General features: G+C 40.2%; 3 protein-coding genes across 16 annotated transcripts; 1 reads left to right on the top strand and 2 right to left on the bottom strand.

Annotated features, from left to right (window-relative positions):
- Positions 1-19,671: 19,671 nt before the first annotated feature.
- On the bottom strand, positions 19,672-27,891 carry Cbx3 (chromobox 3). 8 transcript variants are annotated; one of them, XM_046463669.2, is made up of 6 exons: positions 27,529-27,891; positions 26,259-26,312; positions 23,558-23,700; positions 22,690-22,852; positions 21,356-21,450; positions 19,672-20,920 (listed from the first exon to the last, which is right to left on the bottom strand). In XM_046463669.2, the coding sequence occupies exons 2-6, from the start codon at positions 26,280-26,282 to the stop codon at positions 20,794-20,796; spliced, it is 552 nt and encodes a 183-aa protein (XP_046319625.1). In that variant the 5' UTR covers positions 26,283-26,312; positions 27,529-27,891; the 3' UTR covers positions 19,672-20,793. The 8 variants fall into 8 exon arrangements, with proteins under 8 accessions (XP_046319625.1, XP_046319620.1, XP_046319622.1 ...); XM_046463664.2 differs by lacking the exon at positions 27,529-27,891 and adding an exon at positions 27,275-27,402; XM_046463666.2 differs by lacking the exon at positions 27,529-27,891 and adding an exon at positions 27,283-27,381.
- A 394-nt stretch (positions 27,892-28,285) lies between these two features.
- Hnrnpa2b1 (heterogeneous nuclear ribonucleoprotein A2/B1) lies at positions 28,286-38,062 on the top strand. Of its 6 annotated transcripts, none has more exons than XR_006855988.2 (13): positions 28,286-28,493; positions 31,184-31,219; positions 31,317-31,427; positions 31,588-31,734; positions 32,099-32,309; positions 32,437-32,538; positions 32,615-32,695; positions 33,080-33,142; positions 34,224-34,343; positions 34,675-34,797; positions 35,422-35,504; positions 36,871-36,943; positions 37,527-38,062. XR_006855988.2 is itself a non-coding variant. In XM_046463662.2 (12 exons), the coding sequence occupies exons 1-11, from the start codon at positions 28,488-28,490 to the stop codon at positions 35,481-35,483; spliced, it is 1,062 nt and encodes a 353-aa protein (XP_046319618.1). In that variant the 5' UTR covers positions 28,286-28,487; the 3' UTR covers positions 35,484-35,504; positions 37,527-38,062. The 6 variants fall into 6 exon arrangements, 4 of the variants coding, with proteins under 4 accessions (XP_046319618.1, XP_046319617.1, XP_046319616.1 ...); XR_006855987.2 differs by having other exon boundaries at positions 36,871-37,006; XM_046463662.2 differs by lacking the exon at positions 36,871-36,943.
- A 2,223-nt stretch (positions 38,063-40,285) lies between these two features.
- Positions 40,286-65,815, bottom strand: Nfe2l3 (NFE2 like bZIP transcription factor 3). 2 transcript variants are annotated; one of them, XM_046463659.2, is made up of 4 exons: positions 65,078-65,815; positions 48,772-48,948; positions 42,161-42,244; positions 40,286-41,868 (listed from the first exon to the last, which is right to left on the bottom strand). In XM_046463659.2, exons 1-4 carry the CDS (start codon positions 65,630-65,632, stop codon positions 40,654-40,656), a joined length of 2,031 nt encoding a protein of 676 aa, XP_046319615.1. In that variant the 5' UTR covers positions 65,633-65,815; the 3' UTR covers positions 40,286-40,653. The 2 variants fall into 2 exon arrangements, with proteins under 2 accessions (XP_046319615.1, XP_058441343.1); XM_058585360.1 differs by having other exon boundaries at positions 65,351-65,815.
- Positions 65,816-70,938: the final 5,123 nt, after the last annotated feature.

Genomic DNA, 70,938 nt, shown 5'->3' with positions numbered 1-70,938 from the left:
TACAAGAGGGGGATTCATTTGAACTGATTGGTTTAAGCCAAAAGGGGTGTTCAGGCTGAACTACATGGTTTCCCAATATGTTATCAACCACCATAAACTACTGGGAGGGTCATCTGGTATCCCAGGTATTTCCCTGTCTCATGCTGATTGGTGGCTGCTAGGGGGTTGCTATGGATCCTCACCTAGCCTGACTGAGTCAGGGACACCTGATGCAGCAGATCTCTCCTGTTATTTGTAGATAAACAACTTAGCATGGTGGGAATGTGCCTAGGAGTGCTCTGTGGGTCTTTCCAAAGACAAAGGTGATATCCCTTCCTTGGACAGGCTTTGCTCTGAGGTAGAGGCTGGTTTTTCAGCATCGCCTGTAATAAAGACTAATACAAAACTCTTTGGCCCCTGTCTCTTTACGTCCAGAAATTTCCACCTCTTAACAATGAAAAGAATTTCAGGTAGTGTGATTAAATTAAAAAAAAGGGCTGGGGAGCCGGATTGTCTAAGTTTGGATTCCAGGTCCAGTGCTTATAAATTGGGCATTTTGCTAGACATGTGTCATTTGAACTTCATTTTTATATATCATTATTGTGTGGGGCTCAGACTCAGAAAACAGATTTTGGGTCTCAGCAGGTGGAAGAAGATACAAAAGACAGTTGGGATAGTAGATGTGCTTTATTCATGTAACAGGGGTTCACTTGATGTTTTGACTATGTCCCTTGTGGCATTGAAACTTACATGGTTTTTTTCTTTTTCCCAAACTTCTTCTTCCTGACTTTCTCCTCCCTGGTCTTCTTTTCCCTATCCTTATCCCTGATCTCCTCTCTGATCTTCTCCTTCCAGATCCCTTCTTCCTAATTCATTTTCTCTGAATCACCCCTTTAACGCTCTCCACCCCCTTCCTGCTAATGGGCAGAAGCAGAATCACAGCCTTTGGGAGAGAAGTCCCCTGTGTTTCTCCTTTGCTAGAAAAGCAATAAATCTTTTTCCCGTGTCATTGTTATTGGATTGGCATTAGGGACAAGGATCCAGCTTTCGGCATCATTCAGAGGTTGCAACAGCCTCCAGTCTTTTTTAAAAAAAAATTTTTTTTTTTTAGAAATTTTAATATTTATGTTTTTTAGTTTTTGGCAGACACAATATCTTTGTTTGTATGTGGTGCTGAGGATAGAACCTGGGCTGCAAGCATGGCAGGTGAGCGCACTACCGCTTGAGCCACATCCCCAGCCCAGCCTCCAGTCTTTAGCCCTCAGCCAGCTTTAAGCTTTAGCTCCCAGCAGGTTCCATTTTGCCCCAGTAGGTTCTGTTTGGCTCCAGTCAGCTCCACGGAGCCCCTGAGCCTTTTCCATAGGCCTTTTTATACACAGGACAAACAAAGAAGGCACAAGGCCAACAGGTTACATAAGTGGGTGCATGCTCCCAAGAAAATGTTTATGACCTTGAGTACATATGCTGAATCAGAGTGTTTTCTGACCTTGGCTACACACTGACCATGACATAGCCGATTCATGGCCTTGATTACAAACTAAAAATATAACATAGCCCTGCTGGAAGCCTCCTTGAGGAAGCCTAACTATAGCCATTTTGGTCCTGTCCCAACCATCATATAATAGTTTTATAAGAGTTCAATGACAATTACTGGCTGAGTCACCCACCCCCTGAAGACAGCTGAGAGAAAGTACTTAAGTGTCTCCTTTCTTTGTCTCTGCAGAAATCCTAAATCAAACATGGTTTCAGGGGTATGATGTGAATCTTTTGAAGACTTACATGGATGTTAATACTTCATTAATCAAGGGAGAAATATAGGAGCCATCTAATAAGGTATCATTTCTCTTTGAAAGATTATTCACTTGCTTGATTTTTCTCTCATTTTTAACACCCATGGTTATGGTTGTCAGATTAACGAAACTTATTTCATCCAATTTTTCAAGAGTTCTCTCTGTGAGGCTGGGCACTGTGGTGCACACCTGTAATCCCAGCAGCTCAGGAAGCTTGAGACAGGAGGATCGTGAGTTCAAAGCCAGCCTCAGCAAGGGCGATGCACTAAGCAACTCAATGTCTCTAAATAAAATACAAAAATAGGGCTGGGGATGTGGCTCAGTGGTTGAGTGACACTGAGTTCAATCCCTGGTACCAAAAAACAAACAAACAAAACAACAACAACAACAACAAAAAGTGTTCTCTCTGTGAAAGACATGATGGTGTGGGCTGTTATAATAAAATTCCATAAACTGGATAGTTTATAAACAAAAATTTATTTCTTACAATTGCAAAGGCTGGGAAGTCAAGATGTCAGCAGATTCAGCAGCTGGTCCCAGCCCATTTCTTGGGTCCTTGACAGTCATCTTTTCCTGTAACCAAACATGGTGGACGAAGGGAAAGCAAGGAGAGAGAGACGAGAGACAGGTAAGCAAGAAATGAAAGGAGACCAGGCAGAGATACACATGAGAGTTTATTTGTCGGAGCTGACACATGAAGGACATCTCTGTATAGGAGAGAGAGGCAAAACAGGCTTGAGTTCTGGGACTTTTATGGAGGAGGCTCAAGAAACACAGCTGGGTGAGTCCTAATGCCGGTGGTTAAGGGTTGGGTTGGTTTGAGAGAGTGGTGAGCCTTTCTCAGAAATGCCCGTGGGCAGAAAAGTGAAACTTTTTCCTTAAAATGATAACTGTCAGGGCTGGAGCTGTAGCTCAGTTGGTAGAGTGCTTGTCTCCCTTGCACAATGTGCTGGGGATTGAACCCAGCACCAAAAAAAAAAAAAAAAAACAAAGAAAAATGGTGGCTGTCACTTAAGATGGCCATCTAGATGCTAAGCAAGGACCTTGTAGTGGAGGAGGCTAAGGAGGTCTCTTTTTTAATTTTTTTATTTTTTTGGTACTGGGAATTGAACCCAGGGGCACTCAACCACTGAGCCATGACCCCATCCCTATGTTGTATTTTATTTAGAGACAGGGTCTCACTGAGTTGCTTAGCTCCTTGCTTTTGCTGAGGCTGGCTCTGAACTCGTGATCCTACAGGTGGGTGCCACCACGCCTGGCTTCTGAGGTCTCTTTGAAAGGGGACTGACCCCTTCATGAGGGCTTTGCATTCATGACCTAATCATTTCCTAAAGCCCCCACCTCCTAACACTGTTACCTTGAAGGGTAGAATTTTCATGTGGGACTTTGAGAGAAGCACATTCAGTCTATTGCAGAAGGCATCTGTATTAATACGTTTTTGCTGTATTAACCGAAACCCCAAACAACGAACATTTATTATCTCACACAGTTTCTGAGAGTCAGAAACCCAGACGTGGCTTAGCTAAGTGGTTCTGAGTGTTTCCCATAAGGTGCAGTCAAGCTGCTGGCTAGATGTCAGTTACCTCAAGGCTGTCCTAGGGAATCAGCTCACTCTTGCTGGCGGTGGTTGGGAGTCCTGGATTCCTCACTGGCTGTTGGCTGGAGCCTTCATTTCCTCACCTGGTGGACCTGTCTGTAAGACCAGTTACCACATGGCACCTTGTTGCCTAGAATAAGCGATGTGAAGTTGGAGGTGAGGTAGACAGCACCCAAGACAGAAGCTGCAATCTTTCATAATCCAGCCTTGGAAGGGGCATATCATCTTTTGAGCTATATGCTTTGGGTCCTGAAGAATAATGCTGAAAGAAAATAGGAAGGGCCTAGGTGTGAGTACCAGAAGGCAGAGTCATTAGGGGAGAACCTGGAACCTAGATACCACAGCATCCAATAATACCTACTGCCTTTTAACCCACTCTGATCTCCTGAAGAAAAAAAGAAATTCAAGTTCACTGCTAAATGGTGAGCTTACTACTTAGTCACTCTGGGAAATGTAAACTCACCCATGGTTTACCAAGTCCCGTGTCATTTATAAAGTCATATGTTAGAGGGAATGAGAAATTTTTTTGCTCTCTTGGTATTTTTTTTTTTTTGAGAATTTCAATATTTATTTTTCAGTTTTCGGCGGACACAACATCTTTGTTTGTATGTGGTACTGAGGATCGAACCCGGGCCGCAAGCATGCCAGGAGAGCGCGCTACCGCTTGAGCCACATCCCCAGCCTCTTGGTGTTTTTTAATTGGCATTTTGCCATGTTTTCTGTTGTGCTTATCTGACATCTGGACATTATTATCTACAAAGCACGCTTGATATTAGTTTCTTCATGATAAGTCTTTATTTCTTCCCTCGAAGCAACTAACTATATAAAATCTTGCCAACTCTGTGTTTATAGGGTTACTAGTGTTTTTCCACATTAAGCCCCCTGAGGGCTATAATAATTAATAATTATTATATGTTAATATATTATAATTATTATATGTTAATGATTATGACACTTTTTAAAAAATAGAGTCTTTGTTTTCCTATGGGGGCTTAAATTCACATAGCCTAATATATATTAGAAAAGAAACACATACTATTTTGGGCATTTGAGTGAATTTAATATATATAATTTTAAATCTGTCTATGAATTTAATATATATAATCTTAAATCTGTCTATGCCTAAATTAAAGCTTCTACTAGCTAACCCACAATTTAACTTAAAAATCTGTGGATTAAAATTATTTTCAACCAAGCTAGGTGCAGTGGCATATGACTATAATCCTAGTGATTTGGAATGTTGAGGCAGGAGAATTACAAATTTGAGGCCAACCTTAGCAATTTAACAAGACCCTATCTTGGAGAAAAACAACAACAACAACAACAAAACTGGGGAGGTAGCTCAGCACTCCTGGTTCAATATCCAGTACCAAAAAAACAAACAAACAAAAAATAATTTTCAACCAATATTCTGGAAAATTGATAAAATATCCAGAAAAAAAAATAACACTTCTATTTTTACATTGTACCATATGATCCTAGGTGTTCTGTTTCTCAATAAGGAATACAAAAGCCTGATAAAGAATATTAATTCCGATGATATAAATGCAACATCAGGTAATATAAATCAATATTTTATTTAAGTTATGGCTTTGTGTTCTCATCTTTTCCAAAGATTTTTGTACAATTAAAGCATTACTTCTTACTATTCAAGGGAATGCATCCACTGTTGCAGAATTTAAGGGATCTCTTCCTTGACCTTTAAGCAAATACAGAAATGATTCCCGATCTCTTTTGAAACAATAAGCTGTGTCCTAGGTCTGGAGTTCTAGTCAGTACTGTGCCACTCTCTGAGGGGCCAAGCTGTCATCCATCCTGAGCCTTCCTCTGCTAACCCTCTCCTTTCTCCATTCACACTATCATCACCCACCCTCGCTGAGCAGTCCAGGTGAGGGTGCCTGCTGGTTTTCTGCTCTAGTCTCCTTCACTTTCCACATCTACTCATCAGCAGGCCCCATTCATCCTTAGCCCTCACTGTCTCCTGCCAGTGCAAATCCAGCTCTTCATTTCCTTTTTCCACAGCCCCCACTATAATGTGACACCTGTAATGCAGTGTCCTTGCTGGATGAGGTTCCTCTTTGGCTGACATAGTTCCTGCCTTCTTTCTGTCACTACATGTCCTCACTTCTGAGGTTGGCACACAGCTTGGCACTGTATGTTCCTGTAGGTCTTCTCCCATAAATTAAAATGAAGTCTCTCCAAAGCAAGGAGCCTTTTGGGAACAGTAGTGGCTGGGGACTTTGGCAGACATTTTATAAACATCAATGACTCTCAGCCAGGGGAGATTTGACAATGTCTGAGGATATTTAAGGTTGTTACACTGAAGAGGGTGCTGCTGGCACCTTGTGGGTTGGAGATTAGGGAAGCTCTTGAATATTCTGGAATGCACAGGTCAGTCCCCACAAGAAGGAATTATCCAGCCCCAAATGTCAATAGTGCTGAGGTTGATAAACCTTGGCATACATTCTTGTGTAGTCCTCACAAAAGCCCCACAAGTGTGATTATTATTATCCTGGTCCTTTCCTCAGTTTCCTTTCTCTGGACACTGAGACTGAGACAAGATAGTTTTCCTAGAGGAACTAGAATTTGTAGTCAAGGTTCTGTGTAGGCTCCTATGCTCTTTTTCTTACTACCTCCATCTTGGTACAAGTCTCTATTAGCTAACAATCAAGAACAGCTAGGACAGGTCTGATGTCCCTGCGGTTCAAACTTCAGGTTTGGATCTATTAGTGTGTGTGTGTGTGTGTGTGTGTGTTCGTGTGTTTAACTATCTAATTTTTTATTTTTAGTTGTCAATAGATCTTTTAATTACTTATATGTGGTGCTGAAAATTAAATCCTTTGCTTCATACATGCTAGGCAAGCACTCTACCACTGCGCTCTGACCCTTGCCCTCTATTAGTCTTTTGTGCGTGAAATTAGCAGTGACCTTGGACCAGGAATCAAACAAAAACAACAATAATGAAGAAAGACAGCCAGGCATGGTGGTGCATGCCTGTAATCCCAGTTGAGGCAGGAGGATTCCAAGTTCAAAGCCAGCCTCAGCAAAAGTGAGGTGCTAAGCAACTCAGTGAGACGCTATCTCTAAACAAAATACAAGGCTGGGGATGTGGCTCAGTGGTTTAGTGTCCTTGAGTTCAATCCCCGGTACTCCTCAACCTGCTGCAAGATAACAAAAGGCCAAACAAACAAACAAAAAACACCTTGAACATATGTAGAAATACTGCTGTGTCAAATTATTTTCAGAAATTATTTTTTGAGGATGGGTATTGCATAAACTGTATCCTGATGTAAAATCTGTTTTTCATTAAGTTTTGCAATCAGGATGTTATAAAATGTGCTCTGTGTAATGGCTGTATTGGGGATATAACTAGTGAAGAAAACTTTATTTAGCCATGATCCCTAAGGATAGATGATCTTCTGTATCCTGAGGCCAACTTGACCCCCTTCCAGGGCAATAGGAAGGAAAAGTTGAAATTGGGTTAATTTTGTACTGAAGGCAGTGTCTTCCCAGCAATCATCCATTCATCAATTATTTACTAAGCATCTGTTCCACCTGGGCCTGAGTCTATCGTAGGTGGTAGGGACATAATGGAGAGACAAACAGTGAGATTCTAATGAAGCTGACATTCTGGTCTGGATAATTTCTATCCACTAATGCAGACTGCAGACACTATGAGAGGTGCTTCTGCTTGGGCACCTCCTCCCCTTACATTCCATTTGGTCATTGCATTTGCACACTGCACCTTTTTTTTAAAAAAAAATCCCTTAATGATTTCAATTCATATCTCCTCCCATAACCAATGCAGGGATCAACCTCAGTACAAACGGAATTTAGAGAAAGGAAAATGTCTTTAAAAGAAGAGGGTTAGGAATGAGTGAGATCCGGTAACATAATCCAGAAACTCTGCTATTTACTAGAGCTTTTTTTTTTTTTTTGTCTTTTTTTAAAAGTTGTTGATGGACCTTTATTTTACTTATTTATATGTGGTGCTGAGAATAGAACCCAGTGCCTCACACATGCTAGGCAAGTGCTCTACCATTGAACTTTTAAAACTCTGTTAAGATATTAGAGTTGCCATGAAGAGATGATAAGGGCTGGGATTGTGGCTCAGAGGAAAGAGTGCTCACCTAGCATGCGTGAGGCACTGGGTTCGGTCCTTAGCACCACATAGAAATAAAATAAAGGTATTGTGATAAAGGTATTGTGTCCACCTACAACTAAAGAATAAATGCTTTTTTTTTTTTTAAAGATGACAATAAGTCACAGAGCTCTTAGCCTCTGGCTGAAAATATTGAGTATTCAAAAAATTTGTTCTTCTTTCCATTTTTTTTTTAATTGTAGAGTGTTTTTTTTTTTTTTAACAGCTTTTTGAGGGTCTATCTCATGTATAGATGATAATTCTTCCCAAACAATGGATTCTGTATGTAGGAGCAAAAAGGCCATGAATTATTGATATGGAGTCAATAAATAATCAGACTAGTGCTTCCTTTGTTGTTATGATACAGTAACACTGTGTGATGCAGATGAACTGTTATATCAGAGATATTCTGAATTTTATAAGGTATCATATGGGGGAGAGAAAAGAATAGAAATTCACTGGGTTAGACAAAGGGGAAAGAAGGGAAGGGAGCCAGGATGAGAATAGGAAAGAAAGTAGACGTTACTTTGCTATGTTCTTATAGGAATATACGACTAGTGTAACTACATCATATATGAGCACAAGAATGGGAAGTTATATTCCATGTATGTATGATATGTCAAAACACAGTCTACTGTCAAGTACAAATAAAATTTTTAAAAAAGATGTCATATATGTACACCAACTGCATCTGTTTTGGACTGGAAATATCTGCTTTGTGAAGTAAGTTGAATTTTGGGTCAATGTCAGACAAGGACATTGCCCAGAATGAACCTGTGAACTCTGGTGGAAATCCCCTTTAGGCTCTGGGGCATGTGTGTGGAGCCTCATCAAATGGTGAACCTGAACCAGCTGCGTGTGTGCTAGGCATAGGGGTTAAACAGCGAACAAGACAGTTTCTGCTCCCTAGGAGCTTGTCAGGGGAAGACAGGCAAATTAGCTAGCAATTTTGTACTGGGAGGAAAGAGATGTGATGGGGTAGAAACAGAAGTTCATGAGAAGAATCCTAACTCATAAATTTCTTTCTGGGGGAAAAGTATAAAGGAGAAGAAAAAGGTAATGGAAAGCACAAGGAGGAAGGTAAGGAATTGAAGAGGTAGGTAAAAGTAGGGAGAGGTCACAGAATGTCCAGGCCTGTCTAAGCACCACACATGTGTGTTCTGGAGGACACCACGAGAGCTCCATCCTACCAGGGTCCTTGTAATCCTAACAGTGGAATTCTGTGTTTGGATACCATATTTTTGGACACTGTTAAAGTACACGTATATCAAAAGGATAGAGAAGGCAGGCAAAGTAGCTCCTTAGCTTATAAATTTTACCTTGAAAAGCAGAATCCATTCTGAGGAATAAGAAACAGGAATGGTAGGTTGGTTTTTTTTTTTTTTTGTTTGTTTGTTTGTGAGGCTGTCAATTGAACCCAGGGCCTTGTGCATGCAAGGCCAGCATTCTACCAACTGAACTATAGCCCCAGCCCAGAACAGTAGGTTTGAGTAATTTTAAACCAACTTTTATTTTTGGTCATGCAAAACCTACCCCTACTGCACCCCCACCAAGTTCTGCATTAACTTAAAAACTCATGGTTTGAAGCATAGGTATGGGCCGTTCCCAGTGGAGTGCAACATGAGGAGTTCCCCGGCAGCTGGGGAAGAGGTGGAAGGGAGATCTCTAGAGAAAGGGGGAGAAACTCAAAATGAACTGTCACATAGGGCATGGTGGCACAGGCCTATAATCCCAGCAACTTGGGAGGTTAAGTCTCAATAATTTAGCAAGGCCCTGGTTTAGTAAGTCTGTTGGGTTCAATTCCTGGTACCAAAACAAATAAACTTCACAATTTTCCCAACATTGGCCATGGAAGGTAATGGTGTAAAAGAAGCTACGCCATGTTGGATAATGTCAGGTAAAGGCTTTTTTTTTTTTTCCAGGTAAAGACTCTTAACCATTTTTTAGGAGGAAAGGTTTACCTACAGTCTTAATCCTATGGAATAGGGGTAGTCAAACTATAGTTTTTAGGCCCAATCTAGCTCATGGCCTATTTTGATATGACCAGCTGCCTGTTTTTCTGTGTGATCTGAAAGCTAAAAATGGTTTTAACTTCTTCTTTTTTTTTTTTGAGACGTGGGTCCCTCTCCATGTTGCCCAGGCTGGGCTTGAACTCCTGGGCTTAAGAGATCCTCCTACCTCCATCTCCTGAGTGCTTGGGACTACTGGTAAGCACCACAGAAGAATAGAATTGATGATATATGAAAATTACATGAAATTTAAATTTCAGTGTCAATAAAGTTTTATTATTACACAATCATACTCATTCATCTATGGCTGCTTTGTACTATAGTGGCAGAGTTAGCAATTATACCAGAAGCCACATAACCACAAAAACCTAAATAATATGTACTATGTTGTAGTCCTTTAGAGAGTTTGCCAATCTCTTAGAATAAAATTAGTAGGCATTAAAATACCTAAGTGATAATGTCTTATTTGGGGCTACTATCAATGAAATAATCTTTTCCATAAAAGTAGATCATTTAATTTCTTTTTTTTATTCTTTCTTTATTTATTTTTATTCATACATGACAGCAGAATGAATTTTGACATATAATACATACATGAAATGTACATACATCAATCATATTGTCAATTCTATTCTGCTGCCCTTCCTATCTTCCTTACTCCTCCCCTCCTCTCCCATGATCATTTAATTTCTTACATACCAGTTTACAAGATATTTTTCAAAAGATGTCTCGTACTCCTGACATTTGTATTAATCTTTAGGAAACATCACTAAAGCTAATTTAAAATATACACTAAATCTACATATGAACTCTTTAAGTTAGGGTGATATTTTATTTAAAGTGCAGGGGAAAATAAATGACATAAAATCGGGAGATAACATTTTAGTTAACCCACCTTACTTTCTATTCTCTTACTGGAATTATCTGTTCACTGGCTGGGATAGTCACTTTGCTAAACTTTAGCGCAGTTATTTAAGTATCTGTAGTATCTTCTATGCTACAAATTAGAGCACTGTGACAATTACAAAAGTTTTTTTTTTTCTTCCAAGATTTAGTTGACCACTGTAATGCAAGAGTCCTTTCTACAATCATGAAATAAAATTCCTCAAGAAAATTTCTGGGCTAGGGATGTAGCTCACTGGTAGAACACTTGCCTAGTACATGTGAGGCCCTGGGTTAGATCTGCAGCACCTTCCCCAGCCCTAATTTGTATCTAAATTCTAAAGCCCCTTTTCTGATCCACAATCTTCTAAAGTCTTTTTTAAAAAATATTTATTTTTTAGTTATAGTTGGACACAATACCTTTATTTCACTTATTTATTTTATTTTTACGTGGTGCTGAGGATCGAACCCAGGGCTTTGTGCATGTGAGGCAAGTGCTCTACCGCTGAGCCACAACCCCAGCCCCTAAGTCTTTATCTTAAAGATTATGTTTACTCTGTTTGGGAATTAAACTGATGCCTTGTTCCCGTCTAAGAACAAATTGGCTATAGTGTATGGTTAACAAGTTAGAGATTATTTTAAAAATTCACCAGCTTACTTTAGTAGTTTATCTTAGGGTTTTACTTTGAATTATATCTTAGAGATTGCTTTACATTTTGATTTTGGAATTTAGCAAGAACACTTTGTTTTCTGGGGAGGCCAGGAGGAATTATTTTGAAGATGCATTTCATCCTGATTAATTTATTTTGACTGATGCTTGGTTTTCTAATCTGTAGGAAATAACCACAAACCCAGCAGGGTCAGAAAGATCCCCAGGAGACCCCAAAAGAATTAACCCAGAAGTTGTAGCATTGAAAGGCAGGGACAATAGCTATGGATGGGGCCTTCTTGCCAGTCCCTATACATAGCATCTGGGTTCTCTGTGGTATAAGCCACCAGAAAGGCATAAACTGTTTTCCCATCCTATTAGTTGACTGGGAAATCTGCCTTTAAGAATGACACTCATCCCCAGCCCAGCTTTGTGGAGTGAAGAGCATTCTAGGATTCAGGTGTTTACCCAGTTCAGGCCATTATGTATCAAATGCTCTCACATCCATCCTGTTAACTCTGTAAGATGGATAATGTGATCATTGTTGATGTCACTCAAAAGTGTGTAGGAGGAAAGACAGATAAGATTAAGAAAGTTTCAGGAGGCAATAGAAAACGATATGATCCAATTAAAGAGCCTATGGAGGAGAAAAGTAAGAGGTGAGACTTTTTAAAAATTTAGTTTTATTTTTAAAGTTGCCCTAGTTTGACAAAAAAAGTATATATTTACATTGTATAATGTAATATTGAGTATATGCTGTGAAGTGATTAAATCAATTAATATTCACATCATAAAGGAATCACTTTTTTGATTCACTTAGCAATTTTCAAGCATATGACACATTACCAACTATGTAGCCACCATGCTGTACAGTTATCTTCAGAACTTGTTCATCATTACTGTAACTTTACTAATTTACCCACACCATCCCCCTGCCCCCCACAACCACCATTCTGGTCTTTGCTTCTGTAGATTCCATATGTAAGATCATGCAGTGTTTGTTTTTCTGTGTCTGGCTTTTCTAACTTAATGTTCTCTAGACTCATTCACATGGTCACAAATGCTAGGATTCCCTCTTTTTAAAGGTTGAATAGTAATTCATTATATCCATTCATCTGACATTTTGGTTGATTCCATATTTAGGCTTTGTGTACAATGCTGCAATGAACATGGGAGTATAGAGATTATCTCCTTGACATACTGATTGTATTTCCTGTGAAATGAAAAAAGTGGGATTGCCAGATCATAGTGTAGTTCTAATTTTAAACCTCTCTGCTGTTTTAAGTAATAGCTATACTAATGACATTCCCACCAACAGTATCCAAAAGTTGTTTTCTGCACATCTTACCAAGGATTCTTATCTTTTGTCTTTTTGGGTATGTGTGAGTGGTGCTGGGGATGGAATCTAGGGCTTTGTGATTGTTAGGCAAGAACTTCACCACTGCAGTACACCCCCAACCCTCTTTTTTCTTTTTTTTTGGGGGGGGATGGAGGTATATCAAGGATTGAACTCAGAGGCACTGGACCACTGAGCCACATCCCCACCCTATTTTGTATTTCATTTAGAGACAGGGTCTGAGTTGCTTAGCACCTTGTTTTTGCTAAGGCTGCCTTAGCCTCTTGAGTCACTGGGATTATAGGAGTGTACCACTGCGCCCAGATTGTCTTTTTTATAATAGCCATTCTTACAGGTGTTGGGTGATACTTTACTGTGGTTTTAATTTGTATTTCCATGTACTTTATTGTATACCTGTTTATTTGGAGTGGGACAAAATACAAACATATAGCTGGTAAGGGGTTAATATCCAAAATATATAAGAAACTCAATAGCAAGAATGTAATCATATTTAATCTGAAAATAATCATATAAAAATTGACTTTGTATGTGTTTTCAGCTAAAAGCCTTCTCAATTTTTTTTTTTTTTCTTCAAATAGCTGGGCGTGGTGGTTCATGCCTGTAATCCCAGCAGCTCAGGAGGCTGAGACAGGACATTTGCAAATTCAAAGCCAACTTCAGCAATTTAGTGAGATCCCTTCTCAAAACAAAACATAAAAAGGGTTGGGGATGTTGTTCAGTGGTAAAGCACCCCTGAATTTCATCACTAATACAAAAAACGAAAAAACAACCCTCCCTAACACAAAACCCCCAGCTCTATTAAAATGTAGTTCACATATCATATAGGTCACCCACTAAAAGTATACAATTAAATATGTTAGTATATTGGTAGGTTTGTGTAACCAGAGGTATAACTTCAATATAGCATATTTCTTCAGGATAGCTGAGTAAACATGATTGAATGTTTTTGTTTTATTCAATCCTTTATTTTTAGGACAGCTTTATCAAATGTTCTCACCAGCATGTCTTAAAACAAAATTGCCACCATTTTACACCTAGTTCAATACCAATCAAGTACAGAACATAGTTAATGCTTGTTTCATAATAGCACCAATTTAAACCTGAGGCTGCTTGTTTGAAGAACTACGGTTTCCATCATGGATTTAATTCATCCTTGAAAATGAACTTGTACTCACAATCCCTGAGTCCTTCTTACTTCCCCTCTTTCTCAGGTCAAAATGGCAGGGTGTGGGCCCATTCTAGTCCACTTTTCTACTATTAAAGAAAAGTCCTTATGCTTTTAGATAAATGAGAAGTAACAGAAGGAGAAGTTATTAACAGCATAGAACACAATGATAAGTACAAGGGAGGCTATTGCAGATTATGCAGGGTAAGCAGGCTACCGTAACTTGGAGAAAAAAGAAAGTGTGTGCCTTCAGGCACTAATCTCAACCAACCCTTTCCATTTTTCAATTTTAAGTGAAATATAACTTTGCCCTATCTAGTCTCATATAGAATTCATATATTGAGGGCTGGGGATGTGGCTCAAGCGGTAGCGCGCTCGCCTGGCATTCGTACGGCCTGGGTTCTATCCTCAGCACCACATACAAAGATGTTGTGTCCCCCGAAAACTAAAAAAATAATAAATATTAAAAAAATAAAAAAAAAAAAAAGAATCCAGTGACTGAAAGATACAATTAAAAAAAAAAAAGAATTCATATGTTGAACTTGATCTTAGGGGTTACTCTCCTTTTGGCAGACCTTTTTTCATTTGAGCTTTTGAATGGTATATTTCAAGCTCAAATTTAAATCTAGGGTTTTCCCTCCAATCTTCCTTTCTGAAAATAGATGCAAGGCCTTCCTTCTTCCAGGTACTAGGAATACAGCAGTAAAAAAGACAAGTACTTGCTCCCATGAAGTTTAAATTCTAGAAGAGGAAAAAGCAAATATCAGAGGTCTTTGCCCTCATTTGCATAACAACTACCAGTAGGAAGATCAGAATCTTATTTATATGTCATAACAGAAGAGGGCAGTGTAATTTGCTCCAAGAATTCTCTATTAGTTGTAATGTTTTGGTTCTGGAAAGTTGAGAGGGACTTCTGTGGAGAACAACTGCGTCTTTCATTGTATTGCCACTTCACATAACAAACTGCAAAAAAGCTACAGCATTCCCTCAGCAAAGTATCCAAACTTTTCTCCTTTTCATTAGCTCATCAGAATTGTTTCTATTATTTAGAAAGTTTTCCTGGGGCAGAGGAATCAGATATCTTTGATAGACAAACAAAGAGCCTAGAGAAGTGAAAAGGTAAAACAGGAACCTCATCATAACACTACATCCTGGAATCTATCCAGGTGTTCAGTTACTGAAATACCAATTAAAAAAAAAAAAAAAGCCTCCTTAAGGCCTTGATGGCATGGATCCTGAATGCAACATGTATCTTTTATTTACTATTTTATATTCCAATTTTCTAATGCTTATTCTCACCTGAACTTTCCCCGCTGGATATCTGTCTCTCATTTCCCACTTGATTTTCTTACTGCTCCTCATCAAAATGACTAAAGAGCACTAAGACACTAAACATGGCTTCAGAGCACTGAAAATATTGGTTTAATATATTCAAGAATTACCTATTTAGGGTATTAAGTTAGGTTTATCAGCATTCAATAAATGCACCAAAGAATAGGTAGAAGCTGGTAGATAAGTTTGAACTTGATCCTTATAGGAGGAATTGAAATATTCTATAAAAGGGCTGGGGATGTGGCTTAAGCCGTAGCGCTTGCCTGGCATGTGTGTGGCTCGGGTTCGATCTTCAGCACCACATACAAAGATGTTGTGTCCACCAAAAACTGAAAAATAAATATTAAGAATCCTCTCTCTCTCTCTCTTTAAAAAAAATATTCTATCAAAGATTGCTATGCAAGATGACTTATGGAATTTCAACATCATTTTTTTTTTTTTTTAGTTGTAGTTGGTACAATATCTTTATTTATTTTTATGTAGTGCTGAAGATTGAACCCAGTGCCTCACACGTGCAAGGCAAGTGCTTTACCACTGTGCTACAGCCCAGGCCCAGGCAGAGTACAGTGTACAGTGTTCACCTGTAATCCTGGTAATTTAGGAGGCCGAGGCAGGAGGATTTCAAGTTTGAGGTCAGCCTCAGCAGTGTGGTAAGTTCCTGTCTCAAAATAAAAAATAAAAAGGGGTAAAGATGTGGTTCAGTGTAGAGCATCCCTGGGGGTTCAATCTCCAGTACCAAAATAAATAAATAAATAAAGCTAAATTGCAGAACTTTTGAAGAAGGTTCAAAGGCCGAGCTTATGATCTTATTTTTTAAAAATGAAAACTCTCTACGCATTCATGGAGCTACAAGAATATTTCAAATATCAATGTTCTTGTCCTTATCTCCCAAGTCAAATTTCCTCTAAAGGAAAAGGGCAGGTTCCAATTTTCATTTGAAAAGTAAAATTTGGTAGGCAGATCTAGGAAGTTCCAGGACACTAAATATATTTGAGAAGTTTTCTAAAAAACAAGAACAAAAGGCTGAAATTCTGTGCATTAGTAATATTAAGACAAATATACCAATCTTTTTCTGGAAAGCACTCTGATTCAATCATAGTACTAGTTGATAGCTCTTGGAAGGATACTGGACCCAGGCCAGAAAATCAGAGATCTTTTAAAGGATTTTGGAACTGAACATTGGAGACAGTGGAACTTGGTGTTTCTTACAAGCAGACTTGGGAATCTGGGATTTGCCAACCTACCCAGTAGTTAGTCCTGTGTTTTAGTTCATGAAAATCATTCTCAGAGACCTTACATAAAAAGAGCAGCAGAAATGAGATGGCATGTATCGGGGTTGTGCCAGTCCAGCATTCTAGTCGTTGTAAACTTAGAGTTGAGTTTGGTATTGAGGTTTGCAGTGGAGATTGGCAGTATCCAGTCATGTTATATATGTATATTCAGCTCTATGTGGTTTTTAAATGATTCATACTTATTTAACACTGAACACCTCATGAATATCATCCTCATGGGAGAGTAATTTGTCTAAGTTCATACAATAAAGAGTTGAGTTGGGATTCAAAATGGGGCTCTGAGAGCTCAGTGGTAGACACCTTCTTACCATGTGTGAGGCACTGGGTCAGTTTCTCAGCACCACATAAAAATAAAGGTATTGTGCCCATCTACAACTAAAAAAATAATACCCCCTCAACTTGTTCCTTATTATTTAAAAAAAAGGGGGGGCTCTGAACCACCTCGTTATTGTATGTAGGCTAGTAATTACCATTATTTAAGCAAATTTGAGGTTGATATCTTCTACTTTTGGCCAAATTATATATATTGCAGACATATTATTACATTAATAGAAGGAATCAAAGAAATTTTTCAATCTATGTTCAAAGCTATTTTAGTTAAAAACAACTTATAAAATGAAATCTTGGTTACTTTGCACCCCTCCACATCATTTTATATCCCAAACAAGTTTAAACACATATTGGGCAGTTACTAATGGACAAAATATGACTTCAATACAGTCTTTTCCTCTTTTCTTTCTACAGTCAATGCCTTAGTTTATACAAATGGACTTGATCTTTAATGTTTTTACCTTCTTTACCTATAAAACAGGGCCAAACGTGCCTTCCCCAGAAAATTAAATGAAACTTTAGAAAACAGCATAGTGCCTGGCAGATAGTGTACAATGTTAGGTATTTTTCGAGTAACTAAATACTTCTCACTGGGAGAAATGCCATGTACTTATTTTCATTATTTTTGCTTTTATGACCCCCCCCCCAAAAAAAAAAGCTCTAATGGGAAAGTCTCCAAATTAATATTTCATATTTTGTACTCCTGGTGGCTGATGACTGTCTGCATAAATCTGTTTTCAACCTAATATTATTTTTGAAACACACACATGTGCACAAAACGAAACATCCAGAAATTCAACAACTCACACTATCCCTTCCATTATTATTCCATTAGTAGTTATATTAGTGACTGTCACATACCTGAGAAGTAGAGGATGGGTCAAACAACAAAGTATCAAGATTAGCACCTACAACTTCCTTTTTGTAGCAAATTGCTTCTGTTATTGACTTAATATAAAAGTACAAGTTCACTTATTCAACAAAGGACAAAGGAGTTTATACATTATAAGGTTACACATATACTATTTATATTCTACTTCATATTGGATTATATTTTGCTTGATATCCAACTTTCCTGTTGATATAATAAAAATGCCTACTATAAGACAGCCTTTCAGTTTTATCTATTAAGACACAGAAATTTAAAAATAAAACTAAACATTTGTCTTCATTAGCTTGTGGGAGCACATAGCCATGTGTGAGGACAGCTGGAAGCCTTGAGAGTATTGTGGTTAAGGTGAATTAAACCTGGATGTTCTTTGTGACAGATAGGAAGGCCTAATAATGATCAGGTTCAAACTCATGATTTCCTCACATTTTCCTTTACCAACAGGTATCTGCCTTAGTTCATGTTCAAGACACACTTTCACCAGCTGTATTGATGTCCTTCTTGAGAATCAATAAAATAGCAAGAATCTCTCATATCCAATATAATCTCAGACCCCTGACTATAAATACAAGTCAACGAAGAGAAGAAAATTTAAAGTATTTGTATAACTCATCTTTAGGATGCGACAGATATTTTGTTTGGGCATCCCATGCCCTATTTTGTATTTTATTTAGAGACAGGGTATCACTGAGTTTCTTGGCCTTGCTTTTGCTGAGGCTGGCTTTGAAAACTTGAGATTCTCCTGCCTCAGCCTCCTGGGATTATAGTCATTTTCAAACAAGAAATCCAGAAGACAGAACAATTACCCATAAGTGATATTAAAACACAACACTAGGAGAAAATATTTGCAACACAAAAGACTTCATTAAAAAACTCGTATAGGGCTGGGGCTATAGCTCAGTGGTAAAGCACTTGCCTAGCATGTGTGAGGCACTGGGTTCCATCCTCAGCACCACATAAAAATAAATAAGATAAAGGCATTGTGTCTATCTACAAGTAAGACAAAACCCCCAAAACAGAAATTTAAGTAAATGATTAACAAAAACAGACATGCAAATTAAAACAAGATGCCATCAGATTGGCTAAAAATTAGTAAGATGTTAAATATTTGTAATACCAGTGAGAATATGGAATGTTAAGCTATTGGTAGACAAGTAAATCAGTGCCTTGACTTCATTAATGACTGTGAATCCATCTATATCTATTTGACTATACTGAAGAATGTTCACATTCATCTTAACAGCAAAAAACTACAAACTAAGTACCTAACAACTAGTTAAGTTGGGGAATCAAGTTAGAGAATCTTCATATAAAGCCTACTTCTATACTTTTAGGAAAAAAACCCAGGTAAAATGTATCTTGATTACTAAGTACAAAGCACTGTTCTAAATGTCTCACATACATATATTCATCCTTATACCAGCTCAAGAACGTTTCATACAAGAGAAACCTAAAGTATGGGGTGGTGAAATAAAAGATGGAAGACAGCAGATTCCAATCTAAACTCTTGACTGTAGTAGCCAGCAGCTATGCTAGAATAACGTAGAGAGGCTTGAATGTAAGCTGCTTAAAAAAAAAATTAGATACATAAAATTATTTGTTAAAACAGCAGCATAAATGCATAAAATAGTACAAACAGCAAATAAATGTACAACTGAGCTATGTGGGGGTTGGGGAGATCAATGAAGCAGCTTTATTTCTGTAACATTTGACTTGTTACAATAAAGTGCTATTTTTTTTCCCCTGGCTTTCAGCTAAAAATCTCAGGACTCAGGAATTCAAGAACTTGAATGGTTTGGCTCAATCTTTTCACAAAACAGCTAGCTACAGTAAACGAGATGAAAAGAGAGGGAGACAATTGGAAGGTGCTATATTGCTTGCTGACACTGAAGATCCAAGGACCCACTGATAACTTGTCTTTAGACCACTGGGACTGACTGTAGACTTCCAATCCCCAGAAATGTTAAATATGTATTTAAATAATTTGTGGTAAAATGTTACAGAACCAACAGAAAACTAATATAACACCCAAGACACAATAAATACCCACAATAAAATTTAACAGAGTTACCAATTGGTAAGATGACTAGGTCATATCATCTGTGAACTGATAACAGCAAGAGTCTATAATAAGATGATAACGAACAGCATGGACATAATTTCCCTTTCTCTTTATGGATACTAGAATTCTGTAGATATGTGTTTTCCAACAGAATAAGTATTTTATAAAGGAAATCAGGTAAAGAAAGTCTCATCACATAAAGGAATATAAAACTATTTATTGACCATTGTTCACCAGTATTTACAATAAAGTAAACAATATACAGTTGGGTAACATTCTGATTACTACAAAGTTATTTTCCTGGCTTGTGTTGAACCAGTAATCCAAATACTGAAAAGACTGAGCCTACATGTTAAGGATGAACTGGGGTGAAGAAAACACATGCAGGTCAATAGTTTAGACTGTAAAAATTCCCTCACCAATTTATGTGAGCAAGCTATAAATTGCCAACATCTTTAGCCATCTGACCAGGTTTCTATGAGCCAAATCTTAAAGACATTCCATGAATTATGACCTTTTAGTATGCAGATTTCAACTTTTAAAAAAGGAATGGCTAACTAGAAGAACTCTTAACATGCCCACTTCTTTCTTCAATAATTTTAAGACAAACTAGGATTTGTCTAGTTTACTTGCCTGGGTGCAGAAGTGGCATAGTGATAGTATTTTTCCTTTCAGGAATTTTGCAAATAAAACTGTTGCATTTATGTGACGACAGATGTAAATTTAATGTGCTTTTAATCATCTAATTTAAAGTGTCCAATTAACTACAGAATCACTTATTTAATCTGAAAGGTTAAGTTTAGGGAAAATTTCAATTTAACTTGAAGTGACATTTCTTAGGTTGCAGAGGATGATGGCATCTCAGGAACTTGGGTTTACTACCCATTGTTTTTGTGTTGGTGAATGTTTAAAAAACCAAAACCATTATGTAAGTATTTTATGTACACATGCACACACACACACAAATAAACAAAACCCCCAGAATGGTCCTTAGGCATATGAGTTAAAAACAAGTTCTGAGTAATGACTACAGAAATTTCCCCAACTTTTAGAAAAGCAGAGGAAATATACCATCATATCAAATGCTCTTTTCTGATAAAGGAAGCAACTACAGAAAGCTTTTATTTGTTCAAAGTAACCAGTGCTACTGATGCAAAACAAAAAATAAAACCCAACAACTCCCCAATACTACTTTCAAAACCAACATATCAAACTTGATTTTCATTAGAATGTAGTTATTTTTTCACACTAGTAAATCAAAAACCAAGACCCAGATTTTATATATATATATAAATATATATAAAAAACAATGCAAATAGTTATTGAGCTTCATCTTCTGGACAAGAATGCCAAGTTAGTCTCTCTTCATAAAAAGCAATTACAATTTGAGGACACTTCATATTTGCTTCTTTTGCCAGCACCAAGTCTGCCTCATCTGAATCTTTCCTGTTATAAGGAAAAAAAATTCAAGTTGAATTGCTATGTCAACTGAAAACTACTCAGGAAATAATTCAATTAAACAGTATTTAAGTGTTTCAGGAGGATTATATAGTAGCTGTGGTTATGTTTCAATAAACTTCATTTTTCCAAAAGAGATCACAGATTTGCTGACCTTCTCTTAAAAAACACGGTTGCCATAAGTAACTAGAATAATTCTCCAGCAGATAATTCTTCTGTGTTTTATAAATGAAACTATAAAATCTTTCTAAGATATGGCTTGAAAAAAAAAATTCTTTTTTTTTTTTTTTTGGGAAAAATCTGCCAATGAGGCTGAGGATGTAGCTCAGTGGTAGAGCATTTGCCCAGCACACAAGAAGCCCTAGGTTCAATTCCCAGGTCACCAAAAATACAAAATCAACCAAGTATCAATCAATCACTTACCATTTCATAAGAAACATCAATTCTCCACTGCTGTCTGTGGCACCAATTATTCGTTCAGGATCAAGACCTCTGGCAAAGCCTCTTGGTTTGTCAGCCTATTTAAAAGAAGTCAGGTGATTACTTTTTTCATAGCAAATGACTTCTAGTTTTTCTTCATGAAATATACCTTTTACATCAAAATCTTCTAATAGTGAAATAGAAACAACTGAAGTAAGACCATGGTACTAAGACATGTTGTACATGTCTTATTTCTTAGGTAGAAGGCTTAAACAAACAAACAAACAAAAAAACTGAACCAAAAGCAGACAACTGGCTGGGTATGCGGTGGTACATGCTTATAATACCAGCAACCCCAGAGGCTGATGTAGAAAGGTCACATATTCAAGCCAGCACCAGCAATTTAGAGACCCTAATAAGCAACCTTGCAAAAGTCTTGTCTCAAAATCAGTATGAATTAGGCAAATAGGAAAAACCTTAGAAGTGGTTCTCCAATGGGTGGTCTGAGGATCCTTGGGAATCCCTAAAGCTTCTGGAGAAGAGGTTCTGCTAAGTTTCCTTTTCATGTACCAGAGTGTGGACTATTTTCACATACCTCCACCTAAACAACATATCCCAGCAATAAACTGCAACAGTAGAGCTGTCTGCATTCCTTAAGCCAGATGCTGAAGAGATAAGATTTAATGTTCAAATCATCAAATTTCAAATCTATAATCCTTTACCAATTTATATTGTATTGCATACTTAGTGCCTAAGCCTAGAAACTAACTCATCACCAAAACACTTCTCCAAATTGCCATGCTAGGACAGTTGGTAAGACAAGTATAATCTGTTCTTAAGTCAAGGGTAGAAGTTATCAGATTTGCCCAATGCAAGGCACTAATGAAGCAAAGACTGGATCAAAGTATTTATGTAGTGAATGAACCAAATATCTCAATTTATGCCAGAAGTTATAAAGCTATTATTGTTATCAAAGATCATATACTTTGAAACCAAAGTATTGTTTCTAGCACAGATCATATGAAAAGTACTTTCTTGTGGTCAATACCACTAATGGACTATAATGAGGATATGCTATCAGAATTGCCTTCACTGTAATGCAAAGGCATCAGTCTTAACATTGTTCATAAAAGACTTTTTTTTTTTTTGTGCTGTTGGGGATTGAACCCAGGGCCTTGTGCATGTGAGGAAAGCACTCTACCAACTGAGCTGTATCCCCAGCCCTATAAAAGGCTTCTTAATGGTATTTTGAAATTACTTGATTAGGAGAAAAACAAAACAAAAAAAACCTTGTCTTTTATGAAGAGCCAGCATGGTGGGTAATGTTTTATACTTACAGCATCTCTTTTCTTCTTTGACTTGCTATCATCAGATTCGCTGTCAGATAAAGATTTTCTTTTGGTACCATCTTTTTCTTTACCAGCTTTTTGAGAATTAAGAAATGCTTCAATTAACTCTGGACAATCTAAATTTTCTTCAGGTTCCCAAGTATTGTCAGCACTGTGTTAAGTAAAGCAAAACAAAAATGTAGATTCAATCAAACATGGTTCATCATCTGCATCTATTTATAGATTACTGGAAAATAGTTCTCTGTACTACAGTTACTAATCATTCCCTCCCTTATCCTCTGCATGCCTTTGAGAGATTGTGTCTAGATTCTTTTGTGACTCTCTCTACTGACCTAAGTAGGCAATTTGCCATTTTACTCCAAAATTAATTGAACCTGACTCCAATAGAATCGAAGCAAACATTATTCCAAGTTTCACAATTAAGAACTTGACTGGGTCTTTTTAAAAACACAAACTCCCAATTCCCACCCCAAGGTAATGTTGTTTTAAAACGTTAAAACAATGACTCTGAGGAATTCTCAACTGTGAGACAATGTTTTCAATTTCTGGTAGGTGCTCAGACTATTTGGAAATGGTATATAGCAGGAATAGGCAAACCAAAAGGTAAATCTAATCTTTATTATAACTAGCAAACTAATTTTTAAAAATATCTTCCTAACTACATTAAAATGTATTACATAATAAATACATTCTTTCAGTTGAGTGCTAAAATCTTGGCTTTTTAAAAACATACCTTGAATAACGCCTAGAATTAAAGATTTCTATAGTAAAACTGGTGAGGTAAGGCCAAAACCAAATTTTTAGGACCGTAATTAAAGGTTATTAAAAAAAAAAAAAATGCAGAGAAGTTTCTTACTCTGTAAATCCTTTCCACTTCAGAAAGTATTCCACCTTTCCATTTACTACACGTCGGTCTAGGACTTTTTCTACCACAAATTCTTCAGGCTCTGCCTCTTCAACTTTTTTACTCTTTCCATTCTGTTTCTTTCCCATTTTTTGCTAAAAGAGAAATAAAGAAACATTAAAAAATTTGAATACATTTTAAAGGCTATACTGCTTATATTGCTACATTCAACACACACATCTTACACACAGAACAGAACCTCTGGGGGCCTTAAGTCACAATGCCTTTCCCAATTCAAACCAATGTTAAAATCTCAAAACATAAAAAAAAAATGAACTGATTTTCCTGACCCTTTGGGACAAACACATCAATGTCACTTTTACAGGCCAAAATGCTTTTCACTTTAAAACAACATGCTATAAGCATAAGGGTATATACACGTATACGTAAGAAACAAAAATTCTCTGGAATCATACATCTGATTTTACAGGTTTCTATTTCCAAGTCAGACCTTAAATGACTTAAAAAAATTTTTTTAAAGCTGTAAATGGACACAATATCTTGATTTTGTTTTTTAATGTGGTGCCATGGATCGAACCCAGTGCCTCACGCATGCAAGGCAAGCTTTCAACCACTGAGCTACAACTCCAGCCCTCTTTAATGATTTTTATTTTATTTTATTTATTTTTCTTTTTTTAAATATCTTTACTTTATTTTTATGTGGTGCTGAGGATCGAACCCAGTGCCTCATGCATGGTAGGCGAGTGCTCTACCTCTGAGCCACAACTCCAGCCCCTTTAATGATTTTTAATAATCAAAGAAACTGCAGCAAAAAGTTTCTATCCTAACTGAAGAACAACAAAAGAAAAAAAAAAACAGCTACTCCACGAAGGAAGAAGGCTAATAAAGAACATAAAAAAAAAAAGAAAGAAAACAAAAAGGAAACACAAGGATCAAACAAAGAAAAAGCTCCAGCAGGCAAAATGCTTTATTTATTACTAGCAGGACAATCTACATAACAGTGTTCCATTTTTTTTTTCTTTTAAAATATATGTTGGCTTAAGCCAGCAGTCTTTTCCAAGCATGGGGTAGGTTTTGGAGCCAAAATACATTCCTGCTATTAAAACACACACACAGAGTTCCCACAACACTAATGAAATTATTTTAAAATGAAAAAAATTAGATCAATACTGGTGCATTAAAATTTGTTAATATTCATTGCTCTAGTTTTATTTATTTATTGATTGATTGGCTGGGGGGCGGTGTACTGAGGATTGAACCCAGGTGTGCTTAACCAGTGAGTCACATCCTCAGCCCCTTTTTGTATTTTATTTAAAGACACTAAATTGCTTAATACCTTGCTAAGATGCAAAGGCAGGTTTTGAACCTCTTTCTCCTAGATAATGTTTTGACTCTCCTAGAATACACTGATTTCTGTGATCTTCCTGCCTCAGCCTCCCAAGCCATTGGGATTACAGGCATGCACTACCATGCCCAGCGTTCAATTTGTATTTTTAAGTGTTTTTCATCTGGGATAATGGGGCAAAATTGATTAAAAACTTAAGTGGTTCATCTGGTCCTTAAAAAAAAAACAAACCCAGAAAATACCAATAAATACAAACACCGAAGGCTAATAAACTGTGCAAAAAAACTTCACCTTAATGAACATCAGTGTATTGATTTTTTTTTTTTTTTTTGGTACCAGGGATTGAACCCAGAAGTACTTAACCACCAAGCCACGCCCCAGCCCTTTAATAATAAAACAGGGTCTCACTGGGTTGCTAAGTGCCTTGCTAATCTGCTGAGGCTGGCTTTGAACTTCCAATTCTCCTGCCTCAGCTTCCCTAGTTGCTGGGATTATAGGTGTGCACCACTGTGCCCTGCTCAGTATATTGATTTTCTGTTCTCCATATACATCCTCAAAGCCTCACTGACAGTTCATGCCTTTCCCATCCAATAACGGAAGGGTACAGGTGAATAAAAAGCCTATTTGACCACCTACATTTGGTTTACAGACTATGGAATTAAGAGGCAAAGATTGTGCTTTTTATGAGAGTCTATCACAGGCTTCATATAACATCTTTCAATCTATTTTCCAGAGTATCTGACTACATCTGGTCGAGGAACAAATTAAAAATCACAAACTTGCCTTTTCAGTGTGAAACCCAAGGGGAGAATACACAGATTAAAACCAGATGTTTTGCTTTACTTAAAATGTTAACTCACCTTTGTACGCTTATGATTATTATTAATGCAATGTGTTATAATTAACACATCTAAATAGACATGTTCTTACACTTTTGCACAGCCTGTTATGAAACACAAGAAAGCATGTAACATTCTTTAATTAGTTTTATTTCAAAATAAAAACACTCAGCAAAACTCCTGTTTTCGATCAGTTTTTTTAACTCATTAACTCCCCAAATTTCAATTCTGTGAATATAATTCAAACATTATTCCTAAATTACCAGAAATATATTCGTTGCTCAATTTACATCTTATAGGTGTTCTACTTGACACTTACATTCAAAGGAGACATTAACAAACATTAACAAATTCGTTTTTGTTCTCAGTTCTCCCCTATTGGACTACTGGGGAGAACTGGGAAAAACGTGTGTACATAAACTTCTCAACCACAGAGATGCAAGTTATAATTTTTAGAGAAAAAAATTAGAACTAGATCCTTACATATCTTAGGTTTTAATTAACTTACCAATGTAGTCTTATTGGAGGCCATTTTTTAAAATTGCAGACTTGAAGAGCTACACTAGAAAAATGCACAACAGTTAAAACTGGTATCTTAAGTAGCTTTACCTAGACAAAAATGGAGAAATACTTTCCCAACTAGGTCCCATTTACAATAAATTCAATTTTCATTTTTTTCCCCTAAAAAAGAACAAACGTTTTGGTTCAAAACCAGGCATGATTACTAAATTCACAAGGGTCAACTACCATGAATCTTTTCTCAAAATCTCTTTAACAGTCTCCTACATATATAACTCCAGGTGATTTCTATTCTGAAAACCTCCTTCTTTTCAACTGGGAGTTAGGAATAACCAAAGGAAAGGAAAAACACATGCCCCAACCCATTTCGTGACACTAGACACTCATCCCTATATATCCTCTTCCCTAAGCCCCGGGTCTTTCGCAGCTTAATCCCTCAACTGGAGGCCTAAAGACCAGGCACCCACCCCCACCCGGGAGCGCGGGCCTCGTGGTCAGCGGATCCGCGGGGAGAAACAAAGGCCGCGGCGCGGGGGCTCAAGGGCACTGCGCCACAGGGCCCGCGCCACCCCCTCGGGCGGCGGCCACGTAACGGAGTGGACGCCGCGGCCTCGGGACAGGGAACGCGCGCGCCAGGCCTCGACGCTGCAGGAAAATGCACCGCCTTCCCAGGAGGCCCAACTCCGCTAGCAGCGCAGCGAGGCGGGAGGCCTCTCTTCCTGATCGGAGACGGGGGAGGGGAAGACATGCGCTTTGTCTAGAAATAAGGCGGCTGGCACCACAGGTTTCAACCCTCTGGAGAGCACAGTCGTCCCCCCCACCTAACGGCCTGTGCAGCGCCAGACCAGCTGCAGGGCCTCCACTCGCCCCTCCGCTCCTTCCCGTAGCTCCGGACACGGAGTACAGCAGGGAGGGTCGGGAAGCGGGGAAATGAGGGTCCCGGGCGCGCATGGGTTATTTTAAGCACTACCACGGAATTGGGGGAAGAGAAAGCAAGCCACCGACATCACCACCTCCGATGCTCCAGGTCGCGGATCTGCAGCGTCTCCAGCCCTGCGCGCCTCAAGCTCGAGTCACATCAGACGGGGGAGGGGCAGGGGCACCAAGCGCGCGAGGGGGGGTGTGACGCCGCCCACGCTGAGCGGCCGCGAGGGGCGGGGCCGAGCGATCAGAGGAAGGGGCGCCGCGCCCGCCTGGAATCCCCGGTCAATGCAAGGGGGGGAAGGGAGAAAGAAAAAGACCGCGGCGCCGGCACTTACCGTTCGCGGCTGGGGCCTGGGGGGGGGGGTCCCAAGAGGGTGGGGAGGGAGGGGCGAGGACTGCGACCAGAGTTTTTTCGTTGGCTTTTCTGTGTCGCAGTAGCTGCGGGTGCCGCCAAAACCGGACTCCGCCTACTTCCTCACCCCTCGGAGAGGGTGCCTCCAATGCAGAGGGGGGAATAGGGAGCTAAGGACGAGTGTCGCTCTCGGATCCCCCTCTGGAAAAGACTCTCCTGAACCCGAGTGGTCAGCCCCAAAGGCATTGGCCAGGGTTCGGTTGTTGACTAGAGGTCTCCTCGGGTGTTTCCGGAAGGGGCCGAGTCAGTTACCATATGCTGGGGGAGGGAAAACGAAGGTTTGCTACAGGGTTTTTGGGCGGGAGAACCAAGGGGGATAAGATTATCAAAGGTGTAGCTGCAAGGGGAACGCGTGGGATCAGGGGGCCGGACCTGAGCGGCCGATTAAGCTCCTCCCGACAGCGTTAATTTCAAACTGCGCGACCGTTTCTCACCTGCCCTGCGCTAAGGCGGGGGCTGGACTTAATTCCGAGAGGATTAACACGAAGGACTCGAGCCTTCCGCAATTCACTGAATCAATTTACGCAAGTGACGTAAAGCATTATTGCTATCCGCAGAGTTGGGGGGAGGAGCACGTACTCGGCGTAAGGAGGGCGTAGCGCATTCCCGCCATTGGCGGCGGTTAAGGCGTTTACGTAACGGCCTGACGTAGGGGAGGACGCGTTAGTGGGGGGGGGAAGGTTCTAGAAAAGCGGCGGCAGCGGCTCTAGCGGCAGTAGCAGCAGCGCCGGTCCCGAGTGGAGGTGCTCTTAGCGGTGTTGTTTCTCGAGCAGCGGCAGTTCTCACTACAGCGCCAGGACGAGTCCGGTTCGTGTTCGTCCGCGGAGATCTCTCTCATCTCGCTCGGCTGCGGGAAATCGGGCTGAAGCGACTGAGTCCGCGATGGAGGTAACGGGTTTGAAATCAATGAGTTATTGGAAAGGGCATGGTGAGGCCGTTGGCGCCGCAGTGGAAGTCGGCCCGCCGCCTCCATGGGAGAGTGGCAGGAAACCGGGCCGCTTCAGTAGCGCTTGGCCTTTTGGTGTTTGCGAGAGGGGTCGAAAGCGGAGGCCTGATCGGTACAAACACCTTCCCCACCCTCAGCCTCCCGGCGCCATTTCCCTCTACTGGGGTGGGGGATGGGGAACTTCCACATGGCGGCCGCGGCCGTTTTTTAGTGGAAGCGGGGAATAGCACTCCTTTTTTAAGGCCCGCTGATTTGGGAACCGGGCTTTTACGTGTTTCAGCGTTTCGGCGGGCATCGGGCCCTCGTGAGCGAGTCTGCGGAGCTTACCCTCCCCCCCTCTCCCGGGAACCGGATTTGGCGGCCGCCATTTTCCTGTCTTTCCTTCTTCGCAGCGATTTTCTTATAACTCCCTGAATTTTACTAGTTTAATTCTTTTATCAAAGCATAGAAGTAGCTAACTATTTTTCTTTCTTCTCGGGCTGTTTTCATATCGTTCCGAGGTGGATTTGGAGTGCTTTGTGAGCTTGGATCTTTAGCGTCCTGCGCACCTCGTTTAAGGCGCTCTGCCTTCCCCTCGATGAAATGGCGCCATTGCGTTCAGAAGCCACACAGAAGGGGGGGGGTTCCGCAGGGCTTGTTGGCGCGGGCTCAGAGAAGGTATCTCCACCTAGGGCGTTGGGCGCTGTTTCCGCGAGCTTTTTACAAAGAAACCACTTTTCCAGGCCTTGATATTTTAAGACGAATGGTTTTATCTGGGTATGCTTTGATTAAGAGCAGTCGAATTGTAGCAAATTGGAAGTGAAAAAAAAATTGGAGCCCTCAGTACCGAGAGTGAGTGTAGCAACGAGGAGGGTCATTGAGGGGGAGGGGTATTCATAAAGAGTCTTTTTACTGTCCTGAAGTGTTCTGCTTGAATGATGGAATTTATTTGTATTTTAAATATTTTTACTGGGAAGCTTGAACCTTACTGGATAAAACTACCGGTCCTTACTTACAACATATGCCAGAAGTTATGAAGAAAGTGAAGCAAAAACGTGTTTTATTCTAGTTGTACTTAGATTACAACATGGCTCGGTCCTTCATAAGGCGTGTATTGCAATGTGAATTACTGTTTTAGGCATGGACCACTGTGTGTTTGAACTTTGTCACTTGCTTTTCTCATTTGTTTGCAATCATGGTTGGTCATTACATTGATAAGCATAAGTTTCAAGCGAAGGGGGTCTTCCTGATTATTTTCTTTGACCCTAAGTACATTTATAAAATAACTGTTTATAATCGATAGTCGACTTCGGGTAAGTTTGGAAAAAACTGAGGTAAGTAAAGAGTTTTTGCTTTTTGTAGTGATACGTAAGAATTGTAGATATACTTTATGGATTTAGTGATCTAACAACACGTAACAGTAAATGCAGTTAGGTGGAAACTGTCTTGCTGAATAGCCATTGTTTTGAAACTGAAAATTTTAAGAGAACTAGTTTGATAACTTGTTATTTTTAAAAGTTCAGAATCCTCAAAACTAAGCAAAGAAAAAAAGTCTAAGTGAACCTTTAATCATTTTATATGCAGGTGGGATACTTCATGGAGCCAGAACCTCCATAGAATGGTGTGGAGAGCAGTAGTGCTGCTTTAGTAGTACTCATATTTGACCTTTTAATGTATCTTGCATGAGCCCAGTTTTAGTAGTCACCCTTAGTAATTGCCCAAAATTAAGGATTGTTTAATCCAGTATATTTCTTGCTGGTTTGAGGGTACTAAAAGATTTCAGCCCAGTATTATGTTTTTGTACTGTTTAATAAGAGTTGTAGTCAGTCAGATGGATGCTAAGTTTGGTGAGCCTGAACTGCTTTAATTGAGCAAGTAAGTGATGGTGTTATAATATGAAACTATAATTTTTGAAATATGAGATCTATTAATGTGTTTTTTTGTTTATTTGCTGACATTGTACTGTCACTCAAGTAACCAAATTAATGGAGTGCCCGCCAAAAAACCAGCATTTTAAACTTTTTTAAAGACATTTTTTTCGGGCTGGGGACATAGCTCAGTTGGTAGAGTGCTTACCTTTCATGCACAAGGCCCTGGGTTCAATCCCCAGCACCACAAAAAAAAAAAAAAAGACATTTTTAAAAATGGTATTGGTCAAAACAATTTGCCTGATTATGAGAGGTTATGTACATTTTGAATATTAATTTTTTTTCTAAAAGTTACATGGAGAAACTTGCTTCAGTGGTTTCATTAGGTTGAGATACTTGTAGTCACCACTAGAGGGAGCAGTTAAGGGAATGTTGCTTCTTGGGTATTGAATCCTGAAATAAGTTGGTAAGCTTTGGCTTTATATGAAAAATTCTAGGTTGAGTAAAGTGAACGGTAGTTTTAGGATATAGAATCGAATGAAAATCTTAAGAATTTATTAATAACCCTCCAGTGACCGTGGAATAGATTGTTTCTCCTCAGAAAGTTGTAAAAATTTACGTGATATTTAATTGGGTTAAGATAATTTAATGTGAAGTAAATTTAAATCAAGCTTTAGTGACATTGAAACTTGTATAATTCAGCTGAAACTTTTTTGGTGTAACACACTAATATGCAGTTTAACATATGGTTTAAATTTGATGTAAGTTTTTTTTTTCCCCCCCAGAAAACTTTAGAAACTGTTCCTTTGGAGAGGAAAAAGGTACTCTGCCAGCAGGTCACCTCATATTTAAGAATTTAATTTCCTGCATACAAAGAGAAAATGTAAATAAAAATTGAAATGGTGTTTTCCTTTGCAGAGAGAAAAGGAACAGTTCCGTAAACTCTTTATTGGTGGCTTAAGTTTTGAAACCACAGAAGAAAGTTTAAGAAACTACTACGAGCAATGGGGAAAACTTACAGATTGTGTGGTAGGTTAACTGTGGAAAGTTGGCTGCAGACACTAGCCCTTTATCTCTTGGAATTGTGATTAAAATGTGACTCATGCAGAAAGTATTCAACTCAGTATTCACAGTAAAAGCTCTAATTTGTTGCTAGTTTAAATGCTAAAGTTTCCTTTTGGTCTTAAAGGTTATGAGGGATCCTGCAAGCAAAAGATCAAGAGGCTTTGGTTTTGTAACTTTCTCATCCATGGCTGAGGTTGATGCTGCCATGGCTGCAAGACCTCATTCAATTGATGGGAGAGTGGTTGAGCCAAAACGAGCTGTAGCAAGAGAGGTAAGCTAAATATAACTTCTGCAATAACATGGAAAAAATTCCTAATGATCAGAATGCAATTTTTTTTAAAAATTACTAATTGAATGACTTTACTAAAACTTACTTAAATGTACAGATATCCCTCCCTGCTTATTTTTCAAAAGTTGAATTGTAAGATACAAAGATGGTGTACTTGAAAAAAAGTTTTTTTATTTATTGATGGACCTTTATTTTTATTTATGTGGTGCTGAGGATCAAACCCAGTGCCTCACACATGCTAGGCAAGTGCTCTACCACTGAGCTGAACTAACAGCCCCCAAATGGTGTACTTTTGATCATGTCTGGTTTCTTCTGTCAAGATAACTTTTCTCCCCCACTGTTGTAGGAATCTGGAAAACCAGGAGCTCATGTGACTGTGAAGAAGCTGTTTGTTGGCGGAATTAAAGAAGATACTGAGGAACACCACCTTAGAGATTACTTTGAAGAATATGGGAAAATTGACACCATTGAGATAATTACCGATAGGCAGTCTGGAAAGAAAAGAGGCTTTGGTTTTGTTACTTTTGATGACCATGATCCTGTGGACAAAATTGTGTGTAAGTGTCTGTAAGCACTAGGTGTGTGGACTAGATTTGGGGTATGTGAACACATATATTAGGTAAATTTAAAGTTATTCAATATTAAAGTGTGATCATTTATTGGAGTCTGAATCATTTATTCCAGTGCAAAAATACCACACCATCAATGGTCATAATGCAGAAGTAAGAAAGGCTTTGTCTAGACAAGAAATGCAAGAAGTCCAAAGTTCCAGGAGTGGAAGAGGAGGTAACATTTTTATCCACCCTCCCTTTCCCTTTTTATTTATTTGAGTGCTTGCTATTAATCAGAGGTTCTATTATAGGCAACTTTGGTTTTGGGGACTCCCGTGGTGGCGGTGGAAATTTTGGACCAGGACCAGGAAGTAACTTTAGAGGAGGATCTGGTAAGTTCCAAGTTACGAAAGATTGAAGGGTAAAATATGCTTGATTTCAGAAAAAAGTATGATTAGGTTTGGTAAGAATTACAACCTAAGTTAAAAATTTGTCCCAAAGATTACCAGAATTTCTGTACTAAGGTTTCAAAAAAGCGCTGGCTCCTTCCATTGTATAAATGAATAGAATCTTAATTTAGTGCTTAAGTCCAAGTCTAAAGGTTAGTTACTGTGGAAAATTGTTAATTATGCACTTCTGTGTATGAATTTTTATAGATCAACAGTTACGCTATTGTGTTTCATTATTGTCCCAGGTTATTTCAAGAAAGTGGGGAAAGAATATTTAAGATGAATAGGATTAACTAGCTTAAATCATTTTTTTTTAATTCCTGACAGATGGATATGGAAGCGGACGTGGATTTGGGGATGGCTATAATGGATATGGAGGAGGACCTGGAGGTAAGTTTCTTGTACATGTTGATTTATGTGGTAACAATCACATTGTATGTTTGGTGTTTTATACTTCAAAGGACTTAGGCTTTTGTAAAATAAGCTGTGTCTTAGTCATTATAATTTAGTACATTCTTAGAGTTATTGACAGAGTGCAAAATCATAAATGGAAGATGTCATGTAATTTCATTTCTTGAAAAAAGAATTGGAGCTAGATGTGATATTTTGTATTTTTGCTTTTCTGCAAACATGTAGGATACTAGATTTATCTGAGATCAGGGTATAAGGGAGACCCGTATCTAAGAGCAGTTGGATTGTCTTAGTCCTCAACTAGATGATGGATGTCCTAAGATAACATTAGTATTCCTTTGGTTAAAATACAGAAAAGGTTGACGGTTCCAGACAGACTTAACTAATACAAGAGACCTTTAAAACCATGAGTTACTAATAGACTCGATTTTGCTCCTTATTGGGCATGAGTAAATAACTCCTGTATTTTCACTGTAAAAACCTTGCTTCAGAACTCAAATTTTAATTGGACAAAGCAGAGTTCTTGTTCTTTCTGCAAGCAATTTGAGGCTTAGTGTACCAGGCTTTGAGAAGTTTTAAACTATAAGAAAGCTTATCAGTTTACTACTAGTCATGAGAAGATAATTAACAGTTGCATAAGAAAAACTTTGCAGTTCACAGAAACATGAATTGGGAAGTTTATCTTTGGGGCAAGTTGAATGGGTGTGGCTCTTTATAGTAACTGTGCCAGTGGCTGCTCCCATAATCTTGACCCAAAATACATGTAGTATTTCAAGAAGCCATCAAAAAGGGACCCTTAATACAATACCTTTAGTTCTGGAGTGGTGTCATCACAGTCATTAAGTATAAATGGTTTTATGCTGTTATGTAAGCATCCTAGACTCCAAAATGTTTCCCAGGACAAGATAGGTATTTCTGTCTTTAAGGTTATTCTGGAAGAGATTACTATATACAAACATTCCGTTTCATAAAAAGTATGTGCTTTGAGAAATTGTAAATGGGTTCAATATGATAAAGTGGCATAGAAAACATGTGTAATTAAAGGTTTATTTTATACTAGGTGGCAATTTTGGAGGTAGCCCTGGTTATGGAGGAGGAAGAGGAGGCTATGGTGGTGGAGGACCTGGATATGGAAACCAGGGTGGGGGCTATGGAGGTGGTTATGACAACTATGGAGGAGGTAATTTCATCTTGAGTTTTTTTTGTTGGGGGGGGTTGTGTGGAGAGGTGGGTGCTGGAGATGAAACTGGGGCTTTGGGCATGGTGGGCAAAACACTGCTGCCAAGCTACATCCGTAGCACCTCCCACCCCTGAAACATTTATCTGGGAATTTGGGTTTGAATTATTTGACGATTTTTGCTTGTTTGACCATCACTAAGTGCCTTTTAAAAAAATTTTGGATTAGAAGGTTCTATTTTTGTGGGAGTGTCCTAAATACTTGGCTCTGTCATTGGTTTGATGTTTGGGTATATTCTGAGGTCTGTTATACTGATACTACATTTCTATTATAGGAAATTATGGAAGTGGAAGTTATAATGATTTTGGAAATTATAACCAGCAACCTTCTAACTATGGTCCAATGAAGAGTGGAAACTTTGGTGGTAGCAGGAACATGGGGGGACCATATGGTGGAGGTAATATACAAAGACAAATTGAGGTTCTTAGGAATTTAGTGATTATAGGTTTGGTCCTTCATAATTTATAAGGGGAAATAAGTATGTGGTAATGCTCCCATATGTGGTGTCACCGAAATAAAATCTGCAAAGATTCTGACAATGATTTTAATGTCAGATTAGAGATTGGTGTGGCAAGGTGGAATGCTCTTACTGTATAAGATATTTGGGGATTAGCAAAGTAGATATTAGGTGGGGCCCTATATTTCTTTAAGGAGATAGTTAAGTCAAATTGTTATACATAGAACATGATATGAATCTGTATTAAATGACTGCCTTTATTCAAGCTGATACTTGGCTTGAGAAAGCTTTTAGTAGGAAAGGATTCTTCAGCCTCTTGGTTGATACATTCTTCTAAAATCTCTTAATAGCAAATGGTGATGGGGAGCCTCTTGTAAAACTATAGCATCAATAGTGTTTCCAAGTTTTAAGAACAAAGTTAAAATATTCATGAATCCAGATATTTCATTATCCAGGTAATCAAGTTAACTGAACATATCAGATTATATTGTTTATAAAGTAAAAACTTGATTTGGGACGGGAAATGACAGTATGCTTTCTTTTTTGCTCTTTTAACTGTTCTAGGAAATTATGGTCCTGGAGGAAGTGGAGGAAGTGGGGGTTATGGTGGGAGGAGCCGATACTGAGCTTCATCCTATTTGCCTTGGGTAAGTAGTTTTTGAGTTTTACAATTATTATTGTCTTGGGAGACGTAGCTGCAGGAGTAAAAAGCTTTTTAGGATCATGTTAATCTTTCCTTAAAATCTGGTTAGATGGATAATTTCATAACCTATTTTTTTTTACTCTTTACTTCTGTTGAAACAGGCTTCACTGTATAAATAGGAGAGGATGAGAGCCCAGAGGTAACAGAACAGCTTCAGGTTATCGAAATAACAATGTTAAGGAAACTCTTATCTCAGTCATGCATAAATATGCAGTGATATGGCAGAAGACACCAGAGCAGATGCAGAGAGCCATTTTGGGAATGGATTGGATTATTTAATAACATTACCTTACTGTGGAGGAAGGATTGTAAAAAAAAAAAATGCCTTTGAGACAGTTTCTTAGCTTTTTAATTGTTGTTTCTTTCTAGTGGTCTTTGTAAGAGTGTAGAAGCATTCCTTCTTTGATAATGTTAAATTTGTAAGTTTCAGGTGACATGTGAAACCTTTTTTAAGATTTTTCTCAAAGTTTTGAAAAGCTATTAGCCAGGATCATGGTGTAATAAGACATAACGTTTTTCCTTTAAAAAATTTAAGTGCGTGTGTAGAGTTAAGAAGCTGTTGTACATTTATGATTTAATAAAATAATTCTAAAGGAAATTGTGTAATTATAGACTTTTTATTTTAAATAAGTTAAGGAGTGGGTAGTATAATTAAGGTCCATTGCAAAGCTGTTGTTATATTGTATAAGATAAATTGTGGTCAGATGTAAGTGTGTTGTCTGCAATTCATCAGGATTAAATTATCTAGATAACTTAAGGGATATCTCTGCAAGGAGAAACACCTTTTTAGATCTTTTAGATGCTGCTTCTTCAATGCAAGGAAAGGAAATAACCCAGCGAGGTACTCTTCAGGGACACAGGTCTAGTACAAGAGAACTCTTGACGGCTACTAAGTTCAGCCAGTCTTAAAAAACTGTGCTGTTTTCTACAAAGTTTTAACTACAGTAGTTTATAAGGATGCCAACGAAAGCTGAGGGTGTAGAGCAAAATAGTTCTAAGCTTCAGTTAAACTTCTTTAGGTAAGATCTTATTTACTTTTCCTTTCTTAATTTTCCTCCCTAAAAGATAAACTAATAACTCTTCAATGGTCTTACAGTATAGTGGTTCTTATGTAGTTTAACATAGCTACAAATTGAGTTTAACAATATATAAACTCAAAAGAGAATAATTTTTATAAACCCTGTTTTCCAATCTGTCATTTACTTAAATTATTTTGGTTGTTTTTCCCTTTTTTCCTTCTTTCCCACCCCCTCCCTTTCCATGAAGATTCAGGTGCTTAACATATCATTTTTTTCCCTGCTGGAATTTAGCATTGATATGAACCATGGACAAGTATATTCTGCTGCCACAAAGACTGTAAAGTGCTTCATTTCAACAGCTGAGGCAAGCCAAGTGATCATTAATAAACCTTTTCTTGGTTCCTTCAGTGGTGTTGGTAGTAAAATGGTAGGTAAAAGTTAGGCTGCAAGTTCAATAAATCATGAGATTTCCCATCGTTGCACCCTTGTGTATTCACATTTCTTGGAGCAGGCATTTTGAGTGAACCTAGGATTTTTTAAATAAAATAGACATTTATGGTTCTAACTTTACATACTCTTGATGATGAGGCTGACAGAAGGTAGGACAAAATAGTTGGATTTTTTCCAGATAATACCTCATACAAGTAAAATGTCTCTCTACATTATGAATCTTGTTATGTACCCATTACTGATAGTTGGGTTAAAATGTAATTTTTACCCCATGTCCTATCCTAAACAGCTGTAGGTTGACTGCTGAAATTCATTTCCTAAAACTATTACTCAGATTGATTTCCTGGCTTTACTGCCTTTTCAGGAATGTGATATTCAGGGCTTATTCTGTATGCATCAGTGAGTCTTCTTTGATCCTAAGACCACCACTGAAGTTATTTAGGTTCTTTGGACAAACATGATAAACTTCTTCAGATACTTTTTTTTTCCTTTGGCAGGAAGGTGTCTTGCTGCAGGTAACTAATGAAGAAGTGGTCAACCACAGAGTCTTCAAGAAATAAGAAATACTGTACCATCTGAAAGTAGTTCTTGTTGGTGCCTTCATTTAAGAAGCACTCTTTAACATAAAAGGGAAATGTTTTCTGATAAAAACAAATATTTAGTACAGGTTCTTGATAAAATAATTACAAAATGAGTGTTGTTTGTAAAATAACAAAATAAGCTAGAGAGATAAATGTATCATGTTTTAAATTAGGTTTTGTGAGTAGACAGATATAAAGTTCTATTTTAAATACAAAATTTATAAAAATAAATACTTTTGTATCCAAATACTTGGTGTAATGTTTACACATAAAATGTGTGAATCTTGTTCTTCAACATTCCGTTGTCTACAAGATTTCCATCCCCTATTTTTTTAAAAGCAGTTTTCAGATTTATGCATATTGCCATTTTTCTTTGAATATTAGACAAACGAGAAAAGCATTGTGGACATTATTGGCTGTCCCTAATAAAATGCTATTCTTCATGCACTATACATTCAGCGTTTGAATACTGCTACAGTTTTCCTCTGTCGAACATTGTTGGTGTTTTAAAACCATGTTTTTGAACCAGCTCAAGTGGTGTATTGGCTTGTGAAAGGCACCAAGACAAAAACCTGGCATGCTGTAGTGTTTTGTCAACTAAGGGTCATATTGAAATCTATGCTTGTAAATGAATAGTGATGGTCTTTGAAAAATGTAGCTTTGTGGGTCAATTTCATAATGGGAACTTAATATGGACATCTTTACCTGAATGCATTGAAGAAACCAGAAAAGGGCATACAAAGTTGACTTGGTCTGATTAATTTCTTTTGCTTTTGATAATAGGTGTCTAACAGGTAAGTCAGATTAATGACTAGCTCATATTACCAGCTCTCATGTCTCATTTGAAATACTTTGCCTTTATCCTGTCATCAACTATGAGCTTGTCTGAATACTAGCCTTCAGTTTTTAAGGACAAATTTCAGAGGTTTAAAAAGTGACTACAAACAAGTTAAACACACAACCTCAGTACCAATTCTAACCAAAGTCAAGGGAAATATAATGGGGAAGATGAACTGGCACATGAAAATAACGGTTTACCCAGATAATGACAATTTTTCTATACGCTTGTATATTTCAGAAATAAACCAGGTAGCTTCTCGTAATCCTAGATGTGTCTTAAAAAGAAGGAAATTGCTCTAAGGGGGTTGGTGGCATGTTTGTCTTAGGCATAAACTTTATCATTGCAATCACTTCTGTACTTGGACAATTTGTGCTTTATCTGTGGTGGGGAGCATCTTAAGTGTGGTTATGGCTTAAACTCAAGGAAACAATCAGAAAATTTGGCTATAACTGGACATTTCACATCCATAAGAGCCTCTTAAGGACTGAACGATCATGCAACATATGTTTTTCCTGAGATTGAGGAGCAAGGAAAATCCACAAGACACAGCCAAGTATGTTGATTCCCACAATTTGATGGGGTGCCACTGACATAACTATCAATAACAAACATCACTGGGAACTACCTTTTTAGGCTTGACACAGTGCCTTGCCACACTGGGAAAGCTTTTACAAGTCTTAAGAGGATTTAGGAGGTAATTAAGATTTTAATAGTTGTATGCATTACTATCTGTAGTAATTAACATTTCTCATGTAACAATCCTGCATGTACATATACTTTCAAGTCAAGATTCAGAACTTCAAGTACCTTGATCCTTGATTGTCTTAATGCCAACACTTGGCTATTGAGCATTTTTCTTCCTGAGGAGGCCAGCAGCAAAAAAAAAAAAAAACATTCTTTGATGGTAGGTAGATTGGGGAAGAGAATTAGGCTTGTGAAAATCTCAAGACCTCATAAGCATGCTTTGAAGGTCAGTACAGAATGAGCGGATGTTGGGACCAACTGTCCTCAATCAGCATACACTTAACAAGGAGAGCATAAAGTTATTTGTCAATCCTGGTGAGTCACTGCCGGATGTATTGTGGAGATTTTTGGGAAAAAAAATCACTGTGTGGTCGCTTAATACAAAATGGTAAATCTAACAGATATGGGTCAATTCACATGAGCTGGAATTAAAGTACATTAGAGAATACCTGACATGGACATCACGGGGGCTATCTGCACATTGGTTTCTTTTTGAAGTCTGCTGGGCAAAACTAAAGAGGTAATGGGAAGAGTCAGGCTAGCAACAACTTTGTTGGTTCTATTGTAAGACAAGAATGAGATCTCTGCATCATTAATAGTAAACATTCACATGCCCCAAATCCAGGATGCTTAGGTGTAACCTGACCTATCAAAACTCATCCTTGACAAATACAGTCATTAAACTGATGCCTAGCAGTTTAGAGTATGAAACTTATCAAAGGATCTTTCAGGCAGTTTTAAAAATATTGTGCATAGATTACTTTTGACATTTTCTGGGCAAAATAATCATCTCAAGCACAATGCAGGAGATTTAACTGGTAAAATCATGTTAGTGTGGTCATCTGGCTTTTTTACTGCTAGGTACTCTGCGTTTAGTAGCCAAGGCCTTCTTGCTCATTGTTGGAGAGGTGGTTTTTTAGCTAGGAAGGAGATTTCCCATATTTGTTATCCTACTATGCCTTTATAGTTTGCTCACCAGCATTTGAAAATGTGGGTCTTTTAGGGGCTGGGGTTGTGGTTCAGTGGTAGTGTACTTGCCTAGCATGTGTGAGGCACTGGGTTCAACACCACAAACAAAGGTCCATCAACAAATTTTTAAGAGGTAGGTCTTTGTTTTTATATGAATTCAAATATAAAGTTTATTTTCACAAAAAAGTATAAGTTAAATATACAAATTAAAAGCTTACTACAGTACCAAACAATGTTAAGGCTGCTTTGTACTTATGTCCGTGGCTCCCCACCTTTTCCCTGAAGTGTGATCTTAAAAACATGTATTGATACAAACATCAATATATATATTGCCTTAACTGAGTGATTCAAGTTGCAGTAAAGACTCAGTTAAGACATACTTACACTTGAATAAAATCCCAAAGTTAGAACTAAATTTAAGCTGTTTCGATGGTCTGTGACCCAACTAATCTTTCTGAATATTAAAATGAATCCATCTTCAATTTCTTCTCACTTTTTCCTTTTTCCCTTTTGGCCTTCCTTTTTGTGGCCTGAGGTCACCAGTTCTTTGGGCACAATCAAAACAGTTCCATCATGATTGCACTGAAGTGCATACAGGTTTGGATCAACAGGCCTACCCTCACTATCTTTTAACCTACTAAAAACATCATGACAGAGGTCATGCAGTTTTTGTTTCATTATGGTAATTGATTTGTTACATTGGGCTTGTTCTCTTTTAAGGGTCTCTTTCTTTGCTTGCAAATTGCACACTTCGTCTTCTAGATTCAAAATCATGTCTAATTTGCGTTTACGACAGTTCTGGGCAGCTACTTTGTTCTTCCCTCTTCGTCTGATATCACGAATCAGCGAGACTTGTAAGTCTGTCAGATAATACCTGCTTAACATGCTGTTGAAAGAGTCAACAGGCATACGGACAATTTCATCTACTGAAAAAGGGATATGCAGAGCTTCAGCCCGTTGTTCATCACGGCTTAGATTTCTATGTGTATCATTGAGGTACCTACTCACTTTCTGTGATTTCCCAGGCCATGAAAGCGATTCAGAAGTGGGTTCTAGTTCATCTGGCTTTGTATGGTAAGTGTGGTCATGAAATATGTGAAATGTGAGATCCCCATGAAAACCAGATTCATTCCTCTGATGCATGTGGCACAGTTTACTGGATTCTGGGTAGTAGCCTCCTACAGCCCCTTCTAAGTCATAATGAGGAGAAACAGGGTCACTACTATAACCTATAGCACCTTCTTCATCACACACCGAGAGAGAAAAATTGCAATGGTGACTTGAATTCAATGAGTCTGGTTCTTCAAAAAGCTGAGAGACTTCCATGGGATCAAAATTTTCTTCTGTGACTAATGACAATAAGTTTATCTCATCAAGTATATTTGCATCAAGGTCATACAGGAGGTCTTGGCTTGTTAGATTCCACATCTGATTGTCAACAGGTGGAACAAATCCTGTTATATTAGTTCCTGGAAGGGTTTGCTCAGGATTGGAATGAAAATTCAGCTGCAAAAATTGTTCCTGTGCCTGTGAAGTCCTTGCTACGGGCTCTCTTCTAAATGTGGTGTTGGGATACAGCAACATGGCCTCATGGAGATTGACATCATGACTTATAGCCTGGGTAAAATTCACATTGTAGTGTGCTAAAGAATTTATGCCATCACTGGTACTCCCTAGAAGAGGTGGAAAATCTTCTGAGATGTTCTGAAAAATAATGGAAAGATGGCACTTTAAAAAAGAGTTCTATTACCTAATAACTTGACAATACTAACAAAAGAACTTTTCTTAGCTATCACCAATCCACATTAATAATACAGGGATAATGTTAAAAGATTCTACTAAAGCATAAGTATAAACTACCATGTAGCTTTTAATATGAATGTGCTAATTGATTTCTGTGAAGTATAAAGTTCTCTGTGCTTAATTCACAAGTTTGACAAACTACTATGTCATCCAAGTAAAAGGATGGAACTTAAAAAATCAAGATTACAATTACCTCTAGAGAATATTCAGGTTGTGAAGAAAGCAGCTGAAATAAGTCTTCTAGAGAGAAAGATGTATCTGTCCCATTTAGATGTATCTAGAAAAACAAAACAGGCACACCAGTCTTCAGACAAAAGATAAGTGGTTGTATGGGGTTTTAGGCTCAATTTGGATCTTTTATCCCTATTTTATTCCTTGGTTGAGAGCTTTACATTTTGTTTCCCTTAGTACTTAATTTTGTAATTAGAATAAACTACAAACCCCACCATTCTTGTCCTAACGAACATCTTCCACATAATTTTTAGCCACTATTTTAAGTTCCAAGCCTTATTTTACTTTGTTCCTCCATAAAGCTACATATTTATATTTGCCCTAATGTCTTTCCCAACTTATTCTTTGCTTCACTTCACTTCTGCCTTCAACATAAAGCTTCTTGTTGAAGTAACTCCTTTGACAGAAAACCTGAATAAAGTTTTTGTATCCTGGAACTATTTTGCCTTCATGTTTCAAACTCTCTAACGTCAGGGGTTAGATTTTTTTTTTTCCTCTCATTGTCTCAGTTTTTCAATATTTTGCATCTCTATAGTATATTCTGGGTATTTATCTCTTTGTGTCCACATTTTTCATGCTGAGGATTTCTTTTGATACCAGGGATTGGACCCAGAACCACCGAGCCACATCTCTAGCCCTTTTTATTTTGAGACAAGTTGTTTATGGCCTCCTAAATTTGCTAAAGCTGGCTTTGAATTTTTGATCCTCCTGCCTTAGCCTTTCCAGCTGCTGGGATGATAGGCATGTGCCACAGCGCCTATCAGATTTCAGTCTTTTTTCTCAAGACTAAGCATTTATTTCTGCATGTCATTCATGATTTTTAAAACATAAGCTTTGTTGCTGTTCTGGCACTTGACAACTGAGCCACATCCCCAGCCCTATTTTGTATTTGATTAGAGGCAGGGTCTTAACTGAGTGCTTAGCCAGCGGCTGGCTTCCATCCCATGATCCTCCCGTCTTGGCCTTCTGAGCTACTGAGATTACAGGCAGGCACCACCATGCCGTTCTGTAAACTCATCTTTGCTGGAAAATTTCTGTACGAACCTCACACAATGAAGAGCCACTAACTAAACCAATTGTGTGTGTTTCTGTCTCTCCAAAACTTGTTCATAATTTCTAAACTTTTTTTGTTTCTTGGTTTAGGATTCCTTGTGTTGGTAGTACAGATCAAGACCTTTTAGTTCACATTCCAAGCCACTCAATCTTAGTCTTGGTTCCAACTCTAGTATTCTATCTATAGAATTCCTTTGTTACTGAGTTTTCTTGAAATTGTCCACTTTATTATTCAGGATTGCTGTTTTTAGTGAGTGCACAAGGGTTTTATGGGTTTTTTTTTTTTTTTTGAGGTGCTGGGAAGTGACCCAGGGGCCCTCTACCATTGAGCTATAGCCCTATCCCTTTAGTCTTGCTAAGTGACCCAGGCTAGTTTTAAAGTTGCAATTCTCTTGCCAGATTCCCAGATCACCAGATTACAGGTGTGTGTCTTCACACCTGGCTAGATTATCTTTATGTTAGTGAATTCATGGTCCTGAATGAGGTATTCATGTTCTGTGCTTCACTCCTACCCTCCTATATATATTTTTTTTCTTCTTGTTTATTTGTTTTTTGGAAGATTCAGACCAATTGGAGGCCTGGAAGTCAAGCTCACTGGTAGGGCACTATCGATTCATGAGCTGGGCACGGTGGCACACACCTGTAATCCCAGCAGCTTGGGAATCTGAGACAGGAGGATCAAGAGTTCAAAGTCAGCCTCAGCAACAGTGAGGCACTAAGCAACTCGGCAAGATCCTGTCTCTAAATAAAACACAAAATAAGGCTGGGGATGTGGTTCTTGAGTGCCCCTGAGGCCCATCCTCACTACCAAAAAAAAAAAAGTTTCAGGGTTGGGGTTGTGGCTCAGTGGTAGAGCACTTACCTGGCATGTGTGAGGCACTTGGTTCAAATCCTCAGCACCACACAAAATTAAAAAATGTATTGTGTCCATCTACAACTAAAAAAAAATTAAATAAAAAAAAAAAATCAGTCAAGATACATAGTTTCCTTTTCTGCGAAATTTCTCAAGTTCTATTAAGTCCTGTTTTTTTAGGACCCATGATAAATTAGATTTTTCTATGTCTGTAGATGCTATAGGACTATTTAAGCTAAATTAGTGAAAAAGATTTTTCTTGCTCCTCTTTGGGAAATTACATGTTTTAACGACTGTGGACTTATTTGCCAAACTATTGTTATTAAAATGAGACCTCTTTTTCAAAAATTATTTTTATTGATGAAATTTTAATTTTATGTATGTATTTGTATGTGGTGCTGAGAATTAAACCCGATGCCTCAACATATGCCAGACAAGAGCTCTACCACTGAGCCACAATCCCAACTCCTAGACCTCATTTTTTAATACTCCGAAGTATTCTATTAATGACCCCAACTTTGGATTTTTCTTTGGCCCCAACCAAAATTTACTGATAATCACAAGTGAGAATGGGTAACATCAGCACAAATCTACTTGGATTACTACAAAAACAATTTTTAAAAAATATATTTTTAATTGTTGATGGACCTTTATTTTATTTTTATGTGGGCCTGAGAATTGAATCCAGTGCCTCACACATGCCAGGCAAGTGTGCAACCACTGAGCCACAACCCCAGCCTCTGCAAAAACAATTCAAGGATTATTTAAAAGTGAAATATGGACTGGTCTTTTAGAGTAGCCAATGTTGTGTTTTATGAGTTTTTTTTTTTGTTTTGGTTGTTTTGTTTTATTATTCCTGATAGCACCCAGGAGATTGAGAGCTGAAGGGCTAACCCCCACCAGGTGGGGTGACATATCCAACAGGAGACAGATGTAAGAGTGATTCCCTTAAAGACTAGGGTTCGCTGAATCATCAGTTCCAGTTCTCACTGAGCTGTTTGTTTCTCCTCAGATTCCTTTAGGTCCTAAAGGTGGTAAGAGCTTCATGTTGTTGCTAATTCCTCAGTCTTTTCTTTGATATAGAGGTTATAACCTCTATATCAAAAATTCATTTTTTTCCCAGAGTTTCATCATCACATACCTTCTAATTGAGCATTTTAACTATGGAAAGCGTTCTGTTGTACACAATAAGCAATACTTTTTTCGGTCTACTATACCTCAGAGGACAATTTTGAGGCATTTAATTTCAAAGAACTCCACCACTTAAAAATCAAACTACTTACATATATTTTGTTCACCTGAGTTTAAGTCTTACCTAAAAATGGATGGCTGAGCTATTTTTAAATATTAATCTGTAAGACAACTTATACTGTACTTCAGTTCAATTTAGAGTGCCAGGAAATTAAGTCAGATTCTTGTAATTGCTTCTAATCCTCATATAAAATAAAAACATACAGTTCCATTTTAGGTTAAGACCTCACTGCATTTTGAACAAAGACCACTAGGAATATTCAAAGAACATGGTGGATACACATAAGTTCAGTTCAGTTTCTCATTAGTGAGAAGAAAATGTCTTTGAACCATTTAATCTGCGTATACAATGAATTCATTAACTGCCTGCAGTGGAGCTAGAGAGAAAGCATGTGGTAAATTTTATCACTGTCCCTAGGTATTCTTCTAGGGTTGTCATCCAAATGAATGGAAATGCCAGTGATTCACTCACCTGACAAAATATCTTTAAAAATGCAAATTACTAGTTAGAGCTACCTTAACCGCCTGAAATCCTGATGACTCAGGAGGCTGAGGCAGGAGGATCACAAATTCAAAACCAACCTTAGCAACTTTGTGAAGCCCTAGGCAACTTAGTGAGACTTTCAATAGAAAGGGTTGGAGGGCTGGGGATATAGCTCAGTTGGTAGAGTGCTTCCTGAGATCAATCCCCAGCACCACAAAACAAAAAACCCCCAACCACATTCAACTATAAAGCTCTAATAAAAAAATAAATTTTAAAAATGTTGTACAACTTATAGTATACAAAGACCTCTGATGTAAATGATGAGGAGCTGAGCCTGATAGGACCTGGGGCACAAATGCCTTGCTCTTTGGGTGATTTATTTATGTATCTTTAGTTTTAGGTGGATACATTAGTTTGTTTTTATGTGGTGCTGAGGATGGATTCCAGTGCTTCATGCATGCTAGGCCAGCACTCTACCACTGAGCCACCACCCCAGCCCCTGATTAGTTCCTGCTTTTCTGTGATACCCAGTGAGGGAGTAAAGGCAAAGACATACCACATACCCAGGAGAAAAAGTACACAACAGCATGAGGAAATATACCAGGAACCATTAAATAAGTGGTGGGAGAATACTCTCCCAGGCTAGGGAAGTGGTTCAGGGGAAGTTTGCCTAACATGTACAAGGCCCTGGGTTCCACCCCCAGTGTTGGGACACACACACACACACACACACATTCATTTAGGAATATGGGCTAAAAAATGATGTCTCCTGCAAAATAAATATGGATTTTTCAGTATATGTCTATAGGCACTGACATCACCATATGTTGCTTGTGTGGGCAATGGTAGTAAAGCCACACAAAAGATACCTGAGGAAAGATAAAAGTCTAATAAGTAAATGAGGGGTCAGGGAGAATACCAGCTGGAGAAAAGCACAGGCAGGTGCCAAATGCTTAGAAATTTGAAATGAAATGCCAGACTGAGACGGAGGGCATACATGAGTTGAAGCTGAAGAAGTTAGGGAATGATGGGGCTGGGGATGTGGCTCAAGCGGTAGTGCGCTCTCCTGGCATGCGTGCGGCCCGGGTTCGATCCTCAGAACCACATACAAACAAAGATGTTGTGTCCGCCGAAAACTAAAAAATAAATATTAAAAAAATTCTCTCTCTCTCTCTCTCTGTCTCTCACTCTCTTAAAAAAGAGGGAATGAAAATGGGGTGAATCTCTCTACCGTCCTTCTTACCTAAAGAACAGAAAAGCCTCAGAGAGAACTGCTTACAAACTTGGCGTGTGCTCCCTGCAGTCTACTTCTCAGGTCTTGCCTGAGAAATACAAAGGGTGTAAAAAGCATGTGGCCAGGAACCCATGCTAGACAGCCAGATAGTGGTTGATAGGGCCTGATGGAGAGGCTGTGGCTGAATATTTAAGAATCCAGAGGACCAGCTGGAGGTGGAGATGCATCTGCCCTTTTCAAAAGAACAGCAGATGAAAGACACCTAGCCACAAGAACAGGGATTCCCCCAAAGAATCTACAAAATGAAAGTAACTAATCTGAAATGAAACCGTATCCCAATGTCAAGGGAAACAATGCCCAGTTGGTGCCAAATAACCTCTCCTGAATTGTTACCACTCCATATCCTCAGCCCCAGGGAAAACAGCCTAACAGGCAGGAGAGGACAAACTGAGGAATTAGAGAACATGGCCATACATACCGTTTCCACACTAGGAAAAAGCCTTGTGGGTTCAACAGATGAGATGGGAAGAGGGAAGAAGCTAAATTTTGGTTGTAAATTTTTGAGAACTATAATAGATTATTTTTTGTCAGTTGGTGCATTAGAATGACCAGAAGAACTTTTAAAATCTGATTATCTAGAAGTCATGTGACCTGCCCTAGATTTTACCCACAGTGGAAGGAAAAACTGGTTCCCCTAGAACAGGTTAGAACAGGCTGGAAGGGGCAGGAAGAGTACTGGGTAGACAAAGAGAACAAAGCTATTTCTGATTTCACTCCATAAAAATCAAGTAATGTTTGTAATGTTACATGGTCAAAACCTCAGTGAGGTTGGACTGTCTGGGATGGGCCAGGCATGGTATTTTCCATCCTTCAAGAGGGTTCACAGATCAGGGTCAACCCCTACCTCCCAGGGAGGGGACATGCTGAAGCAGGTCATGATGAAAGGTCCATCAGGACAAGATCTGCAAGGGTGCTCCTTCTGGGTAGAAATGCCATGTGACTAAAGGTCTGTGGAATCTCCAGGCCTGTCTCTGGAGCACCTGTGTGCCAGGCTTGTGGGCAGGACCTCAGCAGGACAGAATAGAAACCAGATGTGGTCCAAGTAAAAGAAGAGGGTAAGACCAGGCTGCAGGAAGAACCCATCCCTTCAGCCAAGCTTCTAGAGTTCATCTTTCTATACCTCTTCTCTCAGAGTACGTTTAGTCAATGAGTAGCCAATAAGGTGGACTACCAGGCCTGGCCCCTTAGAAGAGAGACCAGAAGTATGAAATGTGCTCCTGGATGTCAATGGGTCTGCTTGGCCCACTAGCAGACTGCAGATCTGGACTCAAGCCTTAGCAGGAATTGAGGGTGATTTGGCTACAGGGTTAGTCCTCTTTCTTGTTCTCCAGGATCCAGCCAGCTTGGGTCCAGAATATCAGTCATGTATTTATCCCTTATCTTGGCAAACACAATGAGCAAAACCTGCTAGTAGGTTGCTGGAGGGTATGTGTGCATGTACTGCAAAATCTTGAGTTTAACCAGAGAAAACATTCTGTGAGCTGATTCTTTTTAAAGTCTAATTATACTTTTTCATATGACAGATTTGTAACAGTGGAGCATACTTACATGCAAAATTCATTCTCAATGTAAATTGTCAATGCCACAAAGCTACACAAAAGCCAAAACGGCAAGACTAGAAGATTCTGATGTGCTCACCTCATTTCTAGATTCAGCAGTCTTTTCCGCCTCCCACTCAGGTTTATCTGCTACTTTGTTTTCATCTTCATTATTCTGTTGTAATTTCTCCTTCTGGCCGGACACCCTTTCCTCGTTTTTTTCCTCCTCAGATCTGTGATCCATACCTTCATACCTCTCTCTTGGTACTTGATTCTCCTAAAAAGTACCCAACAATGTGCTTAGAAACCCAAATAAAATAAGCAAATGGCATTTCACTTAATTGTTTAGTGATCTTATAAACCCTTATGTCAAATGCTACGACAGGCATTTCATTATTTCAGTATCAAAGAAACATTTAATTCTGAAACGAGGACAAGCACTAATTTTGAGATGGGCTATTCCAACACGGACAATTTAAATTATATGCGTGTACACAGACCTTGAATTTAAAATATTTGCATACTGAATCTGGAAATCAGTGTTGCAGTTAGGTAGTTTTTCTTTAGTTCTTTATTGAAAACACATCAAGCAGCTAAATGGAAAGAAACACTGATTAAATACCTGTGTATGTAGAAAAATCTGGAGGCCAGGTACAGTGACGCATACCTAAAAGCCCAGCAACTCAGGAGGCCACCCTAGGCAACTTGGTAAGATCCAGTCTCAAAATTAATAAAAGGAACTGAGGATGTAGATTAGCCACAGAGTGCTTACCTAGCAAATGCCAAGCTATGGGTTCAATCCCCAGGACGAGGAAGGAGGGAGAGAGGAAGAGGGAAGGAAGCAAACAAAAAATCTGGGAAATGTTATTTTACCAACTATTAACTGTGATTCTTTCTAGAAGGCAGGATGGGTTGGGACAAACTGGGAAAGGACTGACTTTGCTATACATACTTCTGTAATTGAATACAACAAACACGTATTCCTTTTATAATCAGAACTATATCAATATGACTATTTACTCAGATGAGTCCTTCCACTTTTTAATTTGCTAAGGAGACTTAAAAAAAGATTCTTCTAGCAATTTAACACATACTGTTTATTTCAGTTATGATATTAAAATTTTCTTTAATCTTTTTCCTGTAACAATAAGGCTTCTCAAACTCTTTCAAAGGATCTCTTTAATTTTTGACTTCTAGGAACATGGCACTAACTAGACTAACTCAAGGATAGCACCCCCTACCACCACCAATCCAAAGAAATGTTCATTCTTTAAGTTGGGGGGTGGGGGAGAGGTAGGAAGGTGAAGATCAAAGAGATGAAAATCCACAGATGCCAGAAGCAAGGAAAAAAGCAGAAAAGGGATGCAGATATCCTGGTGGCCCACTTGGTTTCTCTGGCTTCTCTATCTGTACAAACTCCAGGACACATTCTGCTTCCCTCCCAACACTGCAGGTGACTCTGGTTCCCAGCATAGTCAGTCTCATGTGTATACGCCTCATAATCCCGCTAGTAAGTTGAGTTGTACCTGCTACTCTCCCTTCTCCTCTGTGTCAACAGCGGTGCACCATCAGTTGGGCAATTTCTTTTTCTTTCTTTTTTTTTTTTTCAGAGAGAGTGAGAGAGAATTTTTTAATATTTATTTATTTTTTTTTGGCGGACACAACATCTTTGTTTGAATGTGGTGCTGAGGATCGAACCAGGCAAGCGCGCTACTGCTTGAGCCACATCCCCAGCCCGGTCGGGCAATTTCTATCAGCCTACTAATGTATGCCTGCCATGTGTAAAAACCCCTTCCATCGGTCCCACACTACCCTTGGTCCCACTCCACTTTTCTGCTCCCCTTTAGAGCAAAATCCTCCAAAGAGTTATCTGGACTCAGTGTATTCTCTCTCAAATCTATTTCAATGAGAATTTTTTGCCCACCACTCCACTAAAACAGCCTATAAGGTCTCCCAAATCCAACAGTTCTCCATCTTCATTTGACCTACCAGCAAAATCTGACTTTAGTTCCTGCCTCCTCCTGGAAACAGTTTGTTCATCTTGCATCCAAGTACCTCTTCCCCTATTCTCCTAGATCTCCTAAGGCTTCTGCTTTGCTGCCTCATCCCCTGATCTCTAAATAGCAATGTCCCCAAACTGTCTTCAGGCCCACCAAGGACCCCTTCACTTTGCAGCCTTGGATTGGCTGCCCTACAAGGTGCTCTCTCTGACTTCAACTCTACACCCTTTTCTTGTGGCTTCATTCAGTTCTCTAAATTCGGTGTGTGTGTGTGTGTGTTGCTGGGGATTGAACCAGGGCCTTGTGCATGCAATGCAAGCACTCTACCAACTGAGCTATATTCCCAACCCCTAAGTTCACTTTTCTTTCTTAACCATGCCATTAAAAAGTATCTCTTGCCAGGCACAGTGGTGCATGCCTATAATCCCACCAACAAGTTCAAAGCCAGCCTACCCTCAGCAACTTAGTGAGGCTCTAAGCAACTCAGCAAGACCCTCGTGTGTGTGTGTGTGTGTGTGTGTGTGTGTGTATGTATGTATAAAAATGTATGTATGTGGTGCTCCTAGGTTTAATCCCCAGTACCAAAAACCAAAAACCTCTCAGTCCAACATCTACCTCCCTTGCTCTGTGTCTCCTACCCCCACAGAATTCAGCAACCAACTGATATTTTTGTATTTGTTAGCAGTCTTGTCTGTCCTGCTAGGATGCTAGTTTCTTGAGGGAGGGTCTCTTGTTTGCTTGGGGGCTGCTATATGCCATCTGTCTACCCTAGTGTCCAGCACATAGTAAACCCCAAACAGACATTTGTTGAATGTTCAATTCTTAGATACAACATCCTAAGACTTTGGTAGGGATCCTATGTCTGATGGATTGTTCTTTGACGCAATTACAATGCTAATACTCTCTAAATCTGGAAAAGGAATAATTGGCTACTACTTATTTTTTTTTTAACCTTTTATCTTTTGCTCAAGCAAGGTTTGTTAAATTTGAAGATGACCAAATTGAAAAATTCTGATTCCCAACACAGCTAACTTTGCTGCTGGTGGACAGAGGAACTTCTAATTTCTAAATCACACAATCAATTTTAGAACACAATGCAAGATTCCCTTATTTTGTATTAAGTTGAATTAATACAACACACATGAACACTTATGTCAACATGCCAACTTGAGAATGTTACCCATAAAATTGTATAAATAACAGAAAAAGGTAACAAATCAAGCCCATAAGGAAATGGATCAAGTAAACATTAGTCTGGAAAACTTTTTTTTTGGTGTGTGTGTGAACTCAGGGAGAGGAGGACCAAGGACAGAGAAATTCTACAGGACCAGAACACACAATGCAGGAAGCTAAAACTAGGTTAAAAATCTAATAGAATAATGGATTATAACTCACTGAATAAAGTTATTTAGTAATCTACTCAACTATAAACAGCTAAATAAATGAGGGAAAAAATGTTTTCTTACAGTAGAATACAAACAATAAATATGGAAAGAGAATGACAGAGCTAGAAAACCATCAATAGATGCTACAACTATGAAGTGAAAATTTGGTAAGAAACAAGATACTTAAATAATAGTCTCAAATTATCACTGCAGATTATTTTTAATTACAAAGAGAAAAACACTACAAGAAAACCTGGCAGATACCATCTTACCCAAATGGGTAAACTGACATCATGGTACTCCTAATATGAAGAACACTACCATTTCTATGTTCCTGTCAAAAATTCATTACTCTCAATCGAATTATGAGGAAACATTAAATAAATTGAAACTGGGGGGTCGTTTTACAAAATAACGGATACTCTTCAAAAATCTAAAGGTTAAGAAGTTCTAAAACCGAGTAACTTTTCCACTAAAGATGACTAATGGAACACAGTAACTCAATTGCAATGTATGATCCTGGATTAGATGGGAATCCGGAAGAGAAAGTAACTATAAAGCACCTTTATGGGCAACCGATTCTGAATATAGACAGTAAGGTAGATAATCATCTTAGATGCATGTTAAGCTTCCTGGCTTTGATAACTGGATACAGAAAAGAAAATCATTGTTCTCAAGAAACACACTAAAGTATCTGGGAATTGAGGGATACAATAGCTTTAATTCACTCTTTAATTAAACAACAGATAAATCGGGGCAAAGGATATATGTACTCTTTTTTTTTTTTTAAAGTTTGAAAAGATGTTCAGTCTCAAAAGTTTAAATGTGTATGTATTTCTTTTGCTCATTTTTACCATGAAACATTAGTCTTTTTCTCATTCATCAGTAGTCGTGTTAGGTCATTTCTACTTGTCTCACCTCCAGTCTTCACAAGAGTGGAAGCAGGAAAAGAGGCAAGGAGGCTACTCTGGTGATCTCAATGGATGACAGTCTGAAAAGGGATGGTAACAGATACAGATGGAAGTAGGGAAAACCATGATATATTTTGGGAAAAAGTTAGTTGGGGCTTGTCTCTGAAACAGAAACAGGAGGTAAAGGGAAGAACTAACTGACTCTTAGATCTGACTCTTGAATAACTTGGGATAGCTGAGGGGAAAACAGCTGAAATAGGAAACAGTTCTTCCATTTTGGACATGGTTCAATTTAAGATGTGAAAAGACAAGTAGAAATGTCATACTAAGAATCTGGAAATCAGAGCAAATGTCTGACCTGAAGGTGACACATCAAGACAGGTTGGGGTGGGGAGCAGGGTCACAGGAACTGATGAGATTCCCAGCAAGAGAGTACAGAGCGAGGTGGGGCTTGGCGCTGGGAGTCTTCAGGAATTATAATGTTGGAATCCTAATATGAAGGGTCAGGTGGAGCCCAGGGCATGCTGTAATCCCTGCAACTCAGGTGTCTGTGGCAGAATGATCAAGTTCAAGACCAGCTGGAGCAACTTACAAGACTGTCTCAAAATAAAAAGTACTGAGGATGTGGATCAGTGATGAAGTGCCCCTGGGTTCAAGGGTTTAAAAAAAAAAAAAAAAGAAGCCACCAAAACAGAGCAGACTGAGGAAGATAGGAAGTGGAGAGGGGCAATGAGGAGGCTACAAGTTTGTCATCTATATTCTTTGTGTATCTTGCTATTAGTTTAATATTTTTCATGACTATTCCTAAGAGTAACTTGTGGTTTTCTTTAATGTGTTATTTTTAGGTCTTGGTATCCTCATCATGCCAATTTTGAAAAAGGAACTGAGAAGCTTTATATAACATAAAAATTCCCTATTCTTGTAAAGCTTAAAAGAGTTTTCTCCCATAAGTTCTGTACTAGGAATTTTTGCTTTCCAAAGAAATTATTCTGACAATTTTCCAACTTTTTTTCATGGGATATGACAATTTGCCACCCCCCTCCCCCAAAGGCTGTTCCATTTTAACATTGTCTTCAATAGTATTTGAGCATACCATTTCCCCACATCCCTTTACCCTGGGTCTGTTTCTTTCTTAATATTCAACAATTAAAAGACTAAAAATGCAGCTCATCAGCAGCTACAACCCCACAGATAACAATGTATGTCTGAATATGAAGACAGCAGGGGCAGCTCTAGACTAAAGTGGGGGACAGATTCAAATAGTAAGAGAAAGCCTGAGTGCTCTCACAGTGAGTTGTTCAAGGAACTAAGTTCAAGTCATGGTTTGGGTAGGTATTTATGCTTTGCTGCCTCTGGGTATTTCCTCTTCTCTCTCCAGTTCTAGAAGACTGAGAGGCAGACAGACCTGGGGCAGATTCATTTCAACCTTGATAATCTGGTTTCCTCAAAGGCTCCCTTATCTCTGACATTCCAGGGGGTCTATGAATAAGTGGCCATCACAACTGTTAAGTTCACCAGTTCACCTTTGAGAGGATAAGAGGGTGCTGTTAATAATTAACTGGGTAAACCAGAACTGTCTGATATGGTCACCTTGCCTATGAGGCCACAAGGAGAAAGAGAAGCCTACATAACTATTGAGAATCCTGATTGCAAACTGTTGGCTGAATCCCACAGACCTAGGGAAGATCAATGCTAAAACTTGCACAGCCCTAAGGAATAAATATCTTAGATGGTCTTTCCTGTATTCATTTACCTCTCATTTACTGAGAACATATTAGGAAGCGAACAGGAACATGTCACAAGAAGTATAGACAAAAGAAAAACTTATCCCCATAGTTAGTTAGCATGATGCATGTGGGGATGTACCCCAGATCCCCTACAAGGAAGGACTTGTGACTTCCATGAGCAGCTGGCCTACAGTTGCTGAGAGCTCCCTCACCCAAGATCATGCCTTTCCACATCCCAGTATTGATCAGGCCAAGGCAGAAAGGCCTGGTCATCTTGATGTACCATGTCCACATCGTAGCTGAACCCTTGCTTTCCCTCCTGCACACTAAACTTAGCCTAGAAGTCTGCATTCCAGAGAAACCAACTATGCCAGTTATCTCAAGGCAGGGAAGAGTAGGATTCACTCTTATATTATTTATATTTATAAAGTGAAAAAGGTCTGTGGCATTTGTAATATCATTTGCAGCCTGCAAAGCCTTAAATGAACTATTGCTACAAGGGCCCAGATCTGACAGACAGTAAAAAGGCCTGTTGCATGTCAATGGCTGTGTAACCTCTCTGACCCTGTTTCCCCAACTCTGAAATGAGAGGTCAGTATTATCTAATAATTCCCATTTTAAGGAATTAGTTGAAAAAAGTGCCTTCATACATATCAAGACACTTTATAAACATTAGTTACTACCCCTTTTTGATTCTGAGAAGTTAAAATCAATGACGGACTGCCAATAACTCAACTGGAGTTTCAAGAGAAAGCAATACCGGCCCCTGGTAGGAAGCAGTTATTATCTCTGTTCTCTTCTTTCCTGTTTTCTCAACTCAGTGGCACAGAACTGAGATATATGGATATTTTACAAGTAGTGTTGTATATGATGGAGGTTTATGGTCCAGGCTCTTAAAGAATAGGCAAGCTAAACCCATCATTAAGTTCCTTTTTATTTGTGTGTAGGTGATTTTTACACTTGTGGTACTGGGACCCAATTAAGAAGGAAAAAAAAAAGAAAAAAAAAAGTCAGTTTCCACGCTTACCATAGGAAGCCATCATAAATTTGTGAGTTGGGGCCCTTAATCACAACTAAAACCCTGGTGACTCACGGAGAATCAGAACCTCCAGGAAAAGTCCTCTCTACCACATTCTTGGCTGGGAACTGATCCATCTCATCCTCTGCAAGGAGCCAGAATCCTTTCAGCTTGGGCCCTTAGAACCTAAACAATGGGGTGGAGACTTTGCTCCTGAAAACAACACCCTTTGTGAGCAGTCCCAGCTGGACTGACAGGCCCTCTCATTTACTCATCAAGGGGGGGAGAGATTGAGACCTCCTTCGACCTTTGGGGTTGGATGAACCTTCAAAGACAAAGAACAGTGTGGTTGGGCTGGGGATGTGGCTCAAGCGGTAGCGAGCTCGCCTGGCATGCGTGCGGCCCGGGTTCGATCCTCAGTACCACATACAAACAAAGATGTTGTGTCCACCGAAACCTAAAAAATAAATATTAAAAATTCTCTCCTCTCTCTCTCACTTCTCTTTAAAAAAAAAAAAAAAAAAAAAAAGAACAGTGTGGTGTCTATGAGTAGGGTGACATTAGAGGGAAACACTAGGGCCAAAGAATTCGGAGGCTGGTCTCTAGGCTGGAGGCAAGCTGGATCATCAGGGCTACAGAGACAAGAAGCCAGATAAAGCGAGACAGTGCCCTGTTTGGCCAGGGTGGTTCTTAATAACAGCTTATAATAATTATAGCTCAGGTTTATGGAGTATTCACTGTGGACCAGGCACCATGGGCATTATCTCATCTAATTTGCTCAGCATCCCCTCAGGGTAGGTACTGTTACCATCCTTCTTACAGGGGGAAAGTGAGGACAGAGGTTAAACAATTTTCCTAAAGTCACACTGCTAGTGAGTGACAAAACCAGGATCAGGCTGCAAGCATTTTTTATTCCATGGCCAGCTCTTAGCCCTAGTACTGGGGTATTGTCTGTCCCTCCAGATCCATGTACATCCCCTGGAAGCTGAGTCCTGCTATCTGAGGTTCTGAAGCTGGCTGGAAATCAGCTGAGTTCACCAGGAGGAGGCTGGAACAGAAATGCAGGGTGGAAAAGGAAGGGTCAGGGCACTTCTTCCTCCAGGGTTCTCCAACATTCCTCAACACCAACACCCCCATCTGCCCTAATCCACATGGTAAGAAGTCATTCACTTCAGTCTCTTCATGAGCCACCTGGGGGAGTTCTGCTCTCTGTCACCACTATGACCCACACTGCTCCCTCATACTGAGGCACAGATTCCAACCGTGGTGGTGGGACAGTGGATCCCATCCGGATCAAACGTGTTCCTATCTGTTTGTTACTTTACTATGCAGACACAGCTGGCAAAAATTCAAGGTGGGATCTTATTTGGATTATGGTTCAAACCAACCACAAGAGACTATTCATGAAATATTAGGAAATTTGGAACACTGACTGAATATTTGCTATTAAAGAATTGTTATTAATTTCTTATAGGTGTGCTAATGGCACAGTTTAGAAGAGACTTCACATTCACATTTCAGGAGTATATACTGAAATATTTGCAGGTTTTCTAGCCAATGAAAGTAGTGGGAAGAGTAGTAATAAAGAATCAAAGTTGGAAAGTCCCTGCAGAAAGTTCACACAAGAAATGTCTGGGGAAATAAAAAATTATATTGGGGACTATTTTAAAACAAGGAAGCAGGGAGGGGCTGGGGCATAGCGCCGTGGTAGGTGCTTATCCAAAATGTGGAGGCTCTGGGTCCAATCCCTGCATTCACTCTCCAGCACAGGGGGGAAAAAATCACAATATTACAAGAGGAAAGGGTGAGGGAGTCATGGATGAATCAACACCAACATGAACTGGACCTGATGAAGCTGGATGATGGAGATGGAGGTCATTATCCTAGTGTCCATCTCTCCACTGGTGATGTACGCTTGGAATTTTCTGTAGTAAGACATGTGATAAGCCAAACTCACTTCTGAAGATCCCTGGTGGAGGTAGGGAGGCAGCTATAAACTGGACAGATACCCGCTTGATGTACTCCCCTCCAAGAGAGGTCAGGCAAAACCACCACCAGGCTTCCAACCACCAGCACCACAGTGCCTGCGACACTGGGCCTGAGCTCCAACTCAAAGGCTTTGATTTGAAATGAGGCTGCTTCTCATGAAAGTAACCCCTCCTGCAGGCCAGGGCCAGGAATGGGGGATTTCCTTAGGATCTCTTTTACTTAATTTCAGTTTACCCCAGCAGGTCAGATAGGCTACCTGGTCCTTGAAATGCACAATGCTTTTTATGTTATAGAAAATACCAAGCACACGTAAATAGAATGCAGAGTACTATAGTGAACTTTCCATGTACCCATCACCCAGTTTCAATAATTACCCAGCATTCATGTCAACAACTTCACCCCTCCCCACTCAATTAATCTTTCAGTTTTGGGGTTGGACTGACACATGCAGAAATGCAGAAACCTTAGCAAAGGTTTAGCAAATGCAGGCACCCATGTAACCCGTGACACACCACAATATAGAATACTTCAGAAAGTTCCCTCCTATTCTGGTACTTTTCCCTCAGCCTCTCTAGTTCTAGAATTTGAGTTTAAAGCTGCATTTACATGCAAGTTATACATTCATAATTAGTACCTTTTTTTTTTTTTTTTGCAAGCCAGTTCCACATCCCCCAACCTACTCCATCTCCATCCAGAGAAAAGTTCTTTGGAATATGCAGGGAAATAATAAAAAGAAATTGGGCTTCAACTTTAAACTTCAAAAACACTCGGGGTAGCCCTGGCCCTTTCCCCAAGCATGTCCCTCTGGCCCAGTCCTTTAGTTATCCTAAGCTTTTAAATTCATAGAAGGGGTGTTGGCATGGCCCTCCCTCCACCCAGGTGATGCTGGACACTGGGAATTCCTGAGGGAGGAACCCTAAGGCAGGAGCCCTCAATCTGGGGGTACCACAAGAACCCAGAGGCTCTGATTCAATAAGTGTGAGTGGGCCTGGCACTCTGCACTTTACCAAGCACCCAGGTGACTGATGCAGTCACCGACCACTCCAGGAGAAGCAAGCTCTGAAGAAAGGTGAAGTCTCTCCTGTAGCTGAGCCTCAGGAAAGCTTCAGTCTGGCTCTGGGTTCTCCCTCCTCAGCAAGTCCAGGGTCTCCTTCACAAGACAGCTCTTCAGATATTTGAGGATGGTGCTTGTGTTCCTTCCCCAGCCAGATCTTACATGCGTGTGTGTGTGTGTATACACATATATATACACATATGTATATGTACACACACACACACACATTTTAGTTGTAGATGAAGACCTTTATTTTATTTTTTTATGTGGTGCTGAGGATTCAACCCTGTGCCTCATGCGCCAGGTGAGTGCTCTATCACTGAGCCCCAGCCACCCCCTCATCCGGACCTTAATGCAAACATCCCAATTCATCTAACCATTTCCAGTGTGACTTCCCCCTTGAGGAGGGAAGGGTTTCTCTCAGGCCAAAGCAGGTCTCTGCATGACTGAGCAATCACTTGCAATTTCCTGGAGAGGCAAGGGTTTCCTGGCAATTTCACCCAGGGCTCAGCAGCAGCAACAGCAAATCATTAGTTGAGCATCTATTACCATACTAGGAATTGGTATCAACCCTTCAATATGGTTGTCTTTTCTTTTCTTTTTTTTTTTTTTTGAGTAAACTCAGGGGGACTCAACCACTAAGCCACATCCCTAGCCCTATTTTGTATTTATTTAGAGATAGGGTCTCACTGAGTTGCTTAGCACCTTACTTTTGCTGAGGCTGGCTTTGAACTCACGATTCTCCTGCTTCAGCCTCCCCAGCCGCTAGGATTACAGGAGTGTGCCATCACACACCTGGCTCAATGTTGTGTCATTTTATCCTCACAAGAAAGCTCAAAGAAAGATGTTAATATCCTCCTTTTGCCAATTTGGGAGTGAATGACCGATCAGAAGGACGTGGAGTACAGATGCTTAGTTTTATGTCAATGTGATTAGGCTACAGTACTGTTCCTCAATTAAATAGATGCCTATGTGTTGCTCTGAAGACATTTGTAGATGTGCTTAATGTCAGCAATCAACTAGCTGACTTCAAATACCTTCAATAATCTGGGGGGGCCTCGTCTTATCAGCTGCAGGGCTTTAAGAACAAAATTCTCTGAAGAAGAAATTCCACCTCAAGCATGCAGCATCCCAGCTCTTGCTCTTTCCAGGGCTTCTGACTATTATACAGAGTTCGGACAGCTAGCCTCCACAACTGTGTCAGCCAATTCTCTGAAATCAATCTTTGTGTATTTATTTATTCATACTCTACTGGTTCTATTTGTCTGGAGGAGCCTGACTCATAGATGGAAACTCCGTTCTAGCCTCTTTCAAAAGGTCTTTTCTTGCCTCCATGACATGGCCATATTCTGCCAAGCACCACCTACAACTTGACCAAAAGCAACCCAAGCATGTACCTCAGCTGCCTTGGTACCTGAGTATGAATGTAAATCCTTAACAACTTGATATTGAGAACGAAATATCCCTCTCACAAGGCTGCCATGAAAGGGAGCAGCTATTGTTTGGCAGTTTGCAGTGGGCGGGAGGTGTGGTTTACTCCGTGCTTGGGAACAGTGCCCTGCTCTATTCCAGCAAGGTCACTGCCGTGCTCTACAACTTCAGGCAATCCCAAGTTTCACCACCCGATTCATTATAATGCCAACCTGATGATCTGCCCTCCTCTGCTCCAGCCACTGAAGTAGTTGGCATTAAATGGTCAGGATTTCAGGTCTGACCTACTTTCTAGTTGGAACTCTGGCCCTGAAGGACCCAAGGCACATTCAGGGTTGTGACAACCTTGGAAGGGCTGTAAAGCCCCTGTGCAACCCTGGACATAAGTGGGCAACAGACACTAACTGTACTGACCTCTGCTCTAAACCCTGGCCCTGGGTGCTACTGCAGGGAAAGTAAAGACCCAGTTTCCACATTCAAGACACCACAGTTCAAAGTAGAGGGTGCCAAGTCTTAAAAAAGGTTCCAGAGTGCAATGGAGCCCAAGGAAGAACAGGAACAGTCTGAGAATTTAACAGTGAAAGCATGACAGGAATGAAAGGCAGGAACTCTAGGCAAGGGAAACAGTAAAGAGGTAGCATGGGGATGGGGAGTGGAGGGAGAAAAGGTCTGAGCAGGAAAGTAGGCTTCAGGCAGAGCACCAGGGTAACAAGTTCAGCAAGGGCAGGTGGGGAATGGGTTAATGGGCCACTTGGGAGCCCTGAATGACAATATATAGAATTAGTTGGTGATAGGAAGCTAGAGGCGGATCCCCAAATGAAGTGGGGAGATGCACCAAGGTGTGCTTTAGAAATCTGCACCTGGCAATAGAATGATCGGGACTAAGCTGGGGAGAGGTTATTATAGAGCTCTCAGTTCAATAATAGTTAATATTGAAAGTCTACTACATACCAACCCTGCCCACTTGACCTGCACTATCTCTTTTGATTCTGCAACAACTCCCTCAGGTACTCTTATCAAAACTCAAGAGAGATAAGAATGATGGGGCACAACTGTAATCCCAGCAAAGCTAAGGAGAATTGCAAGTTCAAGGTCAGCCTCAACAATTTAGCAAGACCCTAAGCAATTAGGAAGACCTTGGCTCAAAATAAAAACAGAAAGGGCTGAGGATGTATATCAGTGGTAAAACATTTCTGGGCTCAATCCAGAGCACGTGTGTGTGCGCGCGCACGCACACACACACACACACACATGAAGTGTTATCACAGACAATGGTAGAGCTGAGATCACCCTGGCTGGCCAGACTCCAGTGTCAGTACCATGACCCCCCGGACTATGGCTCTGCACGCTGATTTCCCACTGCCTGAACACAGAAGCAGGGGAGATGGTGAGGAGGGGAATGATTCAAAAGTTGTTACAAAATATTTCTCTGTAACCTGCCAATAGAAGTCAAAGTTTGAGTAGAAAAAGATGGTTTGAACTAAGGTTCCCAGGTTTGCACATCAAGTCAGCAAAAGCCAACTTCCTCAAGAGCTTGTCCCAAGTCCTACACACAGATGGTTCTACACACAGATCAGTCGATCCCAGAAACAGGTGACTTAGCTTTTAATGGCTAGAGCCTAAGCAAGATGAACACCCCCAAGAGTTGACAGAAGGGCAATGGTGACTGTCATGGGTTGAACTGTGTCCCTCCTATGCTGAAGTCAGAACTCCTAGAACTTTAGAATGAAATCTTATTTGGAAATTGGGTCACTGCCAGTGTGACTAGATAAATTAAGATGTCAGGGTGGATCCTTACCCAATATGAATGATGTTCCTATAAAAAGGGACACCTGGACACAGATACACCCACAGGGAGAACTCAGTGAAGATGAAGGTAGGCATTGAGGTGATGCTGCTGAAGCCAAGAAATGCCAAAGATTACCAGCAAGCCACCCCAAAGCAGGAGGGATCTGTGAGCAGATTCTCCTTCACAGGCCTCAGAAGGAACCAATGCTGCCAACACTTTGAGGATTTCTTGCCTCCTAAACTGTAAGACAGTAAATTTCTATTTAAGTGTGGCATTTTGCTACAGCAGCCATATGACATTAATACAGTAACTTGTGCCTTCCTTTCCCATGCAAGACCATAAACACTTTACAATGTCTGTTAGTAAGCAAAATGAGAAGCTTACTGTAAAATTTTGTTGAGCTACAATGTAATTATAGGACTATTTCTGTATCATGACTGTAAGTTAAAAACAGGCAAATATCTGTGTTTCATCTCAGGCATTAGTGATTATTGATTTTGACATGAAAACAAATTTTACTTTAACAATCAAGGAACTTTTATCTTTTCCCTTTACTCTTAGAATTAAATACTAACTGTATTAGATTTCTGTGACTTGAAGAAAGCAGCCCAAAAGTCAGTAAATAGAGTGGTCCCAGATGGGACCTGTCTGTCCTGTGATAGGTCACTGTCACAGACAAACCACAAGCCCTCTCAGGTTCAAAGTAGCAACAGTTCTCTCAAATACTGATGCTGACTGCAGGCAGCCATGCATCTTTAAATATGCTCAAACATCCTACTCTACAAAGCTGTTCATGTCTTGGTTTAACCTGTGCGCAACTTTGAAGGACATATTCATTGGTTGTAGTGAATGGCTGTGGTTATGAAGGGAAGCTTGTTGGGCCTGGGGAATTCCAGGAGTTTGTTTTCAGATAATGATTAGCCCCATTAAGAGGTGAGACCAAAGCAGTACATCTTTTGACACCTACTTGTAAAATCCCCTACTCCAAAATATTTTTTGCATGTGTACAATAATTATGAAAAAATATACACTAAAACCAGAATGTCCTGCAACTCAACTGAAAGCCATTAGACTTATCTATTAAAAACCAAAAAAGAAAAAACACCTATAATGTTCCTATGGGGTAAAGTATGATTCCTCTTCCAAGTTAACAGTAAGCTTACATGTATTAAGTACTTGAGACAGATGCAGGACTAAGCCCTTTCTATGGAATGAAATTTTAATTCCTACTTCGACCCTATGGGGCAGGCACACTTATTGGCACCACACACATGCTTTTCCTATTTAACTAGCACAACATCCTCCTCTTGACCTAGGAGACATGGAGGCTTGGAGTGATTAAAAAAACCTGTGGGAGGGAGGGAAGCTAGTAAGTGATAAATACCAGGTAGCTAAGCGCAAAGACTGGTATTGTTTCCCTAGACCATTTTTTCCCCAAAGTCATGGTCTTCATTATGAATTTAAAATCTCTTTAAAAACCCAGCACCAGAGAGCAGTTCTCCTAGGGGCAGGAGACAAGCTGAGGGGGGGAGCTGAGTCACCCCATCCCAGGTGTATGCTTGTCCAGACAGCCTGAGTAAAGGGCCCATTGCTTAATTTATGAGCCAGTTTAGGAGACAGGAGACTCAGATTCTGGTCCCACCTCTGTCATTAATTAATGTGTGGCTTTAATCAAGTCCCCTAACTCATTGGACTTCTGTTTTCCATAAATAGAAACTAGACATAAGGATGCCTGCCTGTGGACCTCACAAGGCTTAAGCAAGAGGCATTGCTGACAAAGGGGACATAGCTTGGAAACTCTATAAAGTCTCAACAGTCACTACCAGACTGAACAGAACCAAGTCATCTGGCAGCTAAGACAGCTAATTGATCCCCACATGCAAGTCCAGGTTCTCCCTAGGAGGTAGGTCCTCAAGAGCACACAGCCTCCCCTCCCTCCCGTCCCAGCTCACTTTGCAAACAGGCTGGTCTTCAGCTGTGAGGGGGGCAGGGTGATAACCTAGTGCAGCATCCAGCAGTGGGTTATAACCCCATATATTTCAGAACCAGGTAAGGAAACAGGGCAGTCCTCCTCAGGTGAGACAGGCCCCACAGGCCCCAGATCTGAAGAAAGAGCTAGTGTTGCAGGAAGAACCTTCAACTTTTCTAAAAGACAGGAGCCCACCAAGACTCACCAACCCCATCCCCCTTAGTTCCGGTGGCCTTGAGGAGGAAGGGATCAGATCAGCATAACAATGAATCACCCAGAACTTCGCACAACGACCCCTCTCTCAGAGGGTGGAGAAGCCCGTCAGGCAACTGCCTACACAAACAGGGCGATTCTGAAGTGCTGCAAACAAACCAGTTTAGCCCCAATTTCCATTTTGCATAAGACTCCACTACACACTCAGACACACACACACACACACACATACACACACACAAAATATCCCAAGGAACACTTGTTGATCCATACCAGTTTACACTAAGATTTGGGTCAAGAAGGAATTTAAAAAGTCTCTGGTAGGAACTATGGATAAGGAGATCTAGTGTTGGGCAGCACCAGATATTTCAATCTACAGAACTTGGTGAATTTTGTTTAAAAGAAAAAAGTTAAGCTGCAAAAGAGGCTGTACCAATAAACCAAAGGGACCATGTTGGTCACAAGACTGTCAGGGTACCTGTTATCTGTGTGCTAATAATGGGTATGCTAATAATTGGGCGAGGTTGATGGTTAGGTCGCTGAGGGACCGACTGCTGGCTGGCCTTGGAGTGCACATTGACTCGGCTCCTTACTCCCGGGAAGACGCACACAAGGACAACCATTGGGTTAAACTCCTGGTGAGCCGCAGCGTGGTTCTTAGGAAAAACGCGCATCCTCATAGAGGTCAAGACCACTTCCATTATCCTCTAGTCCCAGGTACCAGGGAAAGACATTCCCATGCACGCAAGGTACTGAACCAAAAGAGTGAGCAAAAAATCTAATCCCATTCCTTCTTCCTCTCCCCACCCCCAACTAACCCCGCAGCCTAGCTCCACCACAAGCCTCCAGGGCTCAAGGCCAATTCCTCAGCCCCGAGCGTTGTAGACGCCGCACTCGCTTGCGTCCCTCTCTAAGGTTACCTGGCTCGCGCGTCCGCCAGCGTCCGGCACCTGCGCCGTCGGTTCCACGGGTGCCTTCTCCTCCTCGTCGGCGGCCAAAGGGCTACTGCGACCCGCTCGGGGGCCCCCGCCGCCTCCCGGCGCTGCCTGGCTGCCGCCGTCCACACCCGCACCCGACGAGGCGGCGGCACCAAGTAGCCCATGGGTCCCGGCCGCGTCCCCGGCAGCCACGCTGTGCACCAACCACGCGTCAACCCGAGTGTGGGGGATGAAGGGGACCCCGAGTGCGCGCACCTCCCGGAGCAGCTGGCCCTCGAGTGACGCAGCAGGGTCCAGCTCCCGGCCCTTGGGGTGAAGCAGGCTGGTGCGCCCCCACCCACCGGAGGCTGGAAAGGGGCTGAGCGCATAGGCAGAGCGGGTCGGACCGCCTAGAAGCAGTAGCTCATCCTGAAGTAGGGTGGGCGGCGGCGGCAGCAGGTACAGGTCCAGATCTACGCGGAGCCCTGCCAAGCTCAGTAGCACGGTGAGGTGTAGGAGGCCGCCGCCGGTTGACCACCACTGCTTCAAGAGCTTCATCTCCGCCGCGTGCCCGGGGACACCCCTACCGGGGTCCGCTGCTCTCAGTGCTACAGCCGCCGCGGCGGCACGTGCGAGCCCAGCGCGCCGCGGGCTCCCGCAGCCCGGCACAAAAGGCTCTCCCTCCGCAGCCAGCTCGGCCAGCACTCGGGAGAGGGAAAGGAGGAGCCACCTGCACCCCTAGCTCGCCCGCAGCTCCACGCCGAGGTCAGGCCCCGCCCAGCGCCGCGGGCGCCGCCGCTGGGGACACGCCCACGGCCTCCAGGGCCCGCGCTCGTGGGAGGGGCCGCGCGGGGCGGGGCTCTGGGTCAAGGCCTCTTTTTGCCCGAGGTGGGGAGGCACAAAGCTTTGTGGGAACAGATGTTGTTCTGGGCAGCCGATGGTCCTTGGCGACCTGTGGCCCTGTAGTGGGCCACGATCACTGAAGGCTTTGGGTAGGAGTGGGGGGGCCAGAGTAAGTGGGTGGAAGGGACAGATTGCGTAGACCGGGGGGGGGGGGGGAAAGTACCTGGGCAGCTTCGAAGCTTCTGGCAGCTTGCAAAGGGCTATCCTTCGTGTGAGGACACTTGGCTGGCACAGTGTGTTAAGGGTAGGCTCCCTGAATTCACATTCCATCCCCACCACTAGCAGTGGTGTGATCTTGGATGAGTTAACTCTATTCTTCAGTTCGCTTATCTGTAAATGAGGATAATAACTCCTGTCAGATAGGATGAGGCCAGATGAAGTAGACATAAAGTCAGGAATTTGACACATGAATTCCAAACTACCATTTTGGGATCAAGCAGTATCACACACACAGCCTCATAGAATCTCCACTGCCCTCCCTTTTGATATCCTTTGCTCCTTTAGCAGAGTGCTCCAAACACCTGGTTTACAAGTGCCTCTTTGTGCTCAAATCCATCCTCCACTGCTTCCTTGGCTGGACACTAAACAAATAGTTCACTCTTCCCGTGCCTCAGTTTCTTCAATGTAAAATAGGACTAATAAGTGTAAGATCAGGCAAGGTGGGCAGCGACCAAAGGTGGCATATTTTAAAAGGCCTCCGAATGAGGCTTTATTTGAGATATCACACCCTGGTGGAACTGGATCAGACCCACGGAGTGGACAGGGGAAGGGTCTGAGGAGAAACCGCGTGGGAGCTTGACCGGATTGGACTTTTATGGGGCTTACAGCAGGAAGGGAAGGGCTTGGGACAGGAAAAGGTGTTTTTAAGTCCCTTGTCCCATTGGAGTTGGTCAGGGGAGCTGGCTGAACTCCAGGATTGGCCAGGGGGTCCTGCTGATTGACAGGCGTTAGTCAGGAGATCCCGCTGATTGGCAGGCGTTTCTGTGGGCGCCTGATTGATGTTTCTTTCCCGTTGGCTGCTTTGTTCTTAGTCATGCCACCTACCTGACAATAAGAGTACTCCCCTGGGCTGGTAGCTCAGTGGTAGAGCGCTTGCCTTACATGCGGCACTGGGTTCAATCCTCAGCACCACATAAATAAATAAAATAAAAGGCTTGGCCTTAAAAAAAAAAAAAAAAAAAAAAGGAGTACTCTCCATTTGACCTTTCCTGAATTCCAGAGGAGCTAATGCATGTAAGGTAGGAAGTCTCTCTCTTACCATTTTTATTACCCATCCTACAAGGTGTAAATCCAAATCTACATCCTCTGAATTTTCACCAGTTGGAATTAATCTCTCCCCATCTGTTCTCCCATAGTGCTTTCTCCATCTGCCAACATTGCAACACTTGAACCATTCTACTTTGCATTTTCAGTAGCTGAGGATTGATCTGTTTTGTCCATTGTAAATTCTTGAAGGAATGTATAGGAAAATCTTTAGTTCACTTACATGCCTGCACAGTGCACAGTACTGGACCTTGCAGATATAAGCTCTACTAACCATTACTCCCTTACTTCGAGAGAAGAGGATGCCCAGCTTGGGGGTTAGCAGTTAGCCAAGAAGTTGAGCAAAACTTGTTTTAAAGATCCTTTTATGCCTGGCCCTTGGCTCACACCTGTAATCCCAGCAGCTCAGGAGATTGAGGCAGGAAGATTGCAAATTCAAAGCCAACCTCAGCAATTTAGTGTGTCCCTAAACAACTTAGTGAGACCCTGTCTCAAAATAAAAAAGAGCTGGGGATGTGGCTCAGTGGTTGAGTACCCCTGATTTAAAAAAAAAAAAAAGGCCCTTTTTTCCAGAGTTTTCTTTTTTCTCTCCTGGGGCTAGTGTGATCAGAAGGATTTCTATTTGTCCAGTGGAGGCCTGGGAAGCAGAAACTGACTTCTTAAAGTTGCTTCTCATTTAGTTTTGGAAGATGGGCAGGGGGTGATGAAGAGGATGAAGGAGGCCCACCAGTTTAGCAAGATTTGGACAGAAGCCCTGTTCACAGCTCCTGGTCCCTGAAGAGAGGATTGGCTCAGTAAATGTCTGCTACATTCAAGTTTTTCCTGGGAATTTGAGGATACAGAATAAGGAGAACTAAGTCTCAAAAGAGAAGCCCCCAGGCAGGAAATGCTTATGAACCTTTGAAATGCAAAACAAGCATTTCTGAGCAACTAGGTCCTTATTCCTACCTTGTGCCCTTGACCTGAGCCCTTGACCCTTGTTCTTGCTGGCAGGAAGTAAAATGAGGGCAATATCCCAGTCCTGGGCAAACTGGTGGGAAGTTGTGTAACTCTCCCTACTACTATCCCTCTGCAAATAGTAACACCCCATACCAAGGGGTAACTGTCTCTTACTCTCAAGATAGCTGGCATTGTCACTTGAATGTGTATTTCTTACTTTGCTTCAAAAGGTGTCTCTCGATAACCCACATTGTCCACTGAATGTGTCTCTGCTTTCCTAAATGAATCTGACAGGAGTGTGCTGAAATTCTTTACTGTCCCTTTGCCAAAGACCCTTCTTATATGAGCGAGGCCCCCCTCTCCAGGAACTCCTCCATTGATACTAACTGCCTGATACTGTGCTGGAGATGGTGAAGGATCTGAGCTGGATCAGGTTTATGGTTTATTAGGAAAAGTAGATATAAATTCTTTGAGAAAGAATATACTCAAATGCAAAATATCTCGAAGCCCTAGGTCCCTAAATTCAATCACTATTTCACACACACACACACACACACACACACACACACTCACACAGCCAAAATATTGAGATGTAAATGACTTCAGTGTTTATAAAGGAAGAGGGTATGGCAGAGACCACCCTTTTCTTTTTTTTTCAGGTGGTGCTGAAACAATCAGGAACACACCCTGCCACCACCACCCATTGGAAAAACAGGACCCCTCTGGGATTAAAGGAAGAACACCTCTCAGGCAGAATAAATCAGCCGAGCTAGCTCTCAGTTTTCTGAGGTTAGCAGCTATATTGGAAAGATGGGAGTTAAAAGGTGGTCTAATCTTCAAGGCTATGGGAGTGAGATAACAGGCCAGGAAGTGGGAGGCTGGGAAAGTCAGCTCAGTCTTCTGAGTCAATGTGGTCATCAGAACTGCCAACTAAAGCCAGACAAAGCAGTCTGCACTATTCTGGAAATAATTACTATCAGACACTTTCCCAGATGATAAGGGCAACTCCAAGTGGTGAGGGGCAAAAACATGGTAGACAGTGAAGTAACCCAGTGACCTTTATTAGCATAGTGAAACCCACTCCCCTAGCTGGAGATTTGAGATGGTAATGAGACATTCAACACTTGCAGAGAAGCATGATAAGGAAAAGTAGAAATATGGGTCGGGGCATAGCTCAGTGGTAGAGGGCTTGCCTAGCATGTGTGAGGCCCTGGGTTAAATTTCTGGTACCACAAGAAGAAAAGAAAAGTGCAGGGACAAGTGAAGTCCCACTGCTGTTTCAGGAGATCAAGTTCCTATCCATCCAGAAGATTACAGGTTTATACCACCACACCTGGCCAACCCTTGACATTTTTAACATGTGAATTGATAGTCTCTATCAGACTGCTCACTTCACAAGTGGTTTACCTCTGTAGCTTCCAGATTGGTGGAAAGGAGGGCACATAAAAAATTTCACAGTAAGATATTAAACTGGAGATTGACTCATAATTAATCCTACATACCCTTGACCTTAATACAACAAAAGGTCCCATTTCTAGAAGTGCAGGATAGACTGGAGTGAGCTTAAAAGGAAAGACTTACATTTAGATTTATTTCTATAATCTCTCTACCCAGAAATAGCCAAGTGAAAAGTCTAAACCATTGTCTTGTAAAGGCTTTGAACAATCATTTACATCTATAAAATACTTAAATCATTGCAACTCAAAGGATGGTCTGAAACTGGCACCAGTTTGTAAACTATTTCTGACCTAGAAGAAGTAAGTATAGCCATCCCTTGGTATCCTCATGGGATTGGTTCCAGGATCCCCTCAGATACCAAAATCCACTGATTCTCAAGTTTCTTATATAAAATGTGTAGAGTCTGAAAAAAAAACAATAAATAAAATGTGTAGAGTCTGTATATAACCTATACATGCTCTCCCATATGTTTTAAACAATTTCTAGATTATTTATAATACCTAATACAATATAAAATGTTATGTAGGTAGCCATTAAACCTTATTGATGAGGGACTAACAACGAGAAAAAGAGTGTGCATAAGTTCATACAGATTCAAATGTTTTTTTCAAATACTTTTGATTGACTATTTGTTGACTCTGTAGATACACATATAGAAACCTGACAGTAAATAGAATTGAGAGTTTTTAGAAGCAATTTGACAAATTTGTGATATCCAACGCGTAATCTATGGGCTTGGGTTTTGTTTTTTTAATTTGTTTTTTAATATGATTGTTATTTATGACAACGGAATGTATTACAATTTATATTACATATATAAAGCACAATTTTTATATCTCTGGTTGTATATAAAGTACATTCACATCATTCATGTCTCTATACATGTACTTTGGATAATGATATCCATCACATTCTACCATCATTTCTAACCCCCTGCCCCGTCTCTTCCCCTCCCACCCCTCTGCCCTATTCAGAGTTCATCTATTCCTCCCATGCTCCCCCTCCCTACCCCACTATGAAACAGCTTGATGATGGTTGTTTTAATGAATCATAATAACAGCCATTATTATCAGGTGGTTAGTATGTGCCCAATACTGTTAAAATGCTTCATGAACTAGATTTCTTTTTAAAGTCATATTTGTTGAGATATAATTTATATATGGTACAATTTGCCCTATTTAGTTTTATAGTTATATGAATTTTGATAACACAAATATAAAAAATTACAACATATAAATATGGATATGTATAGTACTACAGTGAAGATACAAAATATGTTACCTTATTCTCCTTTACTTCTT

Source organism: Marmota monax, unplaced genomic scaffold, assembly GCF_021218885.2.
Source record: "Marmota monax isolate L192 unplaced genomic scaffold, Marmota_monax_Labrador192_F-V1.1 WCK01_AAM20220418_F8-fsc00057, whole genome shotgun sequence".
Taxonomy (NCBI): Eukaryota; Metazoa; Chordata; class Mammalia; order Rodentia; family Sciuridae; genus Marmota; species Marmota monax.
Note: the sequence above shows the minus strand (reverse complement) of the source record. Positions and strands in the feature narration are given on the sequence as shown.

What these genes read in the sequence shown, in the direction of transcription:
- Cbx3 (XM_046463669.2), bottom strand. Translation starts at nt 26,282, where the DNA reads ATGGCCTCCAATAAGACTACATTG. An exon ending in AAGTGGAAAGGATTTACAGA is followed by an intron (nt 22,853 to 23,557) that starts GTAAGAAACTTC and finishes TACTTAACACAG; the next exon opens with TGCTGACAATACTTGGGAAC. An exon ending in TTGATGTTTCTTATGAAATG is followed by an intron (nt 20,921 to 21,355) that starts GTAAGTGATTGA and finishes TCCTTATAACAG; the next exon opens with GAAAGATTCAGATGAGGCAG.
- Hnrnpa2b1 (XM_046463662.2), top strand. An exon ending in AACGAGCTGTAGCAAGAGAG is followed by an intron (nt 31,735 to 32,098) that starts GTAAGCTAAATA and finishes CCACTGTTGTAG; the next exon opens with GAATCTGGAAAACCAGGAGC. An exon ending in TTCCAGGAGTGGAAGAGGAG is followed by an intron (nt 32,539 to 32,614) that starts GTAACATTTTTA and finishes GTTCTATTATAG; the next exon opens with GCAACTTTGGTTTTGGGGAC.
- Nfe2l3 (XM_046463659.2), bottom strand. Translation starts at nt 65,632, where the DNA reads ATGAAGCTCTTGAAGCAGTGGTGGTCAACCGGCGGCGGCCTCCTACAC. An exon ending in CTGGCGGACGCGCGAGCCAG is followed by an intron (nt 48,949 to 65,077) that starts GTAACCTTAGAG and finishes GGTACTTTTTAG; the next exon opens with GAGAATCAAGTACCAAGAGA. An exon ending in AACCTGAATATTCTCTAGAG is followed by an intron (nt 41,869 to 42,160) that starts GTAATTGTAATC and finishes ATTATTTTTCAG; the next exon opens with AACATCTCAGAAGATTTTCC.